This window comes from Coregonus clupeaformis, chromosome 13 (assembly GCF_020615455.1).
Source record: "Coregonus clupeaformis isolate EN_2021a chromosome 13, ASM2061545v1, whole genome shotgun sequence".
NCBI classification, from domain to species: domain Eukaryota; kingdom Metazoa; phylum Chordata; class Actinopteri; order Salmoniformes; family Salmonidae; genus Coregonus; species Coregonus clupeaformis.
In genome coordinates, this window is record NC_059204.1 from 57,374,040 (window position 1) to 57,434,987 (window position 60,948).

The 60,948-nt window shown below is 45.1% G+C and overlaps 4 protein-coding genes, 1 long non-coding RNA gene and 1 pseudogene across 6 annotated transcripts; 4 read left to right on the plus strand and 2 right to left on the minus strand.

Moving 5' to 3' along the window:
* Positions 1–26,279: 26,279 nt before the first annotated feature.
* Positions 26,280–30,691, plus strand: LOC121579971 (NF-kappa-B inhibitor alpha-like). Its single transcript, XM_041895005.1, has 6 exons — positions 26,280–27,176; positions 27,261–27,378; positions 27,613–27,814; positions 27,960–28,048; positions 28,246–28,476; positions 28,674–30,691. The coding sequence occupies exons 1-6, from the start codon at positions 26,683–26,685 to the stop codon at positions 28,716–28,718; spliced, it is 1,179 nt and encodes a 392-aa protein (XP_041750939.1). The 5' UTR covers positions 26,280–26,682; the 3' UTR covers positions 28,719–30,691.
* Positions 30,692–32,515: 1,824 nt separating this feature from the next.
* Positions 32,516–35,881, minus strand: LOC121579975. The gene is made up of 4 exons (XR_006002964.1): positions 35,841–35,881; positions 35,209–35,717; positions 34,999–35,110; positions 32,516–32,964 (listed from the first exon to the last, which is right to left on the minus strand). It is a non-coding gene; the product is annotated as an uncharacterized LOC121579975 (long non-coding RNA).
* Positions 35,882–36,500: 619 nt separating this feature from the next.
* On the plus strand, positions 36,501–39,659 carry LOC121579970 (zinc finger and SCAN domain-containing protein 21-like). Of its 2 annotated transcripts, XM_041895003.2 has the most exons (3): positions 36,501–37,139; positions 37,402–38,081; positions 38,256–39,659. In XM_041895003.2, the coding sequence occupies exons 2-3, from the start codon at positions 37,417–37,419 to the stop codon at positions 39,136–39,138; spliced, it is 1,548 nt and encodes a 515-aa protein (XP_041750937.1). In that variant the 5' UTR covers positions 36,501–37,139; positions 37,402–37,416; the 3' UTR covers positions 39,139–39,659. The 2 variants fall into 2 exon arrangements, with proteins under 2 accessions (XP_041750937.1, XP_041750938.1); XM_041895004.2 differs by having other exon boundaries at positions 36,501–38,081; positions 38,355–39,659.
* Positions 39,660–46,126: 6,467 nt separating this feature from the next.
* LOC121579969 (tripartite motif-containing protein 16) lies at positions 46,127–50,203 on the minus strand. Its single transcript, XM_041895002.1, has 7 exons — positions 48,549–50,203; positions 48,300–48,395; positions 47,811–48,044; positions 47,445–47,601; positions 47,288–47,344; positions 47,125–47,178; positions 46,127–47,034 (listed from the first exon to the last, which is right to left on the minus strand). Exons 1-7 carry the CDS (start codon positions 49,107–49,109, stop codon positions 46,484–46,486), a joined length of 1,710 nt encoding a protein of 569 aa, XP_041750936.1. The 5' UTR covers positions 49,110–50,203; the 3' UTR covers positions 46,127–46,483.
* A 159-nt stretch (positions 50,204–50,362) lies between these two features.
* On the plus strand, positions 50,363–53,803 carry LOC121579974 (tubulin polymerization-promoting protein family member 3). Its single transcript, XM_041895008.2, has 4 exons — positions 50,363–50,530; positions 52,008–52,204; positions 52,352–52,505; positions 52,719–53,803. The coding sequence occupies exons 2-4, from the start codon at positions 52,014–52,016 to the stop codon at positions 52,908–52,910; spliced, it is 537 nt and encodes a 178-aa protein (XP_041750942.1). The 5' UTR covers positions 50,363–50,530; positions 52,008–52,013; the 3' UTR covers positions 52,911–53,803.
* Positions 53,804–57,025: 3,222 nt separating this feature from the next.
* On the plus strand, positions 57,026–58,867 carry LOC121578995 (annotated as a pseudogene).
* Positions 58,868–60,948: the final 2,081 nt, after the last annotated feature.

Genomic DNA, 60,948 nt, shown 5'->3' on the forward strand with positions numbered 1-60,948 from the left:
GGCATTTGACATCAGAGGAGGCTCCTCAGAAGAGGAAGGGGAGGAACATCCTCCTCAGTGAATTTATTTTTTTTTAAATAGTGAAACATTAAAAAAGTTATCATTTTTTAGATAAAACCATACTAAATATTTTCCCTTGTCACCAAATAATTGATTAAAACACACTGTTTCGCAATGAAGGTCTACAGTAGCCTCAACAGCACTCTGTAGGGTAGCACCATGGTGTAGCCGGAGGACAACTAGTTTCTGTCCTCCTCTGGGTACATTGACTTCAATACAAAACCTAGGAGGCTCATAGTTCTCACCCCCTTCCATAGACTTACAGAGTAATTTTGACTTCCGGATGACATCCTCCAACCTATCAGAGCTCTTGCAGCATAAACTGACATGTTGTCCAACCAATCAAAGGATCAGAGAATGAATCTAGTACTGAAAGCATAAGCTACAGTTAACTAGCACTGTTGTGCATGAAGTGTGGTGAGTAGTTGACTCAAAGAGAGAGAAAGACAATAGTTTAACAGTTTAGAACATATTAATTTCTTCAAAAATGAAGGAGAAGCAAGAGAGAGAGAGAGAGAGAGAGAGAGAGAGAGCTAGCTTTATTTCACTTTTTTATTTGTTACTTTCAATTACACTTAGCTAGTGAATCCAGCTAGCTAGTTTAGCCTACTCAAACACCTGGCTCAAACAAAGAGGGATGCTATGTTAGGTAGCTGGCTATGGCTATCCAACACTGGAATTCTTCCAAGTCAAGGTAAGCTTTTTGTTTTATTAATTTATTGCCACCGGGGCCTGCCAGTGTAGCTGCTAAACTGTTTGCTGACTTTACACTGTACTGTATGATTGTAGCGGGTTTACTAACGCGTTATTTCTAGTAGCTATGCTGACTATGACATTAGCTAATATGGTGACAACGATGTAGGCTGTGTGTAGCAGTTAGTGGTTATGATGTGAAGGTTTGGCTTGGAAAGGTTTTTTCGCCTGGTCACAGACAGCTGATTTGTTGTGCACTGAAGTCCACAAGCGAAGGGAAAAGGTGAGAGGAGGAAAGCGCGTAGATGTGAGAAGGAATTATGTGATTATGTGATTCTTAAACACCTCCCTCTGCAACTGGATCCTGGACTTCCTGATGGGCCGCCCCCAGGTGGTAAGGGTAGGTAGCAACACATCTGCCACGCTGATCCTCAACACAGGGGCCCCTCAGGGGTGCGTGCTCAGTCCCCTCCTGTACTCCCTGTTCACCCATGACTGCATGGCCAGGCACGACTCCAACACCATCACTAAGTTTGCCGACGACACAACAGTGGTAGGCCTGATCACCGACAACGATGAGACAGCCTATAAGGAGGAGGTCAGAGACCTGGCCGTGTGGTGCCAAGATAACAACCTCTCCCTCAACGTGACCAAGACAAAGGAGATGATTGTGGACTACAGGAAACAAAAGCGGACTGAGCACGCCCCCATTCTCATCGACGGGGCTGTAGTGGAACAGGTTGAGAGCTTCAAGTTCCTTGGTGTCCACATCACCAACAAACTATCATGGTCCAAACACACCAAGACAGTCGTGAAGAGAGCTCGACAAAGCCTATTCCCCCTCAGGAGACTGAAAAGATTTGGCATGGGTCCTCAGATCCTCAAAAATCTGAGAATGGGGGCGTGCTCAGTCCTCTTTCTTTTCCTGTAGTCCTCAATCATCTCCTTTGTCTTTGTCACGTTGAGGGAGAGGTTGTTATCCTGGCACCACACGGCCAGCTCTCTGACCTCCTCCTTATAGGCTGTCTCATCGTTGTCGGTGATCAGGCCTACCACTGTTGTGTCGTCGGCAAACTTAATGATGGTGTTGGAGTCGTGCCTGGCCATGCAGTCTTGGGTGAACAGGGAATACAGGAGGGGACTGAGCACGCACCCCTGAGGGGCCCCCGTGTTGAGGATCAGCGTGGCAGATGTGTTGTTACCTACCCTTACCACCTGGGGGCAGCCCGTCAGGAAGTCCAGGATCCAGTTGTAGAGGGAGGTGTTTAGTTCCAGGATCCTTAGCTTAGTGATGAGCTTTGAGGGCACTATGGTGTTGATTGAGATAGAGATTGCATCATCTGTGGATCTGTTGTGGCGGTATGAAAATTGGAGTGGGTCTAGGGTTTCTGGGATAATTGTGTTGATGTGAGCCATGACCAGCCTTAAGCAAGTATTTCACGGTAATGTCTACACCTGTTGTATTCGGCACATGTGATAAATAACATTTGATTTGATTTTATATTCATTCTGCCGATTCTGTTGAAAAACATTTCTTAAACGGAAGCAAACGGAACCAAACGGGGATAAACATACCTGAATTTGTCCAACAGAAACTCTTGTTTGCAACTGTTGGACTAATGATTAAACCCTTGAACGGCTAGATGCAGGAAAGAGTGTGCAAGGCAGTATTGAATGTGTCACTGTCTATCACCTTGATTACAAAAAAAAATCTCTCGACCTGTGCACCTACGTTGTAAACTTTCATTCATAGGATAGGTTGTAGCAACCTCATGATGGTTATAAGGAAAATGTTAGTATCATGTAGTAGCCTAAACCTATTGATGTTACACTGAGCTAGGTGAATGGAATATGAATGACAGACATCCAATGTGCTGTGATAGAAATAAGGCCACGGTCATAAAACATTTATCATCGTCCCTCATAGGGCTGTGGTGGTCCCGAAAATTTCGTCAGCCAGTGATTGTCAAGCAAATAACTGTTGGTGTCACGGTAATTGACCGTTAATTAACATGAACACATTTAGCATCTCTTGGCTTCCACACATAGCCTACAAGCCACTGATGCAGACCTTTGGAACATCTACATTTTAAAAAGTCTAATAAATCCATGTAATATAGCCTACACCTTCACAATAAAACCATTATTTATTTTAGACAGGTCTAAAGAAGCATGATATGGAGAAAATGTAGTCTATTTCAGAAGAACAGAATAGCATACTCTGAGTTGTTCTCATGTTAGGTCCTGATCTGGCTATGCCAAATGGCTGTGGGCTACACTAGTTCATTTAGCAGACAAGATTTGCTTAGAATTCCATGGCATTATTTTATATTATTTTATAGTATAAAGAATATAATTGAACAAAGCTGAATAAAATAGAAAGGATATTTTCTCCAAAAGATTTGTGGGAGTACTGACATACGGCTATTCTTTGTTGAGTGGTTAACAAAGAAATAGGTACTCCTATATGCTTAATTTACAGTTATTAATGTAACTTTAGTTGTTCTACAAACGTTGGGCTATATGTTTTCATTTTTAATACATTGTAAGGCTACATGATGCGACTCTAATTATGATTTGAAAAAAGCCACTTGAAAGGCATGAGCTCTGCTTTGTTTTTTGCGCAGGCTGTACACAATTCATCAGTCTCTCATTCACAATTTGACAAGCACTTAATAATGCCTCGAATTTCACGGCGGTGCATTTTTATGGTGAAAATTATCTTCCCCAAACTTGAAACTAACGCACTGCTTATACAGTGGGGAAAAAAGTATTTAGTCAGCCACCAATTGTGCAAGTTCTCCCACTTAAAAAGATGAGAGAGGCCTGTAATTTTCATCATAGGTACACGTTAACTATGACAGACAAATTGAGGAAAAAAAATCCAGAAAATCACATTGTAGGATTTTTAATGAATTTATTTGCAAATTATGGTGGAAAATAAGTATTTGGTCACCTACAAACAAGCAAGATTTCTGGCTCTCACAGACCTGTAACTTCTTCTTCAAGAGGCTCCTCTGTCCTCCACACGTTACCTGTATTAATGGCACCTGTTTGAAATTGTTATCAGTATAAAAGACACCTGTCCACAACCTCAAACAGTCACACTCCAAACTCCACTATGGCCAAGACCAAAGAGCTGTCAAAGGACACCAGAAACAAAATTGTAGACCTGCACCAGGATGGGAAGACTGAATCTGCAATAGGTAAGCAGCTTGGTTTGAAGAAATCAACTGTGGGAGCAATTATTAGGAAATGGAAGACATACAAGACCACTGATAATCTCCCTTGATCTGGGGCTCCACGCAAGATGGTAAGGTCAGTTGGTAGAGCATGGCGTTTGCAACGCCAGGGTTGTGGGTTTGATTCCCACGGGGGGCCAGTATGAGAAAAAAAAAATACTAAAAATAATGTATGCACTCACTAACTGTAAGTCGCTCTGGATAAGAGCGTCTGCTAAATGACTAAAATGTAAATGTAAGATCTCACCCCGTGGGGTCAAAATGATCACAAGAACGGTGAGCAAAAATCCCAGAACCACACGGGGGGACCTAGTGAATGACCTGCAGAGAGCTGGGACCAAAGTAACAAAGCCTACCATCAGTAACACACTACGCCGCCAGGGACTCAAATCCTGCAGTGCCAGACGTGTCCCCCTGCTTAAGCCAGTACATGTCCAGGCCCGTCTGAAGTTTGCTAGAGTGCATTTGGATGATCCAGAAGAGGATTGGGAGAATGTCATATGGTCAGATGAAACCAAAATAGAACTTTTTGGTAAAAACTCAACTCGTCGTGTTTGGAGGACAAAGAATGCTGAGTTGCATCCAAAGAACACCATACCTACTGTGAAGCATGGGGGTGGAAACATCATGCTTTGGGGCTGTTTTTCTGCAAAGGGACCAGGATGACTGATCCGTGTAAAGGACAGAATGAATGGGGCCATGTATCGTGAGATTTTGAGTGAAAACCTCCTTCCATCAGCAAGGGCATTGAAGATGAAACGTGGCTGGGTCTTTCAGCATGACAATGATCCCAAACACACCGCCCGGGCAACGAAGGACTGGCTTCGTAAGAAGCATTTCAAGGTCCTGGAGTGGCCTAGCCAGTCTCCAGATCTCAACCCCATAGAAAATCTTTGGAGGGAGTTGAAAGTCCGTGTTGCCCAGCGACAGCCCCAAAACATCACTGCTCTAGAGGAGATCTGCATGGAGGAATGGGCCAAAATACCAGCAACAGTGTGTGAAAACCTTGTGAAGACTTACAGAAAACGTTTGACCTGTGTCATTGCCAACAAAGGGTATATAACAAAGTATTGAGTAACTTTTGTTATTGACCAAATACTTATTTTCTACCATAATTTGCAAATAAATGCATAAAAAATCCTACAATGTGATTTTCTGGATTTTTTTTCCTCATTTTGTCTGTCATAGTTGACGTGTACCTATGATGAAAATTACAGGCCTCTCTCATCTTTTTAAGTGGGAGAACTTGCACAATTGGTGGCTGACTAAATACTTTTTTCCCCCACTGTATATGCCAGTTGGGCTCTACACCCCTTGTAAAGCGGATTAATGTACTTAATTTTAAGAAGTTATTTGGCCCCTTTGTTGTGATACAAACCTTATCAAAACATATAGACCTATGGGCTAGGCTACATGAGGTGTGTGACTATAATTAGAAAAAGTAGCACAAAAAAAAGGCTTTGTTTCTTATGCTGGGCATCATTCACAAGTGATCATATATAATTCACAAGTGATAGGCTAATATTGTCACCCATCAGACTATTCTTGATTTAATCTTGTCTTTACATATAATAAATAATATATGTGTGAAATTTGTTTTGATTTAGAATGGACCATTTTCATGCATCTCGAAACAGGGGCAGGGGAAAAAGACATGTCATCTCTGCACTTCAATAGCGAATGGAGGACACTTTTCCTGTGGTTCATTTTCATGCCAGCCAGGTAGGCTATACTCCTGTTGTAAAGATAAGCAATGTGCTTAATATTGGTTTAATATTAAGAAAGTTGAGAAATAAATATAGTAAGCCTAGCTTATAGAAAGCTGATGGGATCCTCCTCTTTTTAATAGAGGCCATCACAAAACTGTCAGTGTTCAACCTTAACATATGTTAATTGATGCATCATATGATGCAAAATGCATCATACCGGTCATATTTCTGTATTTTGAAAGTTATATATCTTGAAAACTTGATTGCTGACATGCAAAATATTTTTGGACTATCAACAATGGACTAATGAAACAAATACCAAAAGATAGTTTTTGGGTGGAGTTTTCCTTTAACAATATAACAGACACAGATTAACCAGAATAACATTTACTCTCATGGGTGGCCAGAAAGAACAATCTGTAAGCCACGCCCCTACTAAGCCACACTTCCAGTCTTCTGTTCTGAACCGCTGGGTCATATCTCAATAACTCAGCATTAATAATCCAACCTCAACAACCCAACCGTTCTCTTTTTAAAGAAAACAACCCAACTAAGTGACCCAATGCCTGCAACCAAGCAGGTGGGTCATCAAAACAACCCAGCATTTTTTAGAGTGTATCCAGCTATAAGGATATTGGGAAGCCGTTTTAACCAAGATCTCAAGTGACTGCACATGGAATATAAAATCTGATTTACAATGAACGGAAGACATAAAACAAAAACACACACCATCTTGCCTTGCATCTAGCAAAGTCTCTATTATGAAACAGGCTGATGCACGGCATGCTGTCTGATAGAATATGCATGGGCAGGCGATGGAGAAATAAAACTGAGGAACCATATGTTGGCTTCAGCTCAGATGATTTCCACTGGGGTGGATTACTTAGCAGAGACCTTTATTAGCTCCAAGAGGCCGTAGGAGGTCACACACCACCACCACTACCACCATTGTCCACAATCAACGGAAATGAATACTGACTCATTGTTCACTGCTCCCTACAGTGTTTCCTGCTGCACTGATACAGATTACAATGTTTCAAAGTCTTCATTAGGTTTAGTGCTGACCACAGATACCTGTGTACATGGAGTACATACATCGCATGCAGCCCACATTTCATCAGTGCTGTTATAGCGGGTACATATGCTTTGTACAAGAGTACTGGTGTGATGGCATTGATTGATTGCAGAATTCCATTTCAGTTAGGAAATTAAATGTATGCCATAACTCCTAAAAGAAAATAAGCATGGCATGTTTTCACACAACTGAGTGCACCATACCATGTACATCATACCATCACTTACCATTATTTAAAGACAGTTTACAAGGACTAATAAGTCACAAATAACAGACAATAAAATATTCAAAACCAAACATACCAAGACAAAACAACTAAAGATACTCAGACATATTCACAGGTTGTTTAATTACCAGGGTTGGGGTAAACACAAGACAGGACAGGAAGGAATGGGAAAAGACAGGACAAGACAGGACAGGACCGGACAAAACAAGACTGGTGGATAAGCTGCGGGTTAGCATAGGGCTGTGAATTAGGTAGGAGGTGCCATACTTGATGTTGTCTGTGGTTTTCTGAGGGCAATGTAGGATAGGAATGGTTCCCAGATTGTGTTGAAGTCCTTCAGTTTGTTAATTCGTTTGAAGGTAGATCTCTCCAGGGAGGCCAGGTTCAGACAGTAGGTTAAGCCAGTGTATGGTTGAAACATTCAATCTGCTTTTCCAGTTTAGCAGTACCACTTTTTTTGCAATTGTTATTGAAATCAGTAGTAACTGTTGTTTGTCCTTGGGGATAGAGGAAACACAGGGGTCATCATCATCAAGGTAGTGTAGTATACAGAGTGATGGGGATGTTGGAATGGTAATATCGAGGATGACATAGAAAGTTCTGAAGTTTTCCCCAGTAATTCTCAGTGGTGGGGCAAGACCAGCATGCAGGTGAGCGTTGGGAAGTTAATTTTTTTGCAAAATGGACACAGAGTCGAATCAACAAGCCCCATCAGGGACAGAGTTCTATTAGTATAGTGGAATTTATGTCGGATTTTGTACTGGATAAGATGTATTTTTGTACTGCATGAGATGCTGTGGGCGCTGGTAAATACTTTCATACGGGCTTCCCTGTCTAGAGAGATGTCCAAGTTGTTGGTTTATTTCATTAGGGAGGATAGAGTATCACCAACTTCTGTCAGTTTTTTGTACATTTTGGAATGAATAGTTCTTGAGTTTTGGTTGTCTAAGAGAAATTGACTTAGCTGTGAGATATTTTGTTGCTTTGGGTCGAATTGCAATTTATATTTCAGTAGTTGTTTGACCTGTAGGTATTGGAAACTAGAGGAGCTGTTCAAATTAAACCTTTTCTGTAACTCCTTGAATGGTTGATGTATATAATTCATTTTTTCTTCCAATGAGTGAATTTGAACGGTTTCCCTGCAATTAGAAAGTCAGTATTGGACCAAATAGGGGAGTTCAACAAAGGAGCCAGTTTTGTGTTATATAAGGCAGGTCTTGAGTGGTTTTAGACAGGAATCTTCTATATCAATCTAGGAAGGTGAGTTTGCACTCGGATAATTGAGCCATTTGTCTACGGTATTAATTTGAAAGGTCAAATAATATTTTTGAAAGTCTGGTGCTCCTAATCAGCCTTTGGGTTTACCGTGTTGCAATTTGGAAAGTTTAATCCTGGCCTTTTCTGTTTCCAATAAAATCTTGAGATAAAACGGTGAATGGTATCAAATCATTTCTGTAGTTCCAATGCTGATTTAACCATGATCATCTTATCTAATCATTGGTTTTAGGGTGTGGTCCTAAAAAGGGATATTCTATAACATCCCCCACCCCACCACAGTGTCCGTATTCTATTATCCCATTAAGTGGACATCCTTATCTCAGAGAGAATGTAGAGAGAGTGATGGTCATGGTTGTCATTTATACTTTAGAGTAGACCATGAAGTGTTATGATTAGCCAAGATGTGTGACATTTTAAATGTGTAACATTTGATATCTGAAATGGTACTTCTTCACAAGGGAAGAGATATTGTTTATCAATCAGGATCAGTCAGCTTTCGCTCAACTTGAAGGATATTTGGACTATAAAGTCAGCCAAAGACTGCATATACAACATGTCATTAACATCTAGTGAGAGAATGAGAGAGAAAAGAAAAGAAAACTGTAGTGTCAGGTTTAGAAGGAAGGAGGGATGGATGGATGGATGGAGACACAGCCAGGGCAAAGGAGGAGCTGGTGGAGGCACAAGGCTGGTGTTTGAGGGCGAGAGAGAGGGAGAGAAGAAGGGAGAGAAAGAGGGAGTGTTACAGAGAATGGCAGAGAGTGCCAGGGGTGTGCTTTGACATTCATCACAGTGATGGTCTGGAGAAGGAGGGCTAATCTTTGTCACATTGCCCTGACATCTCTGACATCACTACATGGCTTCACATCACAGGGAATCCAGGACAAACATGGAAGAGCTGCACATGCTAACTGAAAATATTTGGCATGGGTCCTCAGAAAGTTACACAGCTACACCATCGAGAGCATCCTGACTGGTTGTGTCACTGCCTGGTATGGCAACTGCTCGGCCTCCGACCGCAAGGCACTACAGAGGGTAGTGCGTTTGGCCCAGTACATCACTGGGGCCAAGCTTCCTGCCATCCAGGACCTCTCTACCAAGCGGTGTCAGAGGAAGGCCCTAAAAATTGTCAAAGACTCCAGCCACCCAAGTCATAGACTGTTCTCTCTGCTACCGCATGGCAAGCGGTACCGGAGTGCCATGTCTAGGACCAAAAGGCTTCTTAACAGCTTCTACCCCCAAGCCATAAGACTCCTGAACAGCTAATCAAATGGCTACCCGTACTATTTGCATTACCCCCTTCCCACCCACCCCCTCTTTTACATCATTACATTTTTTAATTTTTTTGTCATTTAGCAGACGCTCTTATCCAGAGCGACTTACAGTTAGTGCATTCATCTTAGGATAGCTAGGTGGGGCAACTTTTCCTCAATAAAGAAAGTAGTTACTGTGATGAGTACTGAGGATACGAAGAGGCAGGACGCAGACACAGGACTCAACAATGTAAAGGTTTACTTAACACTGAGCAAGAGAACAACAAAGAGCGAGTACATGACATGACACTAACAATCACACACAACACAGAACAGTCCAGGGCTATATACAGTGGGGAAAAAAAGTATTTAGTCAGCCACCAATTGTGCAAGTTCTCCCACTTAAAAAGATGAGAGAGGCCTGTAATTTTCATCATAGGTACACGTCAACTATGACAGACAAAATGAGAAAAAAATATCCAGAAAATCACATTGTAGGATTTTTTATTAATTTATTTGCAAATTATGGTGGGAAATAAGTATTTGGTCAATAACAAAAGTTTCTCAATACTTTGTTATATACCCTTTGTTGGCAATGACACAGGTCAAACGTTTTCTGTAAGTCTTCACAAGGTTTTCACACACTGTTGCTGGTATTTTGGCCCATTCCTCCATGCAGATCTCCTCTAGAGCAGTGATGTTTTGGGGCTGTCGCTGGGCAACACAGACTTTCAACTCCCTCCAAAGATTTTCTATGGGGTTGAGATCAGGAGACTGGCTAGGCCACTCCAGGACCTTGAAATGCTTCTTACGAAGCCACTCCTTCATTGCCCGGGCGGTGTGTTTGGGTTCATTGTCATGCTGAAAGACCCAGCCACGTTTCATCTTCAATGCCCTTGCTGATGGAAGGAGGTTTTCACTCAAAATCTCACGATACATGGCCCCATTCATTCGTTCCTTTACACGGATCAGTCGTCCTGGTCCCTTTGCAGAAAAACAGCCCCAAAGCATGATGTTTCCACCCCCATACTTCACAGTAGGTATGGTGTTCTTTGGATGCAACTCAGCATTATTTGTCCTCCAAACACGATCGAGTTGAGTTTTTACCAAAAAGTTCTATTTTGGTTTCATCTGACCATATGACATTCTCCCAATCCTCTTCTGGATCATCCAAATGCACTCTAGCAAACTTCAGACAGCCCTGGACATGTACTGGCTTAAGCAGGCGGACACGTCTTGCACTGCAGGATTTGAGTCCCTGGCGGCGTAGTGTGTTACTGATGGTAGGCTTTGTTACTTTGGTCCCAGCTCTCTGCAGGTCATTCACTAGGTCCCCCCGTGTGGTTCTGGGATTATTGCTCACCGTTCTTGTGATCATTTTGACCCTACGGGGTGAGATCTTGCGTGGAGCCCCAGATCGAGGGAGATTATCAGTGGTCTTGTAGGTCTTCCATTTCCTAATAATTGCTCCCACAGTTGATTTCTTCAAACCAAGCTGCTTACCTATTGCAGATTCAGTCTTCCCAGCCTGGTGCAGGTCTACAATTTTGTTTCTGGTGTCCTTTGTCAGCTCTTTGGTCTTGGCCATAGTGGAGTTTGGAGTGTGACTGTTTGAGGTTGTGGACAGGTGTCTTTTATACTGATAACAAGTTCAAACAGATGCCATTAATACAGGTAACGAGTGGAGGACAGAGGAGCCTCTTAAAGAAGAAGTTACAAGTCTGTGAGAGCCAGAAATCTTGCTTGTTTGTAGGTGACCAAATACTTATTTTCCCCTATAATTTGCAAATAAATTCATAAAAAATCCTACAATGTGATTTTCTGGATTTTTTTTTCTCAATTTGTCTTTCATAGTTGACGTGTACCTATGATGAAAATTACAGGCCTCTCTCATCTTTTTAAGTGGGAGAACTTGCACAAATAGTGGCTGACTAAATACTTTTTTTCCCCACTGTAGGTGTGGTGATGAGATGATGAGGTGCAGGTGCACTGGAAGTGATTAGGGTGCGTTGGGTTTCCATTCCGATGTTGCTGAGGTGGTGCGCTCAGACCGATCCCCAGGCTGGAATACGGGGTCCTCACTGCGGTGGCGGTTGGCTTGGTCCTTCTGCCGACGAATGGGTGGCGTCCCAGACCTGTCCGGCCCTGCGGAACCACTCGTCGACAGCGGGTGCATCGGTCTGGCTGGGTGTCCAAGGGGCCACGGCTGGCTGGTACCCCAGGACGCACTGGAAGGGAGTGAGCCCCGTGGAGGAGTGAACGAGGGAGTTCTGAGCATATTCTGGCCAGGGAAGAAACCTCGCCCACTCACCCTGCCGGTCCTGACAGTGGCAACGAAGAAACCTCCCCAGCTCTTGGTTCATGCGCTCCACCTGCCCATTTGACTGAGGCCTATACCCGGAAGTGAGGCTGGCCGTGGCCCCGATCTTCTCCAGGAAAGACCTCCACACTCGGGAGGTGAATTGGGGGCCACGGTCCGAGACGATGTCCTCCGGAAGTCCATAATGCCGGAAGACCTGTTGGAACAGGACCTCAGCGACCTGGAGAGCAGAAGGAAGACCAGTTAGTAGCAAAAAACTGCATGATTTGGAGAACAGATCTACGACCACCAGGACTGTGGTGAAGCCGTCAGAACGTGGGAGGTCAGTGACAAAGTCTATGGTGTGACCAAGTTTGCTGAGGCACTGGAAGAGGAACTAGTTTGCCTGCCGGGGCGTTCCGAGGTGTCGTCGTTTGGGCACATACGGAACAGGAGTTGATATAGTGGGAGACATCAATAGCCAAGGTGGGCCACCAGTATTTTTGTGAGAGAGAATGTAGGGAGCGCGTAATACCGGAGTGCCCTGCCGTAAGGGTGGTGTGCGCCCAGATCAGCAGGTGGTCACGGACCCTGGTGGGTACTTACACGTGCCCCGGAGGGGTGTTGGCAGGCGCTGGGTCCTCCTGAGCCGCCAGGCGGATGTCTTCGTCCACATCCCAAACGACAGGTGCCACGATGAGAGACGGAGGCAGGACAGGACCCCACAGATCCTTCCTTTCTCCGGTATGGTGCATCCTGGAGAGTGCGTCGGCTTTCACATTCTGGGATCCTGGGCAGTAGGACAGAATAAACTGAAAGCGAGTAAGAAATTGGGCCCACCTGGCTTGACGAGAGTTCATCCGTTTAGCTGCCCGTATGTGCTCCAAATTCTGGGTGTCCGTGAGAATCCGGAATGGATGGACTGTGCCTTCCAGCCAGTGTCTCCATTCCTCCAGAGCGAGGACCACCACCATCAGCTCCCTGTCTCCAACTCCATAGTTCCTCTCTGCGGGGGTAAGCTTTTTTGAGAAAAAGGCACAGGGATACATTTTCTCTGGCTTACCTTGCCGCTGGGAGAGTGCCGCTGGCAGAGGACCCCACCCACACCCTCCTCAGATGCGTCCACCTCCAGGATGAAAGAAAGAGCTGGATCTGGGTGTTTTAGGAGGGGTGCTGTGGTGAACCTCTCCTTCAGCCTCTTGAAGGCAGCGTCAGCCTCAGGGTTACAGGCCAGCTTCTGAGGCCCACCCTTAAGGAGAGAGGTGAGTGGGGCGGCTATGGAGCTGAAGGACCTGATGAAACGCCGGTAGACATTTGTGAAGCCCAGGAAGCTCTGTAGGCCCTTGATGGTGGTGGGGACTGGCCATGACCTGACTGCGTCCGTCTTCGCTCTTTCCATGAACACCCCCTGAGGACTGATCCTGTATCCCAGGACGGAGATGGCCTGTTGGTGGAATTCGCATTTCTCCCCCTTCACCAACAGGCGGTGTTCCCGGAGGTCGAGTAGGACCGCTCGGACATCCCTGACATGCTCCTCGAACATAGCCGAGTAGATCAGGATATCGTCGATGTACACCACCACCTGTCTACTCAGCATGTCTCGGAACATGTCATTAACGAAGGACTGGAACACGGAAAGTGCGTTGGCGAGGCTGTAGGGCATGACGCAGTATTCATAGTGGCCTGAGGTAGTGCTGAATGCCGTCTTCCACTTATCTCCTTCCCGGATTCGGATCAGGTTGTAGGCACTCCTCAGATCCAACTTGGTAAAGTACCGGCCCCTCGCAGCTGCTCGATGGCCGACGGAACCAGAGGGAGGGGGTACCGGAACTTGGTGGTGAGTGCGTTCAGCCCCCGGTAGTCAATGCACGGCCTCAGTCCTCCACAGGAGAGGCAGAGCGTCTGATGAACCCCTGTTTCAGGGTCTCCGCCACATACATCTCCATGGCCTCAGTCTCCACTATGGAGAGGGAGTAAATGCGACTCTTCGGGGGGTGTTGTCCCTCCAGCAGGTCAATGGCGCAGTCCCAGGGCCTGTGAGGAAGGAGACACTTAGCCTTGGAGGCAGAGAAGACATCAGAGAGATCTGCATACTCACGTGGAATGTTGGGCTGGAGGGCGGACTCTGGACTCTCCACTGACGTGGAACAACAAACCACCGGCAGGCAGGTCCTCCGGCATGAGGGGGACCAGGCTGTGATCCTCTTGGTGATCCAATTGATGGTGGGGTTGTGTAGTCTGAGCCAGGGCAATCCCAAGACGTTCCGGTGAAGGGGTGACGTGACGATGTGGAAGGACAGCTCCTCGTGGTGCTCCGGTAGTGTGGGAATGGTGATGGTGATGGGGAGAGTGACGTGCATAATGGTGCCTGATCCAAGTGGTTTATTGTCCAGCGAGGTGATGTGTAGCGGAGAAGGCAGTGGCACGGTTGGCAACCCCCATTCAGAGACCAGCTCCCTATCGAAAAGGTTCCCCGCTGATCCGGAATCTATCATTGCCATGGAAAGTGAAGAGAAGGAAGAACCATTCACCGTTAGGGGAACTAAAAACAATGGTTTGGTGACAGGTGATGACAGAACGCACGGAGCGGCGACGGGAGTCATACCGCCTAGATAGGGAGCCGCCAGGAGATCTGTGGTCCATGGTGGTGTAGGGGGTGCTGCCCACCTCCATTGGTGAGGACTCGGAGGCAGGGTGGCTTCCATAGCTCAGATGGGGTGAGCATCGAGCCTCCTGGTGGTGTTGGGAATGCCGTCGGTCTTTCAACATGTCGTCAAGACGAATGGACGTGGCGATGAGGGTATCAAGGTCCATCTTGTCGTCGCGACATGCGAGTTCCGTTGTGATGTCCTCCCGTAAGCCTCTCCTGAAGGCCATGCGCAGAGCGCGCTCATTCCAGCCGGAAGACGCCGCCACTGTGCAAAAGCTCAGGGCGTACTCGAATGCGGCCTCCTCTCCCTGTTGTAGCCAGAGGAGACGCTCACCCCCGTACATTCCCTCCGTGGGATGATCGAACACCGCCCAGAACCGAGCGAAGAAGGTAGAGTAGGGAAGCGCTGCGGCCTCACCTCCTTCCCAGACTGCCGTGGCCCAATCCAGCGCCTTTCCCTTCGGTAGCAAAATCACCAGCACTATCCTGGCTTGGTCCGACGCGCCAGATACAGTGAGTCGTTTTCCCGTCATAGCGCTCCGGCAGGGCGAGGGGTCCCTCAGACGTTGGTGATAGCACGGGAGGAGGTGGACTGGGTGCACTCGCCGCTCCCTGAGGTGGAACCGGAGCAATGGTCAGTTTATGCAGCATTTGGAGCACTTCCTTCATGGCAGCGTTGAGCTGGGCAATCTGCTGCTGGTGCTGGTCGAGGCGCTGGGAAACTCCAGGAGGATTACCTGCTGCATCCATCTTTGTGATTGGTGTGTGATTCTGTGACAAGTACTGAGGATACAAAGAGGCAGGACGCAGACGCAGGAATCAATAATGTAAAGGTTTACTTAACACTGAGCAAGAGAACAACAAAGAGCGAGTACACGACATGACACTAACAATCACACACATCACTGAACAGTCCAGGGCTATATATGGGTGGTGATGAGATGATGAGGTGCAGGTGCGCTGGAGGTGATTAGGGTGCGTTGGGTTTCCATTCCGGTGTTGCCGAGGTGGTGCACTCAGACCGGTGGCTCAGTAGACCGGCGAATCAGAGCACCGGAGGGGAGAAACGGGAGGAGACGTGACAGTTACCAGCAAAGTCAGAGCTAGAAAGGGAGGGGGGAGTCAAGTGCACACACACACACACACACACCCACCCACACACACATCATTCTCTTGCCTAATGAACAGTCATTCTAACACACAAACATACTATACACCCCCACCCACACACACACACACACACACACTCCTTCTTCCTTAATGAGTCTAGTTTTAATGAGTTTAGTTTAATTAGGTGAACATAATCTTCTGGTGAAAGCCCAATACAGCCTTTACATCGAATAAATAAATGGCCAGTGTATTTAATACTGACTGGCTATGTGCAGCCTACACAGAACAGTCTTCCTCATTACTTTGTGGTTAGAGATTGACTACTAGCTTGATGATCAGAGCAGTCGTGGCTCGTTTCTGCTGATTATTTGTTTTTCAAAACTGCTTGGGTGTGCTTTCTATTATCGAATGATACACTGGTACCCTTATGTATTGAAGATGTGAACACCATTTTACTGTCACCATATGCCAACAGCTATACAGAGCTTGGATTAACCGTTGGATCCCTGGACTGCCTCCTATTCCTATTATGACACGTGGAAGACATCTATGTCAGTGCCTTGACCATAGAAATATTGTAGAGTCCATGGATTCTATTTCCATGGCCGGATTCTATTTCCATGCCCTTGACCCAGGTCTACTCTCTGATCCGTGTGTGTGTCTAGCGGATGCAGAGAGCTGCACAGTGCATACCCCCCTCAGGCAGTCCATCTCCCAGGGCTATGATTTAGAGCCAGAGGAAAGAGCCATTGGCAGGTTTAAAACACTCTGTTACCAGGCCAGCTCCCCAAGTACACAGATAACACAGCCTGGCAGCTATTCAATAAGACTCCTACCACACTACTGCTGTGATTCTCATAGATATTCAAAAATATATATGTTTTCGCAGGTACCGTCATGATTCCCAAAATAACCTACTGTCTCCCTTCCTCCATGCTTGATTTAAGGAACATCTGGAGAGTTATTTTCACGTCTGCTAGTGCCTAAATGAATCAAAACACAGAAGGCCTGAGCAGTGGACAGTGAGTTACAGTAGGAACACATATATCCTTCATCACATTCAGCTTCAGAGGAGAGGTCAAATAGAACCTCACAAGCATGCATGCACACACACGTCAAATAATGTGATGCCCAGTTGGAATCTTCATTTTGGGTTAGAGCAGATGAGGCAGAACTCTGTACAGGAAGGACATACTGTCTGTTTGTACAGCTGTTAAGATAGGCAGAGTGCTTACTTAACCTCACAATTTTTCCTATAAGATCATCCAATGACTGTATATGACATCACCACTGTGATCTGGGAAAGGCAGGTTTAGGTGGGATGGAGAAGGGGTGGATGGGTGAGGGGATTCTTGTGCTGCTGCCAGCATTGAAGAATGTCCACAGAAGAGTGCAGGCCAGACCCGGCACCAGGATAAAGTGACTAAGGGGGGCAGTTGAAATCGATGAGGGGGCACAATTTTGGGGGGGTTCTTACATTTTAGTCATTTAGCAGACGCTCTTATCCAGAGCGACTTACATCTTTCATACTGGCCCCTCGTGGGAATCAAACCCACAACCCTGGCGTTGCAAGCGCCATGCTCTACCAACTGAGCTACACGGGAGGCTTGCATTGGAATTATATTGAAATCTGCTTGTATACCATAATACACATAAAGTGCAAATGCAGAGACTCTGAGACCATTGATTGATTGCTTTTGAAGTGACAGGTTGGTGTGAAATCTGTAGCCTATCTGTGCTGCGCTGTATCAGCACAATGGATAGCGTCCTACACACTAAAGCACATGGAAACCATGTGTTTGATACATTTGATACCATTCCACTCATTCCGCTTCAGCCATTACCACAAGCCCGTCCTCCCCAATTAAGGTGCCACCAACCTCCTGTGCAAACAGCATATGTGAATGCAGCCGTACACACAACTGTCTTACCAAAATAATGCAAACTAAATGCTGAAAGTAGTAGCCTAGTTATTCATGCTTGCAACCAAAAATACTGAACAGCAGTTTGGCTTAGAATACTGAAACAACTGCGAATGCGAATGAATGAATGCGAACAGAACAAAACAGCGGTACCAATTAGGCCTAGTAAACAAAATATCAAATCGATAAAGGCATGACACAATCTATATTTAGGCTAGTTACATTAACAGTAATCAAACACAGTGAACAAAAGGCGACTGGAGATCCAAATAACCAAAACATAGCCTACAACCTACTACAGTGAGATGCAGCCACGCACAGCTGTCTTGCCAAATAATTAGGCCTATACAGGCCCGCTTCAAACATGGATAATCATGCCGCTCTTGAGTTCAGTAACACGTTGTGAGATGACACAGTACCCTTCAGTGGATCAAATTCGACCCACGTAATCAATTAAGCAATGCCAGCCTACCATAAACACGTTTCCAATACGTACAGTTCCATTTACAACAACACAAACCAATAGGCTACCAAGAAAACCACAATAGAATGTATATTAATCTATTTCTATGATGAAACACACCCAGTATGAAAAAATAAATAATAATAATAATAATAATAATAATAATAATAATAATAATAATAATAATAATAATAATAATAATAATGTATGTACTCACTAACTGTAAGTCGCTCTGGATAAGAGCGTCTGCTAAATGACTAAAATGTAAAATGTAGCTATACACAGGGGCGTAATTTGGGTTCTTGCATTAGAATGATCTTGAATTCTACTTATATCACGCTATACCACAACAAACATAAAAGTTTAAATGCTGAGACCATTGAGTGCTTTTGACCAAGAAGTGACAGGTTGGTTTGAAATCTCCGCTGCAGTCTATCAGCACCATGGACAGCGCCCTACACACTAAGCTTCCACCAAATCTGTTTTGCTTAGATCCAGCAGTGGTTTCACCTTTTTAAAATCTAGAAAGTCATGGCTCTATGGGTCAAGGGCACACAGGGTGTCCACCAGTTGGCTGTTGTGTTCGCTGAATCGTTCGGACATTTCACCAATGACAGCATCCGAGAACAGTCTTTTACACTCAGTTTCTTCTCCTCTGTCCTACTGTACTGTCCACCACGTATTGGAACTTCACAATGCTGTCACAACTTTTAACAACCACTGACACAGTAACCAGGTGTCCCCTTCTCCTTTGGATTTGTTTGGGTACTTTGGAGAAGCCAATTTCTGATATCCATTGTTAGCTGGTTCGAGCTAGCTAAAAAGGCTAATAACACTAACGCTTTTTACAGCTAGCTAAGAAACTAACTAAATTCTGTAGTGGTGGGGCGTGAAGCAGAGTTGAGTAAAGCAGCTTCAACGGTAAACTTGACCCCACCCTTATAAATAAAAATCAAATATTACAGGCGGAGGCGTATCACGTTATTAATTTAGCCCACCACAGATTATACATTGTTGTTAATATTTTTTATGGAAACCCAAAGGAGTCATACCTAAGCTTTCCATAGCCCCCCTACACACACCGCGGCGCACTCTGTCCATTGTGCTGACACAGCGCAGGGGAGATACAGATTTTGTGCCAACCTGTCAACCTGTCATTTTCACTTTTTTGCTATTTTTATATAGGGACATAAAACTAAAACTAAGGGGACACAAGTTTCATTTTGCCCCTTGTGGATCCGGGCCTGAGCTGCTGTAGTGTAGAGTGGTGATCTCTCCACCTCCTCTACCTCCTCCCACCCTCTTCCTCCCCCATCAGCCCCAAATCATAGGCTGAGCTCAGCTCCCATGCTAATCATCCATATGTTCATCTGCAGCAGCACATCTTTGGCACAGCCTCATGCTACTGTGCTATGCTGAACTAAACCTCACCACCTCCTCCATCCCTACACAGTACATACCTTTCCATGGGCCACTAGCTTGCTGAAATTAATGTACTTAGCCAGGTTTTTTATTAACCCCTTCCCTCCAATCTCTAACCCCATACCCCCACACAAGCACATTCACCTTCCAAATCAATACATGGATGGAGGCTGACCATGTTTTCTCTCTCTCTATCTATCTCTTCCGTTGGATGGTGATACTGGAGGAGAGAGTGCAGTAAGGTATTATAATTAAGTGCCTCTCTCTCACACACGCACGCAAGCACATGCACACACACACACACGCACGCAAGCACATGCACACACACACACACACACACACACACACACACACACACACACACACACACACACACACACACACTCACCTTCAAACAACCCTCTTAATTCTCTGACACTTAGGTATTCCTGTTCCGGTTCTTTGAATATCCTTTTCACACAAAACCACGACATGTCCTGTAGCCTCTTTCATCGCTCCATTTCCTTTTGGCTTTTTTTCAGACATTTATTTTATTTATCTGAAATGTTGTAGCCTATCTTTGGAATATCTCATACAGTTACTTCATGCAACGAATTAGTTACTAATGCATCCTGTAAAATAGAGCTTAGTTTGTCCCTGATAACCTTTGTTAATGATCATTTTACTTACAGATGACAAAGAGGAAAACAAAACATGGTTTTCGTATAGACCTCTGGCGCCACCCCGTGTATCCTCATAAAATGCATCTTTGACTTCAAGTGCTATTTTCTACTGCAGATTATCTTTGTTCATTCAGTGATTATTACAGTTAATGCCATCAAATTAATTGACGGTGATATCAAGGATCAATACCATTTGGATTATTATGCTCTTCAAAAGACCGACAGACACCTATGCAACATAAAGCAGGCTTTCCGAGCAAACAAAGCAATCGTTATGTAAAGTAAGTCATGTATTGATTGAGATGAATGAAGCCCAAATTTGTATTAATAATGTTTTATCTGCAGTGGAGAGGGTCAAAAGATTTATGTTCCTCTGCGTGCATATCACTGAGGACCTGAAATGGTCCCTTCACACCGACAGCACATTGAAGAAGGCACAACGGAGCCTCTTCAACCTCAGGAGGCTGAAGAAATGTGTCTTGGCCCTTCACAAACTTCTACAGATGCACCATCAAGAGCATCCTGTCAGGCTATATTACCGCATGGTACAGCAATTGCACCGCCTGCAACCGCAGGGCTCTCCAGAGAGTAGTGCGGTCAGCCCAACGCATCATCGGGGGCACACTGCCTGCCCTCCAGGACATCTACAGCACCCGGTGTCACAGGAAGGCAAAGAAGATCATCAAGGACCTTAGCCACCAGAGCCACGGCCTGTTCTCCCCACTACCATCTAGAAGGTGGAGACAGTACAGGTGCATCAAAGCTGGGACCGAGAGACTGATAAACAGCTTCTATCTCCAGGCCATCAGTAGCGGTGCGTGGGTAAAATCACTGGGGAAGCCAAACCCTTCCATTCAATGGCAATGTTAGCTAGTTAACATTAGCCTTCTACATCTAGCTACATATTGAACTTCCATCCTCTCAGGCCAGGGGCACAACAATGTATGAATTAATGGTTGAATCAGAATCGCTGTTATAATCATTGGCCAGTACGGAGAATTAAGTAAAACCACAAATCTAAATCTCCATCCATGGCTAATTTAGGAAAGGCCCATTTTAGCTAGCTGGCTAGCTAGCCACCAGAGGACAACAACACAACGAGATGCAACAATTCAAGTTTTTCTGTCAATGACGTATGCTCTCAATGGGATTTGATAGGAGTGATGCCAAATCCGAAATGGCTTCCCTTGACACATTTTTTTGGTGCGCCAGAACCATTCACAGTTGAGCTCGCTCAGTTTAGCTCAACGCTGATTGGCACATTTGTTATACTTTTTTTGTCAAGGGAGGCCAGATGCTCACTGGCTTCCCTTGCCTTCAATGCTACGGGCGGCAACAATGTCATACTCGTTTGGACCAGACCGCATCAGATAGATGGCCTACACGTAGAGAGTCAGAGGGGCGCTGTTTTTTCTCGGTCGGATGCTTTCTCCTGTGAGATGCATTCAGCCTCTTGCGAATTGAAGGAAAATGATGAAACACAGAGAGACGAAAGATACATTCTTTTATGTTTTTTTTAAAAGCCTGGCTTTCCTTGGCATCCATGAATACACGCCACTGCATCCGACTGTTAAACAGTCACCACTAGCCGGCCTCCACCCAGTACACTGCCCTGAACTTTACTTGGACATTGTCACTAGCCGCGTACCACCCGGTACTCTACCCTGCACCTTAGAGACTGCTGCCCATAGAGTCATTGAACACTGGTCATTTTAATAATGTTTACATACTGTTTTACCGATGGTGATGGCAGCATCATGCTGTGGGGATGTTTTTCAGCCGCAGGGACTGGGAGACTAGTCAGGATCGAGGGAAAGATGAACGGAGCAAAGTACAGAGAGATCCGTGATGAAAACCTGCTCCAGAGTGCTCAGGACTTCAGACTAGGGTGAAGGTTCACCTTCCAACAGGACAACGACCATAAGCACCCAGCCAAGACAACGCAGGAGTGGCTTCGGGACAAGTCTATGAATGTCCTTGAGTGGCCCAGCCAGAGCCCGGACTTGAACCCGATCGAACATCTCTGGAGAGACCTGAAAATAGCTGTGCAGCGACACTCCCCATCCAACCTGACAGAGCTTGAGTGTATCTGCAGAGAAGAATGGGAGAAACTCCCCAAATACAGGTTTTAGCATCATGCCCAAGAAGACTCGAGGCTGTAATCGATGCCAAAGGTGCTTCAACAAAGTACTGAGTAAAGGGTCTGAATACTTAAGTAAATGTGATATTTCCTTTTTAAAATGTTGAATACATTTGCAAACATTTCTAACAACCTGTTTTTGCTTTGTCATAATGGGGTATTGTGTGTAGGTTGATGAGGGGGAAAAAACAATTTAATCAATTTTAGAATAAGGCTGTAACGTAACAAAATGTGGAAAAAGTCAAGGAGTCTGAAAACTTTCCGAATGCACTGTATATATATGCAAAGTTTCTAGATACACTGTATTGTGTATTATAGTACTGGCTCATCCTATTTAACTACTGCTATACACACCTTTTCTATTCACATACTATCCATACACACCATTCATATACATACAGTGGGGGAAAAAAGTATTTAGTCAGCCACCAATTGTGCAAGTTCTCCCACTTAAAAAGATGAGAAAGGCCTGTAATTTTCATCATAGGTACACGTCAACTATGACAGACAAATTGAGAATTTTTTTCTCCAGAAAATCACATTGTAGGATTTTTAATGAATTTATTTGCAAATTATGGTGGAAAATAAGTATTTGGTCACCTACAAACAAGCAAGATTTCTGGCTCTCACAGACCTGTAACTTCTTCTTTAAGAGGCTCCTCTGTCCTCCACTCGTTACCTGTATTAATGGCACCTGTTTGAACTTGTTATCAGTATAAAAGACACCTGTCCACAACATCAAACAGTCACACTCCAAACTCCACTATGGCCAAGACCAAAGAGCTATCAAAGGACACCAGAAACAAAATTGTAGACCTGCACCAGGCTGGGAAGACTGAATCTGCAATAGGTAAGCAGCTTGGATTGAAGAAATTAACTGTGGGAGCAATTATTAGGAAATGGAAGACATACAAGACCACTGATAATCTCCCTCGATCTGGGGCTCCACGCAAGATCTCACCCCGTGGGGTCAAAATGATCACAAGAACGGTGAGCAAAAATCCCAGAACCACACAGGGGGACATAGTGAATGACCTGCAGAGAGCTGGGACCAAAGTAACAAAGCCTACCATCAGTAACACACTACGCCGCCAGGGACTCAAATCCTGCAGTGCCAGACGTGTCCCCCTGCTTAAGCCAGTACATGTCCAGGCCCGTCTGAAGTTTGCTAGAGTGCATTTGGATGATTCAGAAGAGGATTGGGAGAATGCCATATGGTCAGATGAAACCAAAATATAACTTTTTGGTAAAAACTCAACTCGTCGTGTTTGGAGGACAAAGAATGCTGAGTTGCATCCAAAGAACACCATACCTGCCCGCTTGACCCTATCCCCTCCTTTCTTCTCCAGACCATCTCCGGTGACCTTCTCCCTTACCTCACCTCGCTGATCAACTCATCCTTGACCGCTGGCTATGTCCCTTCCGTCTTCAAGAGAGCGAGAGTTGCACCCCTTCTCAAAAAACCAACACTCGATCCCTCTGATGTCAACAACTACAGACCAGTATCCCTTCTTTCTTTTCTCTCCAAAACTATTGAGCGTGCCGTCTTTAGCCAACTCTCTTGCTATCTCTCTCAGAATGACCTTCTTGATCCAAACCAGTCAGGTTTCAAGACTGGTCATTCAACTGAGACTGCTCTTCTCTGTGTCACGGAGGCTCTCCGCACTGCTAAAGCTAACTCTCTCTCCTCTGCTCTTGTCCTTCTAGACCTGTCTGCTGCCTTTGATACTGTGAACCATCAGATCCTCCTCTCCACCCTCTCCGAGCTGGGCATCTCTGGCGCGGCTCACTCTTGGATTGCGTCCTACCTGACCGGTCGCTCCTACCAAGTGGCGTGGCGAGAAGCTGTCTCCGCACCACGTGCTCTCACCACTGGTGTCCCCCAGGGCTCAGTTCTAGGCCCTCTCCTATTCTCGCTATACACCAAGTCACTTGGCTCTGTCATATCCTCACATGGCCTCTCCTATCATTGCTACGCTGATGACACACAACTAATCTTCTCCTTTCCCCCTTCTGATAACCAGGTGGCGAATCGCATCTCTGCATGTCTGGCAGACATATCAGTATGGATGACGGATCACCACCTCAAGCTGAACCTTGGCAAGACGGAGCTGCTCTTCCTCCTGGGGAAGGACTGCCTGTTCCATGATCTCGCCATCACGGTTGACAACTCCGTTGTGTCCTCCTCCCAGAGTGCGAAGAGCCTTGGCGTGACCCTGGACAACACCCTGTCGTTCTCCGCTAACATCAAGGCGGTGACCCGATCCTGTAGGTTCATGCTCTACAACATTCGGAGAGTACGACCCTGCCTTACACAGGAAGCGGCACAGGTCCTAATCCATGCACTTGTCATCCCCCGTCTGGATTACTACAACTCGCTGTTGGCTGGGCTCCCTGCCTGTGCCATTAAACCCCTACAACTCATCCAGAATGCCGCAGCCCGTCTGGTGTTCAACCTTCCCAAGTTCTCTCACGTCACCCCGCTCCTCCGCACACTCCACTGGCTTCCAGTTGAAGCTTGCATTTGCTACAAGACCATGGTGCTTGCCTACGGAGCTGTGAGGGGAACGGCACCTCCGTACCTTCAGGCTCTGATCAGTCCCTACACCCAAACGAGGGCATTGCGTTCATCCACCTCTGGCCTGCTGGCTCCCCTACCTCTGCGGAAGCATAGTTCCCGCTCAGCCCAGTCAAAACTGTTCGCTGCTCTGGCACCCCAATGGTGGAACAAGCTCCCTCACGACGCCAGGACAGCGGAGTCACTCACCACCTTCCGGAGACATTTGAAACCCCACCTCTTTAAGGAATACCTGGGATAGGATAAAGTAATCCTTCTACCCCCCTTACCCAAACCCACCCCCCCCCCAAAAAAAAAGAAATAAAAAAAAAACATTGTAAAGTGGTTATCCCACTGGCTATAAGGTGAATGCACCTATTTGTAAGTCGCTCTGGATAAGAGCGTCTGCTAAATGACGTAAATGTAATGTAAATGTATACCTACTGTGAAGCATGGGGGTGGAAACATCATGCTTTGGGGCTGTTTTTCTGCAAAGGGACCAGGACGACTGATCCGTGTAAAGGAAAGAATGAATGGGGCCATGTATCATGAGACTTTGAGTGAAAACCTCCTTCCATTAGCAAGGGCATTGAAGATGAAACGTGGCTGGGTCTTTCAGCATGACAATGATCCCAAACACACCGCCCGGGCAACGAAGGAGTGGCTTCGTAAGAAGCATTTCAAGGTCCTGGAGTGGCCTAGCCAGTCTCCAGATCTCAACCCCATAGAAAATCTTTGGAAGGAGTTGAAAGTCCGTATTGCCCAGCGACAGCCCCAAAACATCACTGCTCTAGAGGAGATCTGCATGGAGGAATGGGCCAAAATACCAGCAACAGTGTGTGAAAACCTTGTGAAGACTTACAGAAAACGTTTGACCTGTGTCATTGCCAACAAAGGGTATATAACAAAGTATTGAGAAACTTTTGTTATTGACCAAATACTTATTTTCCACCATCATTTGCAAATTAAATTCATTAAAAATCCTACAATGTGATTTTCTGGAGAAAAAAAATCTCATTTTGTCTGTCATAGTTGACGTGTACCTATGATGAAAATTACAGGCCTCACTCATCTTTTTAAGTGGGAGAACTTGCACAATTGGTGGCTGACTAAATACTTTTTTTCCCCACTGTATATTTATATTCCGGACTCTGGTCCGGAAGCAAAGTTCCTTCAATTCTATCCATTTTGCCGTGGGGTTTTGTACTGTGTATTTATATACTGGATTCTTGACATAGCTCACTAATATATTTACTGCTGTACATATAATTCTTAGTGTGTGTTGTGTGTTTTTTGTTGTTGTTGATTACTTGTGTACTTGTTTGACATTTTACTGCATTGTTAGGAGCTAGTATCAAAAGCATTTCGCTGCACCCACTATAACATCTGCTAAAGGGTGTACGCGACCAATAAACTTTGATTTAATCCCACTATAAGAGCAGTACAGTCAAATGTTTTTTCTCATTGTTCTATCTGTGGTTCAGTAATAAAGGACCAATTACACGCATGCGCGCAGGACCTACTCCTTCTAACAGACTTGACTGGAGAGGCTTGGGAATTCCCCAGGACATCTCCTTTAGCGAGACGCATTGACCTGTAAACAAGTTAGCACGGTAACGTTAACATTTATTTTACTCCGTGAATAACCTTTTAGGTGAAGATGAACTTTGATGATATCAGCTAGAGCTTAGGTGCAGCGCCCTGTGCTGTTTTCTTAGCCTGGTCCTAGCACCTTTAGCGTGCTAGCTAACTAACTAACTGATAGGACATCAGTTACCAGCTTAACAGCACAGCTAGCCTGCTACTTTGCTTTAGCAAACTGTCTGGTTACTAAAAGCAAATATCAGTCGATTTTAACCGGCTGTTATTGCAAAGGAGTCTAGTATAAAAAACGAATAGCTAGCTAGTAACAGTATTCGTAATGGCTGGTATTCAGCCCAGGTGCGATTTTGGAAAGCAGCATGCACGGCCTGAACTTGGCTTCGGGCTTGACAAACATGAAACTCTGGGTACTTCTGCACCGGATGATTGGTGCGACAGTGGGCTAGAATGTCTGAGTGGAAGAGAGCTGAGCCTGGATGTCTCCTTCAGCAATGAGACATCCCAAACCTGGGGGCCCAGGTCCCCTCCTCACACGGCCTCCTACCCGTCACTGGATGACACTGACAAGCACCCCATGGACTTTAGTTTACTGGGGGGTGGAGAGAGGTTGGACTCAGCTATAGGGGACTCAATTACAGATGAGACGATGGGTAGTATATCACAGGGGCTGGGGACCATGCACCTGAATGAACCAGTTATCAGTTACACTGTGGATGACAGTGGGAGGCAAGCAGCACCGAGCCCAGAGGAGGAAAGACGGAGGAGAGAGGAGATGCACAACACACTGAACTTTGTGTCTGAGGATGGAGACACGTGAGTAGGCTCTCCTTACTATTCACATGATGAGCAGCAGTTTGTTTGGCTATTTGTCATTGCAAACATCTCCTTTGCTCATAGGGCTCTTCACTTGGCTCTTATCCACGAGCACTGGGCCTTCGTACAGTACTTACTGGGAGTGATAGCTCTGGACCGCAGCTGGGTGCCTTACCTGGACATCCAGAACCACTTGGGACAGGTAAGCACAGGGACACACTGCTCTTCTGAGCTGAGAGCAGCCACACCAACATAGGGAGGTTTCCCAGTGGGGGGTGTATTAACATGTGTCCACAATTTACTTGGTCTCCTCACTCTTCTCTTGTCCCTCTCAAATCTCCTCCTTTGGGGCCTTTTTGTCTCTATTGTGTTTTCCTCTATTTTCAATGTCCACTTCTTTTCTTCCTCCTCCTTACTTCCTCTCCCTGTCTGTCAGACTGCCCTCCACTTGGCTGTCATAGTGGACCAGTCCCAGTGTGTGCAGGGGCTGCTGTGGGGCGGTGCGAGCGCTGAACTACAGGAGAGGGGAGGGAACACACCGCTGCACCTGGCCGTCAGGGAGCTGAGGCAGGACTGTGTACGAGAGATCACCTCCAACTGCCAGAGCACTGATTATCTACACGTCACCAACTACTCAGGTACACAGATCACCCAGACGACGTGTAGCCTGTCGTTGTACCGTTAGAAACTTTGCATACCGTAACTTTATCATCCCTGTCTTACCTTTAGGTTTCTCTATTTGTAATGACACCCTCCCTCTCTATTTCTTTCCCTCTCTTTCAGGGGTGAGTGCACTGCATTTGGCAGTACAGAGGGGCAAGGAGGACATAATCAGCATGCTGATTGAGGCAGGAGCTGATGTTAACCAGAGGGTGAGTAGCCCACAGTAAGTTACTGTATCAGACTGATATAGACAGGGTGGGTCCTCCATGCCCGCTGGGTTCCAAGATGCCTCAGCACTTCATTCATTAAAGTCATTAAAGGTCCCCTCACCTGCTGAGCAAGATAATTACACTTAAAGGTTATGATGGTCCACTCACTGTCTCGCTCTCCATTTCTCCCCCTCCAGGACCTGGGCTCAGGCCGTTCCCCTCTCCACTGGGCCGTGGAGTCCCAGAGCCCCAGGATGGTGCTGCTGCTGCTGCAGAGGGGAGCCAGTGTAGACCAGCCCTCCTACGCAGGCCACACAGCCCTCTACTGCTCCCTGCACAGGCCCAACAAGGAGGTACAGGCCCTGCTCAAGGCTGGAGGGGCCTCTGACGCACAGGCCCAGGACGAAGAGGAGCGGGAGAGTGAAGAGGTGAGGGTGGTCTGGGGGAGTTAGTTGGCAATGCAGATATGAGCTTCTTTATTTGTCTGTCATAAACTTATTGACATTTCAAAAGGCACACAGTGTCCATCATGGCTGTAAGTGTTATTATTGGGTTTATATGACTCCATGACACTGGAGTCTGGAGTCATATTAACTCTAGTGTTGTCTGTGTTTGCCTCCTGTAGGAAGAGTTTGATGACGTTGTTATCAATGGACAACGAGTGCACTAACCATGAACATGGACACTGAGCCACATGGAGTCATGGCGCTGCTGTTGGGCTAAGCGATAGATGTGCATTTGTGTGTGTGTGTGTGTGTGTGGTTTGTGTATGTATGTGTGCCTGTAAATTGTATATAGCAAGGCTGCTGAGGAGCTCCAGTTCTCAACCCAGTCAGGACTTAAGTCATTCGATTTAACTGATCAGTTGTTCCTGCGTCAATTTACTTCTTTATATTGTGCAGGGGGTAAGCTAATGTTAGTTAGGTCACATGGTTTTAGTGTCTGTCTGGAGCTAAGCTTGCCAAGACTAGTGTTGCCTACCTTACACATGGGAGAATGATCCAAACAAAAGTTGTGTTATGTCAAACTTGAATCATGGCCCCACCCACTAGTGGCCACATCTCTTGTACATGTCCCACACCACCGTTAGGTCACATTCAACTCCTCTGCTGATATACCCCTCTTCAGAAGGGTCATCTACAGTGCATAGTCAGACAAGGTTTGATGTCTAAATACCCAGTAACACATTGATACGGTAGTGTGCTGTAAAACAGACCAGTTCGATATATTGTTTATTTTCCCAATATGTCTCTATAAGCTAAAGAGTTGCAGCTTGATTAAGTTCTCAAATGACTCATACTGTACGTTTTAAGTTCAAGCTATTGCTAAGGGGCAGATATAGCTGGTATTTGGGGACTCCTTTGTTTTGCTTTTTGTTCTGTAAGGCTATTTAAACAATTACTTTGCTATCCTCAATGTTTTGCCTCTTGTTTCTGATCTTTAGCTGCATGTCTTAATTTTTATCAAAATGGAAATCTGTGAAATATTAAAGCTGAGATCCGCATTAGGGGAAACAGTGCCACTGGCCGCCCCAGGCGTATTTGTTATTGTTTTGTTTATTAAGCAGAGAAGAGGAGCTCCAGCGTCGTGGTAAAAACATAATCCTAGTACATACTATGCTGTTCTATCACGTGGCAGTTTCACGACTACAGATTCCAACTTTAAAGCTGGTGAAACTGCCATGGCCGTTTGCGATATTACAACAACAACAGAAGTTACTGCAAACAATGAACTGTTTTTCCCTCGGACATGATTATTTTTACCATGAGGCACGACGCTCCCCAGCTCTGCTTCGTCAAAAAAACAATAACAGCCATGGCCGGTTTCCCTACTGCGGATTCCATCTTTAAGGCTATAGATATGAGATGTAGGAGTGGGTTTGGGACTAAAGCAGTTGGAAGGATCTGAGATGTTATCATTATTAACAAGGCAGGGTTAGGGGAAGATGTGAATGTACATAAGGTAGTGGTTTATGTAGTCCCGTCTAGCTCAGTTGGTAGAGCATGGCGTTTGCAACGCTAGGGTTGTGGGTTTGTTTCCCACGGGGGACCAGTATGAAAAATGTATGCACTCACTAACTGTAAGTCGCTCTGGATAAGAGCGTCTGCTAAATCACTAAAATCTAAAATCAAAGGTAAGTAGTTAACAAGGGATGGGAGGAGAGAGGGGCAAACTCAACACATTGCTAATTCATCTTTGCTTCAAGTTGACAGAAATAATAGTTTAACAAGTCTGCAAGTCAATATGAATCGAGATTTTTTGACCTATCACATGGATAGAGGGTAATGTGATGCGACAATTTCAGTAATTAATCAGTCCCTGACTATGAGTGCTCTAACCAGGGCCTGACAATCCCTGGAATACCCTGGAGTGATGTCATTCAGTTAATTTGATGTACAGTTCACCAGTTAAAGATGGAGCTACAAAAAGCAGACAGAGACCCTCCAGAACAAGGGTTTAATCTGGTGTATATTCGCTTTGTGTATTTTGACTTATTTTTGTATACTTTTGAAAAATGATTGACTGGTGATTTGACAGGCAAGGATGCCTCTGTATTTGCTCGTCAGAAGGAGCATGCTGTCTACATGATTATTGTAATAAAAACTGTAAAATATATACAGCATTAAAAGAGGATATGCAGTGTCTGCTGTTTATTTTCCCTGAGCACTCATCAGTATGGATTCTGTATTAAAGCTTTAGTTCCATGCACTGCACACAGTTACAGCATCCGAGGCTACATAATTATACTGAACAAAAATAAACGCTAAACGCAACAATTTCAACGATTTTACTGAGGTACAGTTCATATGAAGAAATCAGTCAATTGAAATAAGTCCCTTATGGTAGAGAAATGAACATTCAATTATTTGACAACAGCTGTGGTGGACATTCCTACAGTCAACATGCCAATTGCACGCTCCCTCAAAACTTGAGACATCTGTGGCATTGTGTTGTGGGACAAAACTGCACATTTTAGAGTGGCCTTTTATTCTCCCCAGCACAAACGGTACCTGTGTAATGATCATGCTGTTTAATCAGTTTCTTGATATGCCACACCTGTCAGGTGGATGGATTATCTTGGCAAAGGAGAAATGCTCACCAACAGGGATGTAAACCAATTTGTGCATTTATTTTGAGAGAAATAAGCTTTTTGCGTGTATGGAACATTTATATTTTTGTTTAGTGTTTATGCACACTTTCATGGTTATCTTACTTGCATAGAGTTTGACAGTTTCTCAGGCTATTGTACAATCCATTCGGCTGCTTCTGACCAATCATCTTTACACTCATATAGTACCTGCACACATTTGTCACACTCGTCAGGGACTCCAAAATAGTATTTGTGCTTCTTCAAATGTTAATTATGGGGAAACTGGTGTAGCAACTTAAATGTTGCTAGATTAATGTGGAGAATAAATAATGTCCACTCAAGTAGGCCTGATGTTTTTAAATGTTTAATGTTGAAACATATGGAGTCATTTAGTTAGCTGAAAGCAGCAATATTCAAAGTAAGCCCGGCCAACAACCTGTAAATTAAACATTAACTTATGTGAAAAAGGCACATGTGTTTGTTTTATAGTCAAAAAGATGCACACCAGATGATGTCCCCAACATTTTTTCCCCAGATGATATCATCAGAAACACTTTTGACATCATCTGGTGTGATCATGTGATTTTAACTATTATTATGAAGTTTATTTGAACAAGGACAATGTATAACATTGTCTCAGTACACTTGAGAAAATATGCATTGTATCAGATTTAGGCAACAGCTAATTTCCATCTGCAATCCCCGGACAGGTGAACATATTAACATTATATACGAACAGACAACATTCAAACATCAGACATTTAAAAAATGAAATAAAAAATTATTATAATAAAAGAGGTCAGGACATACGGATACATTTCCACACAGAATTCAAGACGGTTGTAAAAACACAGTGGCTAATTTAGGAATGAGCTGATTTTAGCTTGCTAGCCACCGGAGGACAACAACACAACGAGATGCAGCAATTCAAATGTTTTCTGTCAATGACGTTTGGATTCTGGTGATGTGACTGATGTGAAGCCAAATGCAAACTGGCTTCCCTTGACACTTTTTATGGTGCACCAGGACCATTTACAGCTAAGCTCACTCAGTTTAGCTATTATTATTATTATATTTATTTTTTTATCAAGGAAGGCCAAAGGCTAGCTGGCTTCCCTTGCATTCAATGCTACCAGACATTAAAATTTTAGTCATTTAGCAGACGCTCTTATCCAGAGCAACTTACAGTTAGTGAGTGCATACATTCTTTTATTTTTCATACTGGCCCCCCGTGGGAATTGAACCCACAACCCTGGCGTTGCATTCCCTCCCCTAGCCTGGACGACGCAGGGCCAATTATGCGCCGCCCCATGGGTCTCCCGGTCACGGCCGGCTACGACAGAGCCTGGATTCGAACCAGGATCTCTAGTGGCACAGCAAGCACTGCGATGCAGTGCCTTAGACCACTGCGCCACTCAGACAGCATCAGATAGTTGGGCTACACATACTGAAACAGAGGGGTGCTGTTCCGTTTGCTCAGATGTTTTCTCCGGTGAGATACATTCAGCCTCTTGCGAATTGAAGGAAATTTATGAAACACAGAGAGAGACGAAATATAAATTATTTTGTATGTTTTTTTTCTTAGTCAATTTTTTTGGGAAGCCTGGCTTCCCTTGGCATCGATGAATACACACTACAGGCTACGAGCAGGCAAAGGTTAGTAAAGTACCAGATAATGTCAAACGGTTTTCCGGATGAGCTCATCAGAAACGTATCCTTCTCCATCTCGACTTCAGAACATAGACATGCACCATTTTGATGTTGGGGTGGTGCTGGAGATAATGAATATGAATGTCATTTTTTGAAATGTCCCTTCTTTTTTTACCTAGAATTTAGGAACAGATGAAAACGTATTAGTTACAAAATATGGAATGCAGTTGTTTACACTGTGGGTGGTACTGACTTTATTTGCATACAGTAACATTCCCATACCCTGTGTCCAATTATTAAATAGAGTCAATTCCAATTGGGACTTGGTACAAAGTCTCAATGTCTTTCTGATGAAAACCCTGATCTCCATCAAGGTACATGCTTTCAGCAAGTTGTCATTGAGTTTAAAGCTATTTCCACAGCGGGTACAGAATAAGGGCTTCTCCTGGGAGTGAAGAAGCTTGTGTTTTGTCAGGGTGCGGCTGTGATGGAAGCCCTCCCCACACACACTGCAGCAGAATGGCCTTTCTCCTGTGTGGATGTTGCGGTTCCTCCCGCAGCCCTTTCAGCTGAGCAAAGACGTCCCCGCAGTCCGTACAGGTACAGTGGGGGAAAAAAGTATTTAGTCAGCCACCAATTGTGCAAGTTCTCCCACTTAAAAAGATGAGAGAGGCCTGTAATTTTCATCATAGGTACACGTCAACTATGACAGACAAATTGAGAAAAAAAATTCCAGAAAATCACATTGTAGGATTTTTTATGAATTTATTTGCAAATTATGGTGGAAAATAAGTATTTGGTCACCTACAAACAAGCAAGATTTCTGGCTCTCACAGACCTGTAACTTCTTCTTTAAGAGGCTCCTCTGTCCTCCACTCGTTACCTGTATTAATGGCACCTGTTTGAACTTGTTATCAGTATAAAAGACACCTGTCCACAACCTCAAACAGTCACACTCCAAACTCCACTATGGCCAAGACCAAAGAGCTGTCAAAGGACACCAGAAACTAAATTGTAGACCTGCACCAGGCTGGGAAGACTGAATCTGCAATAGGTAAGCAGCTTGGTTTGAAGAAATCAACTGTGGGAGCAATTATTAGGAAATGGAAGACATACAAGACCACTGATAATCTCCCTCGATCTGGGGCTCCACGCAAGATCTCACCCCGTGGGGTCAAAATGATCACAAGAACGGTGAGCAAAAATCCCAGAACCACACGGGGGGACCTAGTGAATGACCTGCAGAGAGCTGGGACCAAAGTAACAAAGCCTACCATCAGTAACACACTACTCAAATCCTGCAGTGCCAGACGTGTCCCCCTGCTTAAGCCAGTACATGTCCAGGCCCGTCTGAAGTTTGCTAGAGTGCATTTGGATGATCCAGAAGAGGATTGGGAGAATGTCATATGGTCAGATGAAACCAAAATAGAACTTTTTGGTAAAAACTCAACTCGTCGTGTTTGGAGGACAAAGAATGCTGAGTTGCATCCAAAGAACACCATACCTACTGTGAAGCATGGGGGTGGAAACATCATGCTTTGGGGCTGTTTTTCTGCAAAGGGACCAGGACGACTGATCCGTGTAAAGGAAAGAATGAATGGGGCCATGTATCGTGAGATTTTGAGTGAAAACCTCCTACCATCAGCAAGGGCATTGAAGATGAAACGTGGCTGGGTCTTTCAGCATGACAATGATCCCAAACACACCGCCCGGGCAACGAAGGAGTGGCTTCGTAAGAAGCATTTCAAGGTCCTGGAGTGGCCTAGCCAGTCTCCAGATCTCAACCCCATAGAAAATCTTTGGAGGGAGTTGAAAGTCCGTGTTGCCCAGCGACAGCCCCAAAACATCACTGCTCTAGAGGAGATCTGCATGGAGGAATGGGCCAAAATATCAGCAACAGTGTGTGAAAACCTTGTGAAGACTTACAGAAAACGTTTGACATGTGTCATTGCCAACAAAGGGTATATAACAAAGTATTGAGAAACTTTTGTTATTGACCAAATACTTATTTTCCACCATAATTTGCAAATAAATTCATTAAAAATCCTACAATATGATTTTCTGGAATTTTTTTCCTCATTCTGTCTGTCATAGTTGACGTGTACCTATGATGAAAATTACAGGCCTCTCTCATCTTTTTAAGTGGGAGAACTTGCACAATTGGTGGCTGACTAAATACTTTTTCCCCCCACTGTATAAGGGGTCTTACCTGTGTGGGTCCTTATGTGACATTTCAGATTATACTTGTCCCTGAACTGCTTCCCACACTCAGGGCAGCTCAGAACCTTATTATGGCTTCTGCGGTGGTGGTTCAGGCATGTCTGTGAAACAAAGGTTTGGTCACAGTCAGGACAGTGGAATTTAGGGAAGGCACTGCAACTGTTTTAACTGACAAAGTCAGCCCGTTTGTAACTCTTACCACAGTCAGGACAGCAGTGGCTTGGTCTATGGGAGGGATCTTTTTTGTTTTTACGTTTCAGGCAGGAGAGGGTCTCTCTCTCAGCGGTGTTAGGGCTGGACGAGGAGATGACAGGGGCAGATACACCTCTCTTGGCCCTCCCAGTTACAGGCATCTGATTTGCTATCTTTCTTAGCTGACCCCTCTCAACATTCTCAGTATTTCTAGCCATGTCAATAGACTGTCCCATCTCAGAGACTGACCCGATCTCAACCTTTACCTCAGCCTGGCTGTTGTATTTTATCTCCTCCTTAACCCAGTCCTCATGTTCAGCAAAATTGTCTTCCTCAACAAAATCATCTTCCCCATCAAGTCTCCTATCCTCACTGTAAATGTCATCCAGATGTCTGGCATCTATATTGAAACTAATGTACTGGCAGACTTTAGACATGTCTATCCTCTTCAGAAACAACCCTGGCCATGGTCCTGTGACTTTCATCTTCTCACAGTTAACTTTATGTTCTGCATGTCTGAAAATAAATGGAAATAGACAGTATATCAACAAATGCATTCCAACAAACCCACAATATTTGTAGGCAACATATTTAACGCTTCCTAGTGTAAGAAACACTCAAAACATGATCTGGCCCTACCCTGCTTCTTCTTCTCTCTGTTGGTCTACATCAGGGTTCTTCAATCCTGGTCCTGGAGGGCCGAAACACCTCTGTTTTTCATCCTCTCCTTCTAATCAGGGGCTAATTCAGACCTGGGAAAACCAGGTGAGTGCAATTAACTACCAGGTAGAAATAAAAAACAGAAGTGTTTCGGCCCTCCAGGACCAGGATTGAAGAACCCTGGTCTACATAGTACCCCTCTCCATCAGAGTGGTTGTCCATTTCACTGCTCTCTTCCCCAGGTGTGTTCTTCAGGTACTCCTCAGCCATGCAGATAGCCTCCTCCATCTCCTGGGGGCACTGTTTCAGCACACAGTCTCCAACGTCTTTGGGCAGGAGGGACACAAACCTCTGCAAGGCCACACACCTCACCACATCCGTCCTCCTCTCAGGCAGCACTCTCCAGCCCTTGCCCCAGCTCCCTGGGCCCTCTCTCAGGGTCATACCTCACAGAGCTGAAGCCCTGCTGCTGTCGGCTCTGTTCAGCCCTGACTGGGCTCAGGATTGATCATCCACCTCCTCAGTAACTGTGCCATAGCCTCAGTCTGGATCTCTCCCTTTACAGCCAGGGCCTGTAGCTGCTGTCTGTGCACTGCTAGTAGGTTTGTAAATAACCGCACCACATCCATGGTTCCACTCTTGGAGTATCTATGATTATAAACATATGGCAATGATTGTGCCACTGGGCAATGAAGATAACAACTTGGGTGTAACGTTATAATACATTATGTGAAAATAAAATGTTGATAGCCAACTCAGCCTTAATTAGCTAGGTTTCTAACACGTGATCCAAGAGGTTGTGAAAGTTAAAAATGTTGTACATCTAGCTAGTTAATGTGCCTGTCACCATATTCAGCTGCTTGCCTCATTTAATTTTCCCTCTGGATGAGGGATAGCTGGCTAGCTAACGTTAGCGCAGTTAAGTAGGCTAGCTAACTAGCTAAATTAACGCGCTAGCTGACAAGCCAGGCTAGATAGACAACTTCCACCGACTATCAAGCTGACCAAAACCACAGCACAGGTAGAAAAATAACGTTACTTAACGTAAGGCTAAGGCTTCTTTTGTTATTTTACTCGTATTGTATTTCGTGCAAGTTAGTCTACAGTTAGCTAGCTACGTAAACAGTTTTGTATTGTTTCTGAGGGGGGTACCATTTGATTGTGACAACGCCTGCTGGGTGTAACATGGTAAAGATTCCTCTCGTCCATTGTTGTCAAAACATTATTTGTAGCTAGCTAGTTACTGACACGTCCACGGCGAGTAATTAACCATCACAGGTAACTACTATTACTTTGAGTTATTTTCTTTTCTTTGTAATACATTTTCAGATAATACGATCATTTTGCTATCCTTAAAAAAAACGTTTAAATCACGGGTTGTCTACCTTGCTAACTAGCTAAGTTGCAGTGATGGTACTGGAAATTTGACTCGAATAATTAGCTAACAATGATTTGGGGGTAATACATGCCTTCGTGATCCAGCTGGTCATTCTGTCCCTGCCAGCTAGTGAAAACGTATTTTTTACTGCCCTCACCATAGGCACCTGCAATCAATATGAATGTGGTTGAGTTCCTCGTGTCCCTGTTGGATGTGCATAAACAACAGCTGAAAGCTCTGACCAGACAGGGGGAGATCCAGGCCAATGTCCTCAGCCAGCTGGTCAAGGATGGTTTAACCAAAACCCTTGACCGGTCTTCACCGCAGGATGAAGAGGAACAGAGAAGGCCTAGGATGACACCAGGGAGAGATAAAGACCCAGAGGACTGGGGTGCTAGGCTGGCTGGGCTGCTGCAAGAGGAGACACAGAAGGAGAGTCAACCGATCAGACCCCAGGGGTTGTCTAATGCCTTCCAGACCAGGGTACAGGGACAGATGTGGACTGTGGAGGACAAGAGCAGGCAGGACTTCCTGTCTCTGAGGTACGACCCCCAGAAGGGAGCCAGAGAGCTGGGGCAGAGGCTTGACTCAGCTGCTAAGCACTGGCTTAGGCCTGACCTAAGGACTGCTGCACAAGTAGAGCAGTGTGTTGCCATGGAGCAGTTTCTGTCCATCTTGCCAAAGGAGGCTGGTGCCTGGGTGCAGAAGCAGCAACCCAGGGATATGGAGGAAGCAATCAGCATGGCTGAGCAGCGGCTTGGGTCTGGGGTCTTCACCGTCTCCTCGCCTGCCCCTACACATACAGACACAGCACAGAGCTCAACAGAGGCACAAGAACAAGGGTAGGTCAATGTGTGGCTGCTATTGAGCTTATCGTATCTTCAGTTATTCTATCATCCTCAGTGTCTTAAGTTTAATTGTTTAGTCACATTCAAATCATAACGATTCACTATGATTAACCTTCATCTCTTGAAATGTAAGTGCCCTTGATTGTATATAATTTTTTGAATTTACAGGAGTGTCAAGATGCAGAGCACCAGTGATCAGCCAGATGCTTTGACCAAGTCATTTCTCAACCAGTTGGAGACAGTTAAACTGGAGTCTGTCCATTTCAGCCTGGAGATTCCTGACATGGGGGTGGCCAGCTATCAGGAGGAGAAGGACGAGCATAAGGGGGTCCCAGAGGAAGGGTCCATATTTGTGTGTAAGCAGGAAATCGAGGACCCTGACTGGCATCAGAAGAGTGCTCCTCCAAAGCCCATCCAAATGTCTGTGAGCACAACAGGACATGAAAGCATGTCTGTTGACACACCTTACATCTTCCTTTCCAGAAACAACCCTCTCTCCTCCACCATGTACACGCATCCAACACCCACAGTGTCTAGTCAGATCCCCTCCCCACAGTCACCCCTAGCTCCTGATGCCTATCATCCACAGGTCCAGGACAGCCCAGTGATAGACAGACTGCGGAGTAATGCTTCTAGTGACGAGACGGAGCTAACTGCCAGGTACACAAGGCTAATCTCTGAAGACGGACAGTTGACCTGGGGGACCCCCCCGAGTGTTCCTTCACCCTCCTTCCACACTCGCCCGCCATCACCCTCGCCCTCCCACCAGTGCCCAGACTGTGGCTGCTGCTTCGCCCAGCAGAGGAACCTGGAGGAGCACAGGAATATTCACACGGGAGCGAGGCCCTTCGTCTGTGGGGTGTGTGGGAAGGCCTTCTGCCACCGCCGCACCCTGAACAAACACACACGCATCCACTCCTGGGAGAGACCCTTTCAATGTACGGACTGTGGACAGACCTTCAAACTCAAAGACACCATGAAGAGGCACCAGGTTTCCCACAGCAGGCCAGGGGTAGGGCCAGGGGCACATCACCGCTCTCACTCACCCTGATACTCCAACTATCAGCACTTCACCTGGCTGGGAGGAGGCCTCGTGAGAATCAACACACAACAAGGACTTGAAGTAGGACTGGTCAGGTGGCTTTCTCTGTAAATGTTCTACGTAGGTAGATTTATTGGTGAGAAAGCTACCAGTGTTTTCTGTTGGCGTGTTCCATAAGAGGAAACTGCTTTGTGTTTCACAGGTGAACTGGTTGGTGGAACATCTCTCCCATGTTTCCATGTAAACAAGCTCAAATTACTTGTAATTTATGTATCCTTTTTGTTTTTTGCAGATGTCCTTGATCCAAGATAGAGGTATTTCATGCATTTTCATATTGTTATAGTTCATCTTTAATTATTTATTATTTTTTTGTGATCATGGTAGTGTTTATTTTCAGAACCGAGATCAGAAAATATTGTGTAACAATGTACTGTATTTATTTTTAGATTCAATAATGTTATTTTATGCATAGGCTAGGCCTGTATGTACAGTGGGGAGAACAGGTATTTGATTCACTGCTGATTTTGCAGGTTTTCCTACATACAAAGCATGTAGAGGTCTGTAATTTTTATCAACTGTGAGAGACGGAATCTAAAACAAAAATCCAGAAAATCACATTGTATGATTTTTAAGTAATTAATTTGCATTTTATTGCATGACATACGTATTTGATACATCAGAAAAGCAGAACTTAATATTTGGTACAGAAACCTTTGTTTGCAATTACAGAGATCATACGTTTCCTGTAGGTGTTGACCAGGTTTGCACACACTGCAGCAGGGATTTTGGCCCACTCCTCCATACAGACCTTCTCCAGATCCTTCAGTTTTCGGGGCTGTCGCTGGGCAATACGGACTTTCAGCTCCCTCCAAAGATTTTCTATTGGGTTCAGGTCTGGAGACTGGCTAGGCCACTCCAGGACCTTGAGATGCCTCTTACAGAGCCACTCCTTAGTTGCCCTGGCTGTGTGTTTCGGGTCGTTGTCATGCTGGAAGACCCAGCCACGACCCATCTTCAATGCTCTTACTGAGGGAAGGAGGTTGTTGGCCAAGATCTCGCGATACATGGCCCCATCCATCCTCCCCTCAATACGGTGCAGTCGTCCTGTCCCCTTTGCAGAAAAGCATCCCCAAAGAATGATGTTTCCACCTCCATGCTTCACGGTTGGGATGGTGTTCTTGGGGTTGTACTCATCCTTCTTCTTCCTCCAAACAAGGCGAGTGGAGTTTAGACCAAAAAGCTATATTTTTGTCTCATCAGACCACATGACCTTCTCCCATTCCTCCTCTGGATCATCCAGATGGTCATTGGCAAACTTCAGACGGGCCTGGACATGCGCTGGCTTGAGCAGAGGGACCTTGCGTGCGCTGCAGGATTTTAATCCATGACGGCGTAGTGTGTTACTAATGGTTTTCTTTGAGACTGTGGTCCCAGCTCTCTTCAGGTCATTGACCAGGTCCTGCCATGTAGTTCTGGGCTGATCCCTCACCTTCCTCATGATCATTGATGCCCCACAAGGTGAGATCTTGCATGGAGCCCCAGACCGAGGGTGATTGACCGTCATCTTGAACTTCTTCCATTTTTAATAATTGCGCCAACAGTTGTTGCCTTCTCACCAAGCTGCTTGCCTATTGTCCTGTAGCCCATCCCAGCCTTGTGCAGGTCTACAATTTTATCCCTGATGTCCTTACACAGCTCTCTGGTCTTGGCCATTGTGGAGAGGTTGGAGTCTGTTTGATTGAGTGTGTGGACAGGTGTCTTTTATACAGGTAACGAGTTCAAACAGGTGCAGTTAATACAGGTCATGAGTGGAGAACAGGAGGGCTTCTTAAAGAAAAACTAACAGGTCTGTGAGAGCCGGAATTCTTACTGGTTGGTAGGTGATCAAATACTTATGTCATGCAATAAAATGCAAATTAATTACTTAAAAATCATACAATGTGATTTTCTGGATTTTTGTTTTAGATTCCGTCTCTCACAGTTGAAGTGTACCTATGATAAAAATAACAGACCTCTACATGCTTTGTAAGTAGGAAAACCTGCAAAATCGGCAGTGTATCAAATACTTGTTCTCCCCACTATATGTATGTATGGACACTATATATACAAAAGTATGTGGACACCCCTTCAAATTAGAGGATTCGGCTATTCCAGCCACACCTGTTGCTGACAGGTGTATAAAATCGAGCACACCGCCATGCAATCTCCATAGACAAACATTGGCATTAGAATGGCCTTACTGAAGAGCTCAGTGACCTTCAACGTGGCACCGTTATAGGATGCCACCTTGCCAACAAGTCAGTTCGTCAAATTTCTGCCCTTGTCAACTGTAAGTGCTGTTATTGTGAAGTGGAAACGTCTAGGAGCAACAACGGCTCAGCCGCGAAGTGGTAGGCCACACCAGCTCACAGAACGGGACCGCCGAGTGCTGAAGCGCGTACCGCGTAAAAATCGTATGTCCTCGATTGCAACACTCACTAGCAAGTTCGAAACTGCCCCTGGAAGCAAAGTCAGCACAAGAACTGTTCGTCGGGAGCTTCACGAAATGGGTTTCCATGGCCGAGCAGCCGCACAAAAGCCTAAGATCATGCGCAATGCCAAGCGTCGGCTAGAGTGGTGTAAACTTGTCGCCATTGGACTCTGGAGCAGTGGAAACGCGTTCTCTGGAGTGATGACTCACACTTCACCATCTGGCAGTCTGACAGACGAATCTGGTTTGGCGGATGCCAGGAGAATGCTACCTGCCCCAATGCATAGTGCCAACTGTAAAGTTTGGTGGATGAGGAATAATGGTCTGGGGCTGTTTTTCATGGTTCGGGCTAGGTCCCTTAGTTTCAGTGAAGGGAAATCTTAACGGTACAGCATACACTGACATTCTAGAAGATTCTGTGCTTCCAACGTTGTGGCTACAGTTTGGGGAAGGCCTTTTCCTGTTTCAGCATGACAATGCCACCGTACACAAAGCGAGGTCCATACAGAAATGGTTTGTCGAGATCGGTGTGGAAGAACTTGACTGGCCTGCACAGAGCCCTGACCTCAACGAACGCCTTTGGGATGACTTGGGACCACAGGAGATTGGTGGCACCTTAATTGGGGAGAACGGGCTCGTGGTAATGACTGGAGCGGAATTGGTGGAACGGTATCAAATACATCAAACACATGGTTTCCAGGGGTTTGATGCCATTCCATTTGCTCCATTCCGGACATTTGAGCCGTTCTCCCCTCAGCAACCTCCACTGCTTGGAACACTGAACACGGGCCTAATCGCCCAACATCAGTCCCCGACCTCACTAATGCTCTTGTGGCTGAATGGAAGCAAGTCCCTGCAGCAATGTTCCAACATCTAGTGGAAAGCCTTCCCAGAAGAGTGGAGGATGTTATAGCAGCAAATAGGGGACCAACTCCATATTAATGCCCATGATTTTGGAATGAGATTTTCGAAGAGCAGGTGTCCACATACTTTTGGTCATGTAGTGTATGTATCTGTGTGTATATCTATCTATAAATATTTCCCGTAAAAACCCAGTCCCAGTTTTCCTTGCATAAAAAAAATCTGTGATAGGACTGCTCAAAGAGACCCCAAAATAAAATCCCCAGGATATTTTTTGAAAGTTTAAGCTCATTTACTGCATTTCTATACAATTAAAATACTTACCCAAATGTTATTTTTTTAAACAGCAAAAACAAGCAAAAAATTACCTAAGCCATTTTCACCTTGGCTGCTGTAGGTTTATTCACCTCAGTCGATCTACAAACACATATCTTATTAGCTATACAATTCTAATGTTATACCCCTAAAAGGGGGGGAAATATGAGAAATGATTCACACTGACACGTAGCATCAGCGACTTTTAAGTCAGTTCTAATGATGAATTGCATAAAATCTATTATCTCAAATGTTCAATAGAGTTCACATTTGTATATCTAGGAATTCCTAATCAACTTCCGCAGAAACAGACAATTGCCCACACGTATTGTATTTTCACATGAATTATTAGAATATTACTTACGATCCTGTATTGTCTTATCCAGAGCGATTTGAGGCGTCCGTATGCTTCCAAGCCGAAACAGTTCTGTAAAATGTATGCACTCACTAACTGTAAATCGCTCTGGATAAGAGCGTCTGCTAAATGACTAAAATGTAGAGTTTGTGCATATATTATGACGACATTTTGTGACGGTTTTGGACTTCTATGAGAGTTTTTTCAGCTGTTCGGGCAAACTAAATTTTTTTCTGGAGGCAAGCAGAAGTTCAGAGCCGAAGTCTACGCCCCTTCGTCGGTGATTGGTCAACAGTAGGGATTCTTCAGGAAAGTCTCTGTTGTCATTCAACGAGAGACGACTCGTTTTCATGCACAAGCACACCTTTTCATTGAAAAATACTATACCAAACAGCTTTGTTAGATGTGAAATTGCGCGACTAAGATCTCTTCGGCAAAAACGTCCAAATTAATAGAAAATGTATTGAGTTATCTTAGATTAATTCCGACTATTTTGAGAAAGTGTATCCTGGCTACGGCGTCTCAAAATGGACAAACAGTACTATTGCCGCTTTTTTCTCGTTTTTAAAGCGAATGTCTTTTAAGGGAGTATGTGAGCACACTGGTTCGGCTAGGCGCTAGCCGAATTGAAGCATGCTGGCGCCTTTACAGGAGCAATTAAGAATTAAGTGCCTTGCTCAAGGGCACATTGACAGATTTTTCACCTAGTCGGCTCGGTGATTCGAATCTTTCGGTTACTGGCCCAACGCTCTTAACCGCAAGGCTACTGCTGCTGTATCAGTGATGTAGTGGTTAAACAAAGTGGGTAATGGGCAGTGTTGCCATGTTCGCGGTTTTCCAACTTATTGGGCAACTTTGAAAACGATGTCGCGGGTCAAAATGTATTGGTTGCGGGTTTTTGGCCTATTTCTAAGTTGCACCGCGGCCGCCATTGCATTTCTCTTTACAAATATATATTTCACTGTTACCAGCCTCTGGCAGTGAAGCAGGCTGTTGCTGGGTGAGTCAGTGGTCTGGAGGGGTGTGTGTTGAGAGAGCGCTACAGCTATTGGCTGTGACGTGGGTGGGTGGGAGCAGCACGCGCGCACGTCGTGACAACTTTTTAGCGGTTGTAGGTAGGATTTTTAGATTGTCATTAAGGAGTCACCTATTTCCAACACTTTTTTCAGATAATATATGTCATCATAAAATCCCCAGCGCTTCAAGCCAAGCCTCTAGTGATAGGCATTCCGAGTCTTTTCGGTGAGCCGGCATATTTGGCTCAGTTCACGTAAAAGAAACGCTCTTTGTTCAAAATGCTTAACAATCGACATAGAACCATGAACAAAAATGTTAATCCCCAATGTAAAGCCCAAAGGGTAAGCTACCACAATGTCAGATCGTGAAATGCGCGTTCATTCTTTAGATAATTATTTTGTAACTTATCTGCAGAAAAACGTTGTTTTGAGCTCAAAAAGCAGTAGGCTAGTAGCAGTATGCAATTCAATGCGATTCGGATCCCGGCGTTCACCAAAAAGATACGTTTAAAAACAGCCGTTCGTTCTCTCGCTTTAGAATAAGGCTGTAACATAACAAAATGTGGAAAAACTCAAAGGGTCTGAATACTTTCCGAATGCACTGCATATGTATCATTGTTAAAGGGATATACAGTATATACAGTGCATTCGGAAAGTATTCAGACCTTGACTTTGCCATATTTTGTTACATTAGCCTTATTCTACATTTGATTAAATTGTTTTTTCCCCCTCATCGATCTACACACAATACCCCATAATGACAAAGAAAAAACAGGTTTTTAGAAACTTTTGCAAATGTGCTTGGCGCACCTGTATTTGGGGAGTTTCTCCCATTCTTCTCTGCAGATCCTTTCAAGCTCTTTCAGAGACCTGTCCCGAAGCCACTCCTGCGTTGTCTTGGCTGTGTGCTTAGGGTCGTTGCCCCAGTCTGAGGTCCTATGCACTCTGGAGCAGGTTTTCATCAACGATCTCGCTGTACTTTGCTCCGTTAATCTTTCCCTTGATCCTGACTGACTAGTCTCCCAGTCCCTGCCGCTGAAAAACATCCCCACAGCATGATGCTGCCACCACCATAGGGATGGTGCCAGGTTTCCTCCAGATGTGACACTTGGCATTCAGGCCAAAGAGTTCAATCTTGGTTTCATCAGACCAGAGAATCTTGTTTCTCGTGGTCTGAGAGTCTTTAGGTGACTTTGGCAAACTCCAAGCTGTCATGTGCCTTTTACTGAGGAGTGGCTTCCGTCTGGCCACTCTACCATAAAGGCCTGATTGATGGGAGTGCTGCAGAGATGGTTGTCCTTCTGGAAGGTTCTCCCATCTCCACAGAGGAACTCTGGAGCTCTGTCAGAGTGACCATTAGTTTCTTGGTCACCTCCCTAACCAAGTCCCTTCTCTCCCGATTGCTCAGTTTGGCCAGGCAGCCAGCTCTAGGAAGAGTCTTGGTGGTTCCAAACTTCTTCCATTTAAGAATGATAGAGGCCACTGTGTTCTCTGGGACCTTCAATGCTGCAGACATTTTTTGGTACCCTTCCCCAGACCTGTGCCTCGACACAATCCTGTCTCGGTGCTCTACTGACAATTCCTTCGACCTCATGGCTTGGTTTTTGCTCTGACATGCACTGTGTGGAGTCCACTGTGGGAACTTATGTAGACAGATGTGTGCCTTTCCAAATCATGTCCAATCAATTGAATTTAACACAGGTGGACTACAATGAAGTTATTTTCAATAAATATGCTAAAATTTCTAAAAACCTGTTTTCGCTTTGTCATTATGGGGTATTGTGTGTTGATTGATGAGATTATATATTTTTTTTAAATACATTTTAGAATAAGGCTGTAATGTAACAAAATGTGGAAAAAGGGAAGGGGTCTGGATACTTTCCGAATGCACTGTATACACATTTGTATCAGATACTATAGCTGGAGGATTTTCATATTTATTTACTTGCACAGTTTGGAAAGAGAACCGTTGACAGATAGTCTTGGAACAAGATCATGTCTTTATTTGATACATTTCCAACATAGGTATTTTTCTTGACTAAGATTACATGTCACAGTAATAAAGTCAAAGGAATGATATAATTACAGTTTCTGTTTTTATAATTTGCAATATGCAGTATGAAAATGTATGCACTCACTAACTGCAAGTCGCTCTGGATAAGAGTGTCTGCTAAATGACTAAAATGTAAAAATGTAATGCTTAACTCTTCTCTCATATGGTTTTATATTTTATTGAAATGTGTTACACTTAAATGTTTCATAATGATGTGTGCAACATTAGCAATGTGTAGTTTACATAGTCCTATTTACACTGAGTAGATGCCCCTCAGTCTGTTATCACTGTGCTCGGTAAGGTTGGAGGTTCTCCTTTAGTTGGCAGAGGGACACAGAGGAGCCCACTCCAAAGCCTGCATACAGGGGCTCAGAGAACTGGGCCTTGAATTTGTGGATCAGCTCCATGGCCTCTGACACAGAGTAGAAGGCCACCGTGTTGGCAGTGTAGTCCAGGTACACTCCAATCCGTGTGGCCCGCGGGGCCTCTGGCAGGTCCTTGTCCATCTTGTTGTGCCATGCGGAGTAGCCCGAGTCAGAGCAGAGCAGGCTCCAGGATTTGTCGTTGTAGCCCAGCAGACTGTGAGAGTTCTTACTCTTGCGGCTAATGCTCTTGTAGGCCACTCCGATAGAGAACTCCCCACTCCACTCTGCTTCCCAGTAGTACCTGAACCCACCCAGTGACTCCCTGCATAGAACCTGGGAGAAGCCATTGAATCGCTCGGGGTGGTCCGGGTAAAACTGGACTGTCTTCTTCCGCATCACTTTGTGGTTCCCCTCAAACAGAACCAGCTCTTTGTAGGCTGTGTTGGGGTCAAAATTGAGCGAACAGGAATCTGAGAGAAAAATAAATAATATTTATTGGCATTATCAGAAAATTATATGATTGAGTTGGTATAAAGAACAGACAAGGACAGACCACTCACATCTCAAGAAGTCTGCTCTAGTTTTGGGTTCCTGAGAATCTGCCCTGGAGGGTGCTGTATTAGTGTCAGAACCAAATATGGATTGTATCATCAGAGATATTCAGATAAAAAAATTATATTTTTTCACAGATAATAAACCAATGTAAACTTCATAAATATATACCTTTGAATCGTTTGTCTCCACCTCTTGGTGAAAGTATGTACACAGGGGTATCACTTACTGTAAATGTAAAATTACAGTTGGTTATCACAATGTAATGCTATACTCTTGCTGTACAAAGGCTGTGTTGTAGGCATCTTAGTCGCATTAATATACTAACCTAGCTTGGAGATTTTGCTCAGCTCCTTCTTACAAATGTCATCTAGATGTTCCTTCATGTCGGTGGCAGTCTTAGTGACCTCTCCGAAGGAGAACTGGGGGTTGATCAGGACTTTGGGCACCATGGGCTCAGGAGGAACACACAGCGTGGGGAAATTCTACATAGTGCCGAAGTAAGATATGAAATACTGTTTCAGTGAATAATTTTGAAGTTAAATGGACACAAGGAGAATAACATATTTTAATTTAATAGTCATACTTTTCCTTTTAATGCCAATGCTAGATTCATCATCTTTTCTACCGGCCTATTGTCAGTACTGATCCTTGTTCCTACAGCCCAGTGTCTCTCCTCCCTCTAGTCCAGTACCTGTAGGAAGTGGATGTTGTCCTCTGTGTCCAGGATCTGGCGCAGCTCGACGTCTTTGCGCTGCAGCTCCAGGATCTCCTGCTCCAGCCGCTCCACGTATCCCTCAGCCTGTGACATGGCCACCTGCATGTTGGCCTTAGTCAGCTGTCTCACCTCAGCGTGCCAGCGCTCCACCGCCTGCAGCATCTCACTGAAGATCGTATCACTGTCCGACATCACCCGCTGGGCATTGCTCTGAGGTTAGGGAAGGGAGATACTGCATATTATACAAATATCATTGTGTTATTATATATATAATTAAAAACAAAGCATTGCAAACTCACGTTGTTTGAATTCATATACTGTATCATAGTAATGCTTTTGTGCCTCTATGACAAAAGTTTATGGTCAAACAAATGTGCCATTAATGATACTACGGTGCTAAATTGAAGGGATGTAGTCTCATAAAAAGTACAATAAATTGACTTAGGAGATGGAAATGGACCTAACCTTGAGAACGTCAACATTGTGTCTCAACTCCTGCAGTTCCTTCATCCGCTCCTGAATGATGTGCTGGACCTCAGACTGGGTCAACACCAGGTTTTTCTGTTAAAGGAGAAGAAGAGGAGGAAGAGGAACCATAAGACCCTTTTGTCTTTAGAAGTTTTAAATGAGTTTCAGCCGTAGCATTGCAGTTGTCATGTCCTGGTAGAGCTGTTAGTGAGGGTAGATTGTTCCAGTGTGTAAGAGTAGTCTTGCCTGTTTCTCAGCGCGCTCCTCCTCAGCAGAGATGATGTTGTGGCTGCGGTGCTCCCTGACGGTACACAGCACACAGATACACATCTGGTCTGAGCGACAGAACAGCTCCAGGCCCTTCTGGTGCTGTGGACAGATCTTCCTGTCCAGGTGACCCATCTCATCCACCAGCTTGTGCCTCTTGAAGGTGGCCGACTCGTAGTGAGGCTTGACGTGTGTCTCGCAGTAGTAGGCCAGGCACATCAGGCAGGACTTGACAGCCTTGCTGCGGCGGCCTACACAGAAGTCACACAGTGAATCCCTCTGGAGGTAGGGGAAGGGCTGCTGCTCGGGCTCCTGGGTCACGTTGGGCACATTGCGCCTCAGCACGGGGCGAGGGCTGAAAGTGGCCCGGCACTGGGGACAGCTGAACACCCCCAGGTGGTCGTACTGGTCCCAGTAGATCTTGATGCACTCCAGACAGTAGGTGTCTCCACAGGAGATGGTGACGGGGTCTCGCAGCACGTCTGCACACAGAAGACAGGTGTAGCCATCTGGAGGCAGGGGGAAGTTAGACTCAGCCATGGTCCTGCTGGGTCAGACTGTCTGAGACACAGGGAAATAATCTGTTAGTAAAAAAGTACTGACTGTGATCACAGAATGACTCTCCACTGACCTGTGTTTAAAGAGCCAGAGCCCAGTCCCCTTCCATTGGTATTTAAAGGTGAGGCTGTGTTTTAGTGTAAACAGAGAAGACATGAAAAGGCAAGTAGATTTTTTGTTGACACAACAGCAGTGAGAGTTTCATGATGGCTGATTACGTCAAAACAGTTTGTCCTGCTTCTTCTCTGTATAAGATATATAGGACAGTGGTTCTCAAACCTCTCCTCTGAGCACCCAGACGTTTCCCAATTTTGTTATAGCCCTGAACTAACTCACCTGATTCACATAGTCAAGGGCTTGATGATTAGTTGACAATTTGAATCAGGTGAGCTAGCTGTGGAATAGTTCAAATACATGGAAGGGCTGGGGGTCGCCGAGGAGAGGTTTGAGAACCCCAAATCTAGGACACAGCACCAGCATGTTTATACGCACACAACACAGTTACAGTAAACATATCCTAAAGGACAAGGTCAAATCCCTGCCTGTCCCATCTGGGTAAACATGCCCTCTGAATCACACAGTTTAATAATCTATGTGTGTGGCTATCTTGTAAACAGAACATTATTCTAGATTATTTCCACTCTCTAGAACAGAACATTATTCACATGATATTAGTGGTGCCAGTACCAGATTAGCCACCAGAGGGTGGGGTTTCATCCAAAATCCTTTCTCATTAAACAGATGGGTTTCACTGTTCAATTGTAATGGCCATTTGTTAAAGATCTGTCAACCATGGGGTGAGGGTTATGAATGAGTGAGTGTTCAAAAAAACGTAATATGCTTCATATAATGGACATAGAGGGAAAGGCAGTGAATAGAAACAAATAAACAGAATTGCTGCATATGGATTTGTGTATCATAGTTCAAATATTAGATGTTTACTGTTCATGTATAATGCTGTCCTCATTTTTAGGCTGTTCTTCATGTTTGTCAAAACAAAGGCCCTCTTTGTTGCTCAGGACAGACAGACAGCGAACAGACAGAGGGCAGGGCGTGACTGCACCAGTTGTGAGCCAAATCAGAAAGGATGGAGAGGGGAGGGGAGGGGAGGGGAGGGGGAAGGAGCCCAGGAGGGGGAGAAAGGGGTAGGGTTGAGAGAATGCGGGAGTGAACGAGCGAACGCATGCGCCCAAGAGAGACAGGCAGCATATGATGTCATGGCTTGTGCTGGTCTGTGCTCTCTCTCTCTCTTTCCACCCTCTGCTTTTCATCTCCCTCCCTCCCCTCTCTCTCCACCTCTCTCATCATTGTGAAGGTGGTGTGAGTGGCAGGGCTAGGAGGAGGATACACAGCATTAGCACAGGCATCCCCAGCATCATCACTCAGCATCCTTCACCTAACAGGTAAACATGTCTACACTTATAGTTATTCTGTACCTTAGTCAATGTATGGACCAGAAATAAAGAAGTCAAAACACAATGCATGACCACAAATCATAGAAATGAGCTAAGAAATTTGTTTGACATAATTTAATGTGCTCACTGTCTTATTTTTGGTTTACTTTTCTTTTGTGCTTACTTTCAGGCATGTTTACTAGACTCCATCGTCATATTTTATTTGAAATGTACATATGTGTAGACACTGAGTGTACAAAACATTAGGAACACCTGCTCTTTCCATGACATCGACTGACCAGGTGAAAGCTATGATCCCTTATTGATGTCACTTGTTATATCCAATTTAATCAGTGTAGATGAAGGGTTAAATAAGGATTTTTAAGCCTAGAGACAATTGAGACATAGATTGTGTGTGTGCCATTCAGAGGGTGAATTGGCAAGACAAAAGATTTAAGTGTCTTTGAACGGGGTATGGTAGTAGGTGCCAGGCACACCGGTTTGAGTGTGTCAAGAACTGCAACGCTGCTGGCTTTTTTATGCTCAACAGTTTCCCGTGTGTATCAAGAATGGTCCACCACCCAATGGACATCCAGCCAACTTGATACAACTGTGGGAAGCATTGGAGTCAACATGGGCCAGCATCCCTGTGGAAAGCTTGACACCTTGTAGAGTCCCTGCCCCGACAAATTGAGGCTGTTTTGAGGGCAAAAGGTGGTGCAACTCAATATTAGGAAGGTGTTCCTAATGTTTTGTACACTCAGTCTATATTATCTGTCATGGGGCTATATTGCATAATGTTTGTGTTTAACTTCTGGAATGTTCCTGTACTGGAAAAAATGACTTCAAGATATAATAATATTTCTTTACATTTTGAATATCAAATGCTCCATGGCCCAGTTTTGGCTAAAATAGATTAACTTGTTAGCCATCATAAAACAGAGAAAGTGAGCAGTCTGGTGGTCTCATGGTCTAATTTACTGAAAATAATTGAGATATTTTCCCCAACAACAGGCTGCTCTCCAGGAATGATACATCATGGAACGTTATTTAATTAAGTAGCTCTCAGAAAGTAGCTGAAACAACAGTAACAGTTCAAGATGGATGAGTGTGTGTGTGTGTGTGTGGATATGGGTGTGTGTGTTCACCATAAGTAAGCGACCACAGCAGCCATTTCTTGGCGGGGCAGGGAATTAATCCAGCTAATGGATTCATTACGAACATGTGAGTGTGTGTGTGTATAATGCCCAGAAGACATGGTGTGCTGAATGTCTTGCCTTAACGACCAAATCTCTCCCAATACTTCCCAATTTCCTGTCTGTGGACACACAGTGTCCTTCCAATGTTATTTCAACATTATGGCAGAGCACCTGGTCTGTGTGTGAGAAACTACAACCATCTCGACTGTATGCCTTTCTCGTGCATCCCATCCTTAATGTTGTACCTCTCCCTCTCATCATCCCCCTCTCTCTCCCTCTCTGTATAGGACAGAATGGCAGAGGGATCTGTATCAGTAGCAGAGGTGGAGACGACCTTCAAGAAGTTTGCCATTCATGGGGACACCAAGGCTACTGGGAAGGAGATGAACGGCAAGAACTTTGCCAAACTCTGCAAGGACTGCCGGGTCATCGACGGCAAGAACGTCACCGCTACCGACGTCGACATCGTCTTCACTAAAGTCAAGTGAGAGACTCCGTCCAGTTTCAAACCTCCACGCTGACAGATCCACAGTCATCTTTCTAGTGAGAGGGAATACGTCCAGAGGACCTCAGAATACCATATCAGGAGTAAAAGAAAAACTCAAAAAATGTTTGTGTCTGTGTATTTTAGGGCGAAGACGGCTCGTGTGATCACCTTTGAGCAGTTCAGCCAGGCCCTGTCAGAGTTGGCCCCGAAACGATTTAAAGGGAAGGGCCAGGAGGAGGCGCTGCAGCAGCTCTACGGTCTCATCGCAGGGAAGGAGCCTGCCAACGCAGGCGTCACCGTGAGTGTCTACCTGTCAGCAGCACACTGCCTGATAATATTACAGTCTCAGGAAGAGTGTGTGTGTGCTGTGTGTTTGCATATGTGTAAGGGGTGTGTAAGGAGTGGGTAAGGGGTGGGTAAGGGATGTGTAAGGGGTGGGTAAGGGGTGTGTAAGGGCTGGGTAAGCTCTTGCTCTGTATCCTCATCTCTCATTCTCTCTTCCTGCTCATAGAAAGTGGCCAAGGCAGCAGCGGTGGACAGACTGACAGACACCACCAAATTCACAGGGGCACACAAGGAGCGTTTTGACGAGACGGGCAAAGGGAAGGGCAAGGCTGGGCGAGAGGAGATCCCAGATGCCAGTGGCTATGTGGGGGCCTACAAGGGCAAGGGCACCTATGAGGATAAGGTCAAGGAAGCATAGGCAGGATAGAGAGATACTCAGACCCTACCATTTACCCCAAATACCCCCTAAATACTGTACTTTCAATTAGAACTGAGAACTGCACAGGTACAGGAGGATGGACTGTTCAGTCACTGGATGCCACAGTATTATATATCCTCAGAGTTACAGGGTGGGGTTGGGGTGATAGGATGGAGAGGGGAGGTGTAACGGCGAGGAGTAAACCTGAATAGAAAAACATGACCTTGATTAGTCGATAAAGACTAATGATTTCTTAGGGACCAAATTGACTTAAATAATCTATATATTCCCCCTTCCTAAACGCTCCAGCCCAACCCCTGGCCCTATCCCTCCCAGCTTCACTAAATGCCTCAGTCAGCACACCTATTACTACAGGAAGTAACTCAGATCCCTACTACTACACACATTGTGCCTTATCATTGGAGGTTGCTACTAACACTAATGCCCTGGTATTATGCACTTCTTTCACCCACATCCTTCTCAACTGATGTCCTTAGCTTCATCTGCTCTGCTATAATAACTGTATATTGGAAATATAGACAGTTGTATGGATGAATTAATAAATACATTATTAGATTATGTAATTGATTAATGAATGGTGAATAAATCAAAAGAGATATAGACTGTATCTGGACATTATAGTGCTTTGCTTGTGCTGTAGATAAGAGACAGATGAGGACACTCCTCCACTCCTCTCCTCTCCTCCTCTGAGAAGATGAGAACATGAATTGTTCTGTTTGGAGGACTGGGAGCCTCCTGACTGCACTGCATTGTCTCCTATTGGGTTGATGTTCCTCCTGATCACTGTACAGTCTAGCTGTGTCTCCCTCTATTCTGAAGAGCTAGAAAATACTATGTAAACATTTAAATAAATCACTGAGCAGCAAATCAGACCATGTGAAATCGTTTTTTCCTCCCTCTCACACACACAACTCTATCAATTGATATCAAAGTCGTAGGGATTAGTACTATTCCATGGGGTACTGCACACCCCAAAACACAGTATTTGTCCCTAATACCTTTACAAAGCCAGTCTGTTTCCTCTGTTATTAAGTCAATACTGGCTATAAAGTGAGGGAGGACCTCCCCAAGACACAGTCACCCCTTGTCTATCTGAGACCTGTGATGAGCTGAAAGATGTGAGGTGAGACACATGGAATGGTGTTTACTGTAGTGGACTGTGGTATGTTGCTATGGGTGGAACATCCCTCTGGGATAGGTGATGAATGATACTCTGCTTGCATGTGACATTCTATGTCATGTTCAGTGGGAGTGTGCTTTGGCGAATGTTCAGATCACTTCAAAATAGTTCAATTCACTACAGTGTTATGAATGCACGTAACAATGCACTTAAAAAATAAATGCCTTGTGTGTGAGGGTGTGTCTGTGTTGTTCTGTCCTCTCTCCCAGGTATCGTGCTGCTGTGTGTGTTTGTGACAGCCCTGGGACAGGTGGGACAGGACCTACTCCTGGAACAGCCCAGGACAACACTGTGAGAGAGAAAGAATACAGAGGAAGTGTCTATATATAAGTGGTTGTAATAGTCTGTTTGAGTCTCAATGAGGATGTGTGTGCATGTGTACAGAGTGTATGACAGACCCAGCATCCTGTGGCTGCTGTGTGATGCAAATGTGTTCCATCTAGTAGATATAAATAAATACAGCTATGTGCTTTTACCACCTGGCTACAGGTCTCTTGACTTTAGATATGACTAGCTCCTATTGTAACTGCTCTAGTAGAAAGTATCAACTATGAATCAACTTAACTACTTCAATAGGCTTCTGACTAACTACTGTGTACTGTAGCTCCTCTAGCTACACTAATTCTCAACTCCTCTTTCCCTGTGTATCTCTGACCATCATTCCACCCCCCTACTGTGTAGATAGCTGTAAAAGCGTTCTCTGTGGCCTTGACGCGCTGGCGTCGGTGTGTGGGTTCGGTGAGGGAGCAGATCACCGCTTCCCCAACACTGGAACCCAGTGAACATCTCAGTGTGGCTGTACACCCACAGTGAAACACACCCACCCACCCACAGTGAAACACACCCACCCATCCACAGTGGAACACATCTACCCACCCACAGTGGAACACATCTACCCACCCACAGTGGAACACATCTACCCACCCACAGTGGAACTGTACACCTACTGTCATGTACTGTATGTACACTGTGGCCATGGTTTCAACTTTCCAACAATACATTTCAGTGATGAGAAATATCTGACTGATTGCTCCATTATTGTCTCTGTTTCACTTACAAGCACTTATAATGGCACAACCATGGCCAGAGTGATTCATTATTATTTGTAAAATGTCCGCATCAACTGTATCAAAAATGTGTGTTTATTTCAGATAGATGTCAATGATTAGCTTTTTATATTGTTCTGGGAATATTATTACATTATGAAATACCACATAATTATACCTAAGATACCCGAAACTAGGCACAATATCCTGAAATTGAACCCCGAGTATGAACCAGAAATAACCTACTTAGACTCAAAAACACTTTCATTGCAGCATTGTGTCCTCCATAACAACACAACTGGCCAGGTAGCAAGCATATTACCTATACAGTATGTCACTCCTCCACATTGTTGTCACACCTTGAAAGGAAACACTAATGACGTCTCATGGGTTCACAGAGATCTCTGTGACAATACTCCCTGTGCTGAGCCCATATTTAGGCCTCATTTTCAGGATTTATTTTTCTGCCTCATATTTAGGCCAAAGTTCTCCTTTTGTCTCCCACACAGCCAGGTAATGGGGTGTGATCTCTCAGTTACCTGTGGTCAGTGGCAGAAAGACTGATCAGTGATCAGTAATAAGTGATTGGAAAACCACAGAACTGTGATCGAGGAATATTAACAATATTTACTGCCTTTTTTCAGGCTTAGATTAAGCTGATATCAAGTTATATTGGAGCTTTTGATCTGGTGGTTATAAAATACATCATTAGTTAAATGGATGACTGCACAGCAGGAGGAGAATGGAGGAAGGGATGTTTATAAATGATCAGATTTATCAACAGTTTAGCTCCAACAGTTAACCACCCAGTTACCTATGTGAGCATGGATGTCTGTATTTTCTTCATAAGTATAATGTACACTCTTCTAAAACGGATTAGTTTAGAAAGCAGACAATTCACCAGAATAGCAGCACTTTGTACAGTGATCATATAACATGGCAGTGTAACTCCTCCATTTCCTCCTCTCTCTCTCTAATCTGGTTATTATGAGGGGTAGTGACTGATGTGATTAGTGAAGAGAATAACAGTTCCTCAGGTCCATCAACTCCTCTCCCTGTCCTGTGTTCTCAGGGAAAGGTAAGGGGATTATAGCACAGAGAGCTTGGTGTCCATAACCTTGGCTTTCCCCCAGAAATCTTTGTTCTAGCGCAGCTTGTGCCAGCTTTCAGAAGATCCCAATCTCAGAACAATGTGCCCCTCAGAACCGTTTAGTTGTGAATTGGATGCGGTGACACTGATTACGACAATGGCGCATGAGATAGGATAAGAAGTCAATAGATAGATTACCTGCCCAACGCATTACTCACACACCATGACACCTTCACTGTCAGGTTCACTACTTATGTCACCACACGAATGAACCCTGGGAATGATTGAGTATGACAGGAAAGGGGGAAGGACAATCACCTAAACTAGGCCCCCCTTGATCAGGCATTATCAGTGTCCTATTGAAACCCAAGAGCACTGGGACAGAGACACAACCAGGAGGAACCCCCTCACAGATCATAATCAACAACCTCACTGATGCTATCAGTCCACCTTACACCAGTGACCTAATAATAATAATACACACAGACAGGGACAGTAGCTGTACACATTACACACTGCCTGATAATCTAGGTGGACCCTGCAGGTTCCTGCCTTCACACCTAGCTTGGGTGTCCTGTCCAGGGACCTGGGATTGGAAGTTTGTGTGGAAGGGGATTTGGGGGATTGTGTTGGCAGTGACCCCACCCCACCCATCCACAGAGGGGAGTCCACCTGCAATAAAACTCACCTGAGAGAAGCTCTCTGCCAGTTCTGACCTGCCTGGTACATCCTGTCTCTCTGTGTGTCTGTCAGCGCTGGTTTCCGTTAGTGTTGGAATATGTTAGCGCTGGACTACGTGCTGCAGCTGCCTGGCTTGTACAGAGGTCAGGACTAGAGGACTTGGGTGTGGACCAGAGGATTGGTTTGCTGTTGTTGACACAGTGAGTACAGTCTGATGACAGACATACTGTATGAGGCTGGGCTCAAACGGTATGAACAGGACTTCTTAGCAAGTTAATCTCTATCTCAGAGATATATCTGGATTATTGATGTGAAGTGCTGTGATGGGAGTATTATTGACATTAATTCATTGTTTTATGAGACCAAACATAACCATTTATTTACTGTGTTGGAAAGAAATGATTCTTAATACAAGTGGATCATTTATAGTATAAGTAACATTAACTTTGACCTTAATCGATGGATTGAAATTAATTACTTGCAATAATGTTTTTGCTGTGTTGTGCATGTTAAATGGATGTTGTGTTAGTAGATATTCTACTCTATATTATAAGGAAGATCACATTGTATTCTAGGGATATAAAAATGATATTTCTCCCCACATATTTTCCAGCGTTGTCTGTGTCCTTTGGGTCTGAGATGAGAGAGCTAGTGTCCACTCTGTTCCTCTTGGGGGCGCTGTATCTCAATGTGAGAGTCCAGACCTCCTTCCTGAAGGAAGGAGCAGGTACAGCATTCATCATCATCATCATGCCTATGAGAGTTTCTGAACTATGGGGCCTTTACAATACACTCTGTAAAACAGTACTAAAATCCCTGTATATGTTTACAAAAAAGTACAAATCAACACATTTGTTAAAATGAAAAAAGCAGCTACTTTGCATCACCTCAACACCAGTTACAGTAGGCTACATTAATGTCTCAACCCTCCTCTCTCTCTCTGTCTCTTCTCTCTCTGCTGTGGTCAGTGGTGTGGGAGGGTGCGCTGCCGTGCGGCCGCTGGGACTGTGAATGTGTGTTTAAGTGCCAGTGTATTCTAGGGATGCTGCTGTGCTGCTCCGTGAGCTGGAGAAGCAGGTGTTCACCAGGATTATTGGTCTGTGGCACGGCCTGTGCCAGCTGGACGACAGTGTCGAGGATGTCACAGGCACCAACAGTATAGAAACATTATATCTGGTACACAGACCAGGGTGGGAAGGGGTGACATTCTCATTCTATGGATGACCTCACTGCTAACAGAGGCCAGGCCAGCTAATAATATATGCCTCAATACACATGACCTTGTCTCTATCTGACTGTCTGTCTCTCTCTCGCTCCCTTTATCTCGCTCTCCCTCTCTCTCCTCCCCCGCTCTCTCTTTCCTTCCCCGATCGCTCTCTCCTCGCCCTCCTCCGATCTCTCCCCAAGGGGAACGCAGGTGGCATTCACAGCCACCATGAGTCCCACAAGCCACTGCTTTGACCCCTTCACCAGTAACGTGCCCATTTCCTACACCGAGATCTCCTTCAACTATGGCAACGGCTACAACCCTGCCCTGGGTACGCATACACAGTAAATGAAACACAATACACAACATACATACACAATACACTCAATAAAGATCCTACCTTGGACAGCCATCCATCCATTTTAACACCTCCATCCCTCTGCTTCCTCTCCCTCCACGTGGGTTCACACCCCCCTTCTCGGCCTACTCCAACGTGGGCAAGGCGGGCCAAAGGCTGTACCACAAGCTGCAGCTGATGAGGAACGGGGAGGTGGTGGTGTCCACATGGGAGGGCAACTAAGAGGACTCGGAGGATAGCGGCTCCCAGTCCTGGTCCCGCTGGACAGAGGCAGCCAGGTGTATGTGGAGCTGCTCTCTGGAAGACAGCTGTGTGGAGACCTCAGCGGACAGAACAAGTTCTCTGGATACCTGCTCTACCCCACAGAGGCCTGAGGTCTGAAACATGAAATATACAAAAAAAAACACAGACACACATACTGGAGGCTGAAACCCATAGACAGACATACTGTACATCCACTGAGAAACACATGAAGAAGATACACTATATATACAAAAGTATGTGGACACTCCTTCAAATTAGCGAATTTGGCTATTTCAGCCACACCAGGTGTATAAAATCGAGCACACAGCCATGCAATCTCCATAAACAAACATTTGCAGTAGAATGGCCTTACTGAAGAGCTAAGTGACTTTCAACGTGGCACCGTCATAGGATGCCACCTTTCCAACAAGTCAGTTCGTCAAATTTCTGCCTTGCTAGAGCTGTCCTGGTCAACTGTAAGTGCAGTTATTGTGAAGTGGAAACGTCTAGGAGCAACAATGGGTCAGCCATGAAGTAGTAGGCCACACAAGTTCACAGAACGGGACCGTTGAGTGCTGAAGCGTATAGCGCATAAAAATCGTCTGTCCTTGGTTGCAACACTCACTACCAAGTTCCAAACTGCCTCTGGAAGCAATGTCAGCACAAGAACTGTTCGTCGGGAGCTTCATGAAATGAGTTTCCATGGCCGAGCGGCCGCACAGAAGCCTAAGATCACCATGCGCAATGCCAAGCGTCGGCTGGAGTGGTGTAAAGCTCGCCGCCATTGGACTCTGGAGCAGTTTAATCACGCTTCACCATCTGGCAGTCCAACGGACAAATCTGGGTTTGCCGGATGCCAGGAGAATGCTACCTGCCCCAATGTACCAACTGTAAAGTTTGGTGGAGGAGGAATAATGGCCTGAGGCTGTTTTTCATGGTTCAGGCTTCTTAACTCCAGTGAAGGGAAATCTTAACGCTACAGCATACAGTGACATTCTAGACAATTCTGTGCTTCCAACTTTGTGGCAACAGTTTGGGGAAGGCCCTTTCCTGTTTCAGCATGACAATGCCCCCGTGCACAAAGCGAGGTCCATACAGAAATGGTTTGTCGAGATCGGTGTGGAAGAACTTGACTGGCCTGCACAGAGCCCTGACCTCAACCCCATCGAACACCTTTGGGATGAATTGGAACGCCGACTGCGAGCCAGGCCTAATCGCCCAACATCAGTGCCTGACCTCACTAACGCTCGTGTCTGAATGGAAGCAAGTCCCCTCAGCAATATTCCAACATCTAGTGGAAAGCCTTCCCAGAAGAGTGGAGGCTGTTATAGCAGCAAAGGGGGACCAACTCCATACTAATGCCCATGAAAAAAGCTTTCTATGTATTATTTAGAAAAATACTTATTGAAAATACTTTCTGCTTCTTACTGAAGCAGAATCCAGCTGTTAATTTTGTTTCATTTCACATCACCAAAGCGACTGCTGTGTTGTTAGGCTACAGGGTTGTGGTGATTTATCATGGGTATACCATGTAAAATGTAAATCATTCACTTTAGCAGAGCTTCAGTGCTGCTGGTTGATAAATGTATCGACGTTCATGAATACTGATACTGATGGTTTCGATCAATCTTAATAAATGCTAAATCAGCAGAAAAACGATTCTACCACCAGCACAAGAGAACTGTGTGTGTGTGAAAGGACTGTTTACCATCTTCTCCATGACTCAGGTCTCATACACACGTGGAATTTCCCATCGGTGTGCACTGGGACCATTCACAGGTTAGCTGGCCATGTTCACACACACTGTTTGCTTATCTCTCCTCTACCTGTGCATTTTACCACTTCCCCCATCCCCCTATCCCTCAATCTGTCTGTCTGTCATCCTCTGCCTTATATAGGCTCATTTATATGGCTTCCAGCACAATGCATACAAATGTCCATCAGTAACATACGTTTTGCCAATTCAATAAGCTACATTCACAAATTCACTGTAAATAGATCAAGGCTATACCCTGAGCCGACCCGGAAAAGCTGGAGTGCCGGTAAGGTTCCCGAGTGGCGCAGCGGTCTAAGGCACTGCATCTCAGTGCTTTGAGGTGTCACTACAGACCCCCTGATTCGATTCCAGGCTGTATCACAACCAGCCGTGATTGGGAGTCCCATAGGGCGGCGCACAATTGGCCCAGCGTCGTCCGGGTTTGGCCGGTGTAGG

Coding starts and splice junctions, on each gene's coding strand:
- LOC121579971 (XM_041895005.1), top strand. CDS start 26,683: ATGGCTGGTATTCAGCCCAGGTGCGATTTTGGAAAGCAGCATGCACGG. Junction 27,177..27,260: donor GTGTCTGAGGATGGAGACAC/GTGAGTAGGCTC, acceptor CTTTGCTCATAG/GGCTCTTCACTTGGCTCTTA. Junction 27,815..27,959: donor ACACGTCACCAACTACTCAG/GTACACAGATCA, acceptor CCTCTCTTTCAG/GGGTGAGTGCACTGCATTTG.
- LOC121579970 (XM_041895003.2), top strand. CDS start 37,417: ATGAATGTGGTTGAGTTCCTCGTGTCCCTGTTGGATGTGCATAAACAA. Junction 38,082..38,255: donor ACAGAGGCACAAGAACAAGG/GTAGGTCAATGT, acceptor TTGAATTTACAG/GAGTGTCAAGATGCAGAGCA.
- LOC121579969 (XM_041895002.1), bottom strand. CDS start 49,109: ATGGCTGAGTCTAACTTCCCCCTGCCTCCAGATGGCTACACCTGTCTT. Junction 48,045..48,299: donor ACAATGTTGACGTTCTCAAG/GTTAGGTCCATT, acceptor CCCTAACCTCAG/AGCAATGCCCAGCGGGTGAT. Junction 47,179..47,287: donor TGGAGACAAACGATTCAAAG/GTATATATTTAT, acceptor ACACTAATACAG/CACCCTCCAGGGCAGATTCT.
- LOC121579974 (XM_041895008.2), top strand. CDS start 52,014: ATGGCAGAGGGATCTGTATCAGTAGCAGAGGTGGAGACGACCTTCAAG. Junction 52,205..52,351: donor ATCGTCTTCACTAAAGTCAA/GTGAGAGACTCC, acceptor TGTGTATTTTAG/GGCGAAGACGGCTCGTGTGA. Junction 52,506..52,718: donor CTGCCAACGCAGGCGTCACC/GTGAGTGTCTAC, acceptor TCCTGCTCATAG/AAAGTGGCCAAGGCAGCAGC.